At 48.3% G+C, this 72,089-nt stretch overlaps 1 protein-coding gene and 1 long non-coding RNA gene across 2 annotated transcripts; one reads left to right on the top strand and one right to left on the bottom strand.

Annotated features, from left to right (window-relative positions):
* Positions 1-17,197: 17,197 nt before the first annotated feature.
* Positions 17,198-41,243, bottom strand: LOC140219013 (uncharacterized). The gene is made up of 2 exons (XR_011895292.1): positions 40,558-41,243; positions 17,198-17,857 (listed from the first exon to the last, which is right to left on the bottom strand). It is a non-coding gene; the product is annotated as an uncharacterized lncRNA (long non-coding RNA).
* Positions 41,244-41,793: 550 nt separating this feature from the next.
* Positions 41,794-66,604, top strand: LOC140219113 (uncharacterized). The gene is made up of 4 exons (XM_072288997.1): positions 41,794-41,948; positions 49,399-49,592; positions 62,753-63,046; positions 66,215-66,604. Exons 1-4 carry the CDS (start codon positions 41,804-41,806, stop codon positions 66,602-66,604), a joined length of 1,023 nt encoding a protein of 340 aa, XP_072145098.1. The 5' UTR covers positions 41,794-41,803.
* The last annotated feature ends 5,485 nt before the right edge of the window (positions 66,605-72,089 follow it).

The raw sequence follows: 72,089 nt of genomic DNA, 5'->3' as shown, positions 1-72,089 counted from the left end.
TTCTTGGAGATATTATAACTTTATAAGGGAAATGCTTATGGTAAATTCTTGTAAAGCTATCGATGAAAATATTGTATGCGTCGTTCACATCTTGTTTTCTAACACAGATGACGAGTCGCGACGAGCTCCTTTTTAAAAGGCTCAAGCCTAACTTAAACGAGAAGAAGGAGTGTTAACCGAGGGGGCCCGATTTTTATTTGTCATATAAGAAGCCAACAAACACTGACACCAAGGACAACATGGGGGAAATTACTTGTGCTTAATAAATGAAGAAACGATAACGTAATGGAAATTAAAGTGGATGACAAAACAACTTGCCGCAGGTGGGAACCGAACCCACAACCTTCGCATCTCGCGTGCGATGCTCTACCAATTGAGCTACCGCGGCGCGGTTTCGCCATCCACTTTCTAGGGTATTTATGTATCTCGGAGGCCAAGGAGCCCAAGGAGACATCGTCAGTCATCACTACTGATAGCGCCAAGTTATCTTGAGGGACGCCAGTGGTCGCTTTTTGTTTGGCGCGCTCGTTTAGGACAACAATGCGGTGGTTTTGAACGTCTGGTCCAGTTCTGGCCACACCTTAAATTTGGCCACTCTAGAGGACTTCTGTATGCAAGAATGTGCGCAAATCCCGGGCTTTAGATGAAACACGCTTAAACTTTGCCCGCAAACTCGTTTTTATTTCCATCGTTCTACGTCCACCTCACGTGAGTACTCGCAGACACATGTTGTCTATTTCTTGATTGATTGCTGAATAGAATGGCGCGGTTTCACTGCCGAAGAAAAGAATAGTCCTATGAGAGCCACCAGTAATGGAAGGCTCAGGGTCAGTTTCGGCCACCTGGGATTCTTCGGCCGGAGGCCGATACTCTGTGCTGGAGAATTTTCTTTTTTGCAGGATTGCAATGTGGGTAGCTTCGTCGGAAGTCTACCCCTCTATCTCGTATTCATCAGCAGAGGATTGAAGGCCCAACCACATGCACGCGATTTTCGAGTGACGGTGACAGGCGACAGGTTTTGCCGTCGTGGAGAGGGATCCGTCGCTGTCGCTTGTGGTGTCTTCGGCTTTTGGCCAGCTAGAAAATTTCGCCTCTCGCCCTGGGGTCTGCGCGGCGAAAGCATGAATGCGCAACAACATCGCAGCGACTAGTCCACCCGCTTCAGTCTTAATTCGCTCTTCTTGCTTTCTGCCATGAAAGGAAAAAATAAAGAGTTAAATCAGCCATCGCTTTGTCTCATCTCAAGCTGATGACAAACTATCGGCGTTGTTTTGTAGTTATTATTCAGCTCGCATGTTTCATGATTAGATTCGGAAAGGCGTATATGCGGAATCATCCTCCGCCTACAAGTATTGCTGTCAATATGACGGGTGCACCACTCATGATCAATACGACGCTTGCATATGGCGAGAACTAAAGCGACTTGCTCCCCTTGTGCTGCTACGCAGTTTTCACTTTACGGATAGGAGATTAAACTGCATGCTTCGCCTACGTCCCGAAGCGGCACAGCTTGCTATGGGCCGCCTTGGTTGAGTACTCCCGATTATTTTTTCCATCGCCTGTTGCACTTCGGTGCGCACCCAAATAACAGCACAACTGAACGTTTTTTGCGTTATGCCTTTCGGCGAATTTGGCATTGCCGCGAGAAATCAAACCCGGGCCCTCGTGTTCCGTCAAAAATTAAAAATACGTATAAACAACCCCACAGCCACTTAGCCACAATGGCAGGTCGTATCACTTAAGTTGTGGCAGTCAAGTGAGAATTAAAATCGCTCTGCATTTTCGTTTATTGTATGCCTAAAAGACGGAATATTTTGTCAAAAACAAATAATATTTTTCAAGGAACGCAGAGCAGCCAGCCCGGGCGACAGTGCATCACAACCTGCTGCTCTGCATTTGGAAAAGGAAAGAGGGTTGGAGGACAGCAGTGTGGGGAACAGTTACGCTACGATACAGGCTGGCAGAGCTGCATTCCTAAAGTCTCCAGTTCAAACATTTGCTCAGCGAAACAATTGGAGCATGCCCCGAATTGTTATTGCGGTAGATCGCCCCCACATGTCAGACTGGGCCAAGGGCGCAAGACAGAGTTCTCTAATAGTAGTCTGGCTTTGGCGTTTGCCTCAGATTAGGCTGCAATTTATGGTTATTGCTTGGACATGCTGGGCAGACGCAACATAAGTTCATTATAGTATGTACCGTACATTACAGCAATTCAGTGCGTAGAACTTTAACAATTGTAACCTACAGATGTGAGAATGCATTCTCAGCTCATTTTTCCAGGCTGGCGTTGTGAAACATTGCGCTAGGCGCAGTCGCAATGTCGCGCATATTAGGCTAATGTATTCAAAGTAATCAGCACGGCACATGTAATGGGGTCACGGGCACCGGAATCATGACGCGCAATACTACAAGCCAAATTTACCCTTCTCTCTATATATTGTCATGTCACCTACGCATGCGTGGCTTTAGGACGTAAGGCACACTTAGCCAGACCAAATTTACTAGACAGCCTGATTGAAACTCATTTTACTCGGTGGGTATCTATAGAGGGAGCAAAAAAATTGAAGCCTTTGTTCTCTCGCGCTGCGTAACATACATACATTCGCGTGAGTCTGCTTAAGTTCGGCACGTAAGTTTCGGTTATAGGTTCGGGCGGCCTCGATATAGCTGGGACGTGGACTATGAAACAGTGCTGGGAGCGACTGCGGCTGCGTTATGCTAAGAAATAATGGAGGACATGCGCCATGTAACGTCGGCTCGATCGCATACGTTGCAGTGTGGTCGATTAAATTTATCGTCGATTCCTGTGAATCACACGTTAGTGTAGTTAGCCTGGATTTCTTGTCATGGCTGCAGGAGGTAGCATTGCTTGGAAATGCACTTCTCAATTTGAAAAGTCATAGTGGCGGCGGCGGTGATATGGCTGACGCCAGTGGGAGGCTGCGTTGTAATCCATAGCATTACAAAGTCGACTACTTTGCCTATAGCTTAGAAAATATTTATGTCAGTGTTGCTAGTGAGGCAAGCGTTTGCGTACGCATTGGCGAGCTCATATCTATTCACGTCTCATTGACCGAAAATTATATTGTCACGTTGTCCGAACGTGGTACAACAGCGAGTCACAAAACTAGTTAGTGAAAGAAACCATTATTGAGCTCTAGTAATTGTGTTCTTCTGCGTCTGCGGCGGATTCTTCAGGGGCGTCTTCCTCCTTGTGTCTTCCCCGGAGGTCTTCACCCGCTGCTTCGTCCGTCCTCTATCGCAATGGTCCGCTGCCCTCAGTCCAGGGGCCCGCTGGCTTCTGCTGTCCGTCGTGCACGCCGCACTAGACTTAGCTGGCCTTCGCAGCGGCCGATGGACAGCATTTCCTCCGATTGCTCCGCACTTGGGTGTGACATGATTGGGGCTATATACGTGAGTTTGTTGACATGTCCATGTTATGTGGACATGTTTGAACTGGAGACTTTAGGAATGCAGCTCTGTCAGCCTGTATCGTAGCGTAACTGTTCCCCACACTGCTGTCCTCCAACCCTCTTTCCTTTTCCAAATGCAGAGCAGCAAGTTGTGACGCACTGTCGCCCGGGCTGGCTGCTCTGCGTTCCTTCAAAAATATTATTTGTGTTTGACAAAATGTTCCGTCTTTTAGGCATACAATAAACGAAAATGCAGAGCGATTTTAATTCTCACTTGACTGCTAGAACTTAAGTGATACGACCTGCCATTGTGGCTAAGTGGCTGTGGCGTTGTTTATACGTATTTTTTTATTTTTGACGGAGCACGAGGGCCCGGGTTTCATTTCTCGCGGGAATGGGCTTCTCATTGCACCATGGACATTTGTCCTTATGTAGTGTAATATAGTGTCATATAGTGCGCATTTTACTTAGCACGTTAAGATTAGGGTACGACTTTGTTTCTAGGCGTCTCCATGCGACAAAACTAACTTTTTTTTCGAAGAACCTATGCCCTTAAGTCGGGCACGACGAGAGTCACGAGCACATACACAGATCATCGAAATCAGATCTGCGCTTCAAACGCGCCGGCTATTTATACTTGATTCGTGCACGACACTTGTCATGCCGTCGTCCTACCATCGTCGTCATACACTCAGCACGCATTAGTTCTCGCACCACGATAGTGATGCCACCGTGGTCGTTCACACGTCGTCATTTCCGCTTCGTGATATTATCTCGTCGTCCCGTCGTCGTTACGCCTCCTATGTTGACCCAGTAGCCGAAATTGTCAAATATGGTGGGACACTAGGTAAAGGTTCGTGGTCGTGATGCGGTCGTCGTCGTTGCATCGCCGCGATTTAAGCGCTGTCATTCAACAGTCGTCATGCCGTTGTTGTCACGCCATCGTGCTCATACTGCCGTCACGCATTTGTTGTTACACCGCCATAGTGATGCCAGCGTGGTCGTTCAATCATCATCATTTCAGCTTCATGATCCCATTATCGCAATGCTGTCGTCGTCGCGCGTTCTACTCCGACCCAAAGATCCAAGATACATAATAAGCTTGCGCCAATAGGTGCGTCTTCGGAGTCCTGATGGCGTCGTCGATGTTGCATCGATGTCATTCCAGCTTTGTCAGCCCACTCTCGTCATGCCGTCGTGGTCACGCCATCGTTGTCACACTGTCGTCTTGCCGTCGTCGTCACTCAGTAAATAATTATTGTCATCACTTCAGTAACGTCACACACTTGACGCTGTAGCACCTCTTCTTGCCTCAGGCCCGGGCCGCAGGCCACAACTCGCTCCGCGTGCAGCGTCCTTCAAGGTGGAGGAAGGTAGTTCCTCGCCGCGCAGCCTGCGCTGCGCAATATAAGAAAAAAGAAAGAACAGTTAAAAACCTAACGTGGCGCAGCTGGGTCTTCCTCGCATTAGCTCCGACGGATTTGGTGACCCGGTAAAGAACACGCAGCTCTAGCCCTCCGGCATGGATCCTGCCGACTCTACTTGTCTTGCTGCCGGTAATGACGCCCAGGACGTCGCCCGACCTCGTTCCACCATTTTGACCCAACAGCCCCCAGCATCTGGCTCCTGCAGGTCGACGCGCACTACCGTCTCCCGCATATGACAGAACATTGGGATATGTTCATATCACTCCCGCATATCAGATCGCATCGTCAACAGAATATGTTATTACATCTGGTGTCCTCCTTACCTCCGGACGTCGTCGAGGACTTAGCGGATGTTGTCACCTCGCCGGACCCGACCCATCCCTTCGACATGTTAACGGCGGCGCTGATATCCTGCAAGTCAGAGTCCGAGCACAGCAGACTCCAGCTGCTCCTCACAGCTAAGGAGCTCGGTGACAATCGCCCTTCACAGCTCCTTCGACACATGCCGCAGAACATGGTCCCAGTTCTCGCTGCAGCAAGTGATGTGCCATTAGACAAGCTCGCTGAAATGGCTGACCAAGTTGCGGACTACTCGCGGGCCCCTAGCCTCAGGGCGTTACGACTCAGCCTCCGGCTACTGCCTCAGCCTCTACGCTCGCGAACATGGATAGCCGTCTGGACGCCCTTGTCAGACGTCTCTATGACCTCGTGTCCTTCTAACGCCCGTCTTCCTCCAGGTTCCGGTCCCGCAGTCACTACCCGGCGCCTCCCCGTTCTCTCGAGTTTCAACTATCCGATGCACTCGCGACGCGACAGCTCGTCTTCGGCTGTGTGCTGGTACCACCGTGTATTCGGCACCTCTGCTCACAGGTGAAACCGTCCGTGATCCTGGGCGGGAAATGCTGCGACTGGCCACTGACGGCGGCAAGTGGTACTTGTCGAAGGATATGCTGCCTATTCTACGTTTCTGACAAGATCACTGGCGCTCGCTTCCTTGCCAACACAGGAACCCAGATTAGCCTCATACCGCCCGATTGTGCAGATTGCCGTCGCAAATAACAGGCCTGCCAGGTCCAAGCGATAAACGACTCCGCCATCGTCACATACGGCCAACGGTCTCTTAGACTTAACATTGCATGGATTGCGCCGTATGTTTCGCAGAATTTTCATTCTTGCTGATGTCTAGCAAGCTGTTCTCGGCGCTGACTTGCTCAGTTTCTTCAACCTTGCGGCAGACATGCATGCTCGTAGCCCCCTCATTTCAGCATGCGCCACTCCATCAACGGTGAACTCCGCACTGTCTCGCCGACGGGGCTTCGAGCTCTTGCACCCGCTTCGCCATACGGAAAAATCATGGTTGATTTTCCCAAGCTTACGAAGCCGCATGCAGGAGAGTCACGAGGAAGCACTAGATCACCCACCATATCGTGACCACTGGACACGATGTTGGGGTGAAAACACTCGGCCCCGCCGACTGTGTGGACCCCACCTCTCCATCGCTCGCCGCGAGTTTAACCACATGTTTGAACTCGGAATTCTGTGACCTTCCTCAAACAATTGGTGATCACCACTTCATATGGTGCCAAAGAAAAATCCTGACGACTGGACGCCATGTGGGAATTACCGCGCTCTGAACGCCGACCACCTTACCATACTGCTATCCACTTGCTCAAAAACAAGACTCCACATCGAATTTGGCTGGGTGCACCATCTTCTCTCAATTTGCTTAGTGAAAGCTTATCATCAAATTCCTGTTGAACGCGCTGATGTTCCGAAGACGGCAATTACACCTCCGCCTCTACAAGTATGTAAGAATGCCCTTTGGATTGCGCAACGCTGCACAGACTTTTCAGCACATTATCAGCAAGGTCACGCGAGGCGTCGACTTAGTGTTAGCCTACCTTGATGATCTCTTCATCTCAAGCTCATCAAGCCCCGAGCATGAAACTCACCTGCGCGCCCGTTTCCAAAGAATAGATGATTACGGCATCATCATTAATCCGCACAAATGCCTGTTCGGCATCGCTACCATCGAGGTCATAGGACGCCTTTGAACTCCACAAGGTATCCCGCCTCTGGCCAGCAAAGTGAAGGCAATTCAAGACTTTCCACTCCCGACTTCACTAAAAAGAATCAGGGAATTCCTGGGCCTACTGACTTCCATCGCCGTTTTCTTCCGAAGTGTGCTAATTTCGTGAAGCCTCTGACCGACCTACTGGCTAGAAAAAATCCTCCTGGGCCGCTTACGGGGACTGAGGACTGGCAAGAAGGCGCTGGCAGACGCCACCATGCTCATACATCCCGTTCCTGATGCCCCACTCTGTCTCATCACCTATGCTTTGTGCATGGCGTCGGCGCAGTTTTAGAGCAACACATATCTGGCTGGCAGCTTCTTGGTTTTTCTCGCAAAGACTGAAGCCAACTGAAGCTTAATACAGTACATTCAGGCGACAACTCCTTGAGGTGTACCTTACCCTTAAGGATTTTCGCCACTTTCTGGAGGGCCGGCACTTTCACGTCGTGACAGACCATAGGCCCCTGACGTTTGCCTTCCATCGGAATCAGAGCAACTACACTGCACGCGAGATCCGCCAACTGTGCCTTATCTCCGAGTGCACAGTGGATCTCGGTCACGAGCATGGGCCGGAAAATGCTGCCGCTGATGGACTCTCTCGCGTCGATGCCCTGGAGGACAAGGAGGAGCTAGCAGCTGCCCAGCGCAACGATCCTCATCCATGTCCCTGTCCTTCACTGAGTGGCCGCTTCGATTTTCTGCCTCGTTGATGCTGTGAGAGACATCCACTGCTATTCCTCGACCCTTCGTGCCTTTGACTTTTCGTCACACAATTTTTGATCAACTGCATAACGTGAGCCACTATGGAATTCGAGAGACCCAGAAGCTTGTGAAAACTTGATTCCTTTGGCCAAACATCAATGTAGACGTCCGTCACTGAGGGCGAACCTGCCTTCAGTGCCACGGTGTTAAAGTTCGCCGCCATACCGTCACGTCTAATACCCCATTACCGCCTCTAGACGCGAGGTTTTGCCACGTCCGCTTCGACATTGTCGGCCCTCTCCCGCAATCACATGGGGCCTCTTACTTGCTCACATGTGTGGACCATTTCACCCGATGGCCAGCGGCGTTTCCCCTTGCAGACTACGCCAGAGACAGTTGCTACGGCTTTCATCAGCGGCTGGGTGTCGCGTTTCGGATGTTCTTCTGTCGTCACCACCGACCGAGGCCACCAGTTTCAATCGGCTTTATTCACCGCGCTTGCCAACATCCTGGGCGTTCAACACAAGCACACGACTGACTCCCATTCTTCCGTTAATGGCATGGTGTAACGACTTCATTGACAACTGAAGGCTGCCCTCACCATTTATCAGCCAAGGAAAGGTTGGCTCGTCCTACTTCCCTTCGTTTTTCTAGGCATCCGATCAGCACTGAAGTCTGACCTACGTTCTGACCTGGCCTCACCTGCCTGGTGAATTCGTCGCGCCGTTGTTTCCACCTTGCACCCATGACGCTAGCACCTACATCTGGGAGCTGCGCACCACGTTTTATGACATTCCTCCTGTAATTCCTGCAGACCGGTACCAACGGTCTGTATTTGTCAGCCAGGATATTGATTTCTGCAGCCATGTCTTCGTTCGGCGTGACCACGTGCGTCCACCCCTCACGCCGACCTACGATAGACCATTCCGCGTACTTTATTGCACGCCTAAGACGTTCACGCTAGACATTATTTGTCGCGAATACGTCGTGGCTGCTGACTGGATCAAACCTGCCTATGTCGCCGCTCTTGCGCCTATGATGCCTTCACTCAACTTGACGTCGGCTCCTCCGTCATCCCGGGCGGTCACATCTAAGCCTGTTCACTGGGCGGCTCTTCCGGCTTCCGCACTACGAGGGGAGGGGTGCAGCCCTGTAGCGCCCCTTGTTTCAGGCCTGGGCCCAGGCTACAACTCGCTCCGCGTGCAGCGGCCGTCAAAGAGGAGGAAGCAATAAAATCAACCTTTGAAAGCAAAATGCTGCCGCACCTGGGTCTTCCTCGCATTAGCTCCGACAACGCCATTCCGCCATCGTAATACCTCCTTCTCCATGTCATCCGTGCCAATCTTTCCCTTACATTATATTGTATTCACCATCATCATCATCAGCAGCCTGGTTATGTCCACTCTCCGTTCCTCTCCATTCCTGAGAGCATGTTCAATTCTATCCATATTATACTTCCTTATGTCAGCTGTCTTACGCTTGTTGATTAACTTCGAAAGTTCTGCCAGTTCTATTCTAGCTGTAGGGTTAGAGGCTTTCATACATTGGCGTTTCTTGATCAGATCTTTCGTCTCCTGCGAAAGCTTACTGGTAACCTGTCTAATGGAGTTACCACCGACTTCTATTGCACACTCCTTAATGATGCCCACAAGATTGCCGTTCATTGCTTCAACACTAAGGACCTCTTCCTGAGTTAAAGCCGAATACCTGTTCTGTAGCTTGATCTGGAATTCCTATATTTTCCCTCTTACCGCTAACTCATTGATCGACTTCTATGTACCAGTTGCTTCCGTTCCCTCCTCAGGTCTAGGCTAATTCGAGTTCTTACCATCCTATGGTCACTGCAGCGCACCTTGCTGAGCACGTCCACATCTTGTATGATGCCAGGGTTAGCGCAGAGTAGGAGGTCTATTTCATTTCTAGTCTCGCCGTTCGGGCTCCTCCACGTCCACTTTCGGCTATCTCGCTTGCGGAAGAAGGTATTGTATTCATACTGTGGTTATTGAATCTTGATTAAGGTGCCATTGCCATGTCTAGATCGTCAGATAGTCGCTATCATGCGTCCATTGCCAGACCGAAGTAGTAATGCCGTCGAGGTAGTGTCATCATCGCCACTCCAGCTTCGTTACGGCATTCTCCTAATGCTGTCGTCGTGCAGACCTTTCTTGATAGTCATTGTCCCGCTTTTTTCATCATACAGTCGTCGTAGTACCACTGTCCTCATGGCGTTGTCATGCTGTCGTCGAGATGCCGTCGCGGTCGTTCCATCCTCATCACTGTAACTTCCACATCCGGTTCTTGTGCTGCTTTCGTCGACACATCTTTTTCGTCATGCCGTCATTTGCTGTCGGGTAACAATTGTCATCCCTTTATTATTGCTATTCAATTATCGCCATTTTGTCGGCATCATACCACCTTCTCCAATCGTTCGATGTCATCTCTTCTTCGTAATCTTATTGTTTTGACGCTGTCATCAATGAATTGTGATTATGACACTGTTGTCATTACGTCGTCGTCAGGCAGACGCTTTCCTGCATCCGTTGTTATACCGTCATCGTCATGCCGTATTTGTCCTTGTCGCTTCTTCACCCGGTTGACGCATACCGTCATCACCACGCCATCATCGCCAAGTAGTCGTCATCGTAATTTCATTGTCCTATATTGTCGCCGTCACGTTGTCGTCGCTATACCACCGTCAAAATTTAAGAATCCACATCTATTTGTAGTCATACCGCCGTCCTTATACACCTTTGTCGTTCTGCCGGTATCATTTATTCGTCATCAGTCTATCGTCACGGCATGGGTGTCGCACAGTCGTCATCATGCCTCCATGTTCATGGGCGACTTTACAAGTCAGTGACATAGCAAAGTGGGACGATATCGACGTATATGCCGCCTAACCGGAGCAACGTAAGGCGCAGAAATACTACTACACTTGTCAAACAAACGTGACTTCAGGAATATGTTCTGCCGCTACATTACTCGACTGCTATCTGCATTACCGTTGTAATCGTGATATAAGTTCTGCCGTAATCTTTTTAGAACAGCAGCGTTAGTGCATACAGATGGATCATTCATGTGCTTTTCCATATGTCTTTACAGATTACGACAAAATAAGCCGCACATTCCTCTTGAGATAAAATGCGGGCTAAAATGCTTTCTGCTGGACGAAACTTAGTTAAGATGGCACTGGCCGCCTTTTGCTGCTGGTCTTCTGAGGAAAGTGCTGCAAAACCACTTCCTTGGCTTATTGTATATGAGCTCATGCAGTCTTTGTGCGATGCAACAGTATGAGTTAGACCAATGCAAGACCTTGCCTTTAGACACTTAGTGTGTCCACACGCCCTCCAATGCGCAATCTGTCTGCCTTCATTTCCCTTTTGGCCTAGAAGCCGCATTTCGAACAAAGGCGAGCAGTTTGCGTGGCAAGCAGAACTTCGGACCTTCCTCGACGGTTTTCCTTGCATCAGATGGTATCATTAGGTTCCCACTTTGCAGGACAGTCTAAGCAATAGGGACACGGACAGGTTTCTTCGAAGATAAGCGAGGGAAGTTCTGCAAACGAAGTCCGTTACTAGGTTGGCCCACTGAAGCTATTGGTGGAACCTGCGATGGTGGCGTACCAGAGGTACATCTTGAAGACATATTACAAGAAGGAAGTATTTCAACAGCCCTGCTTAATAGGAAGCTTCAGCTCGAAGAACATGACACGGCCTGAGCACATCGCCAGGGAATAGCAGAAAAGGACCTCCCTTCCATTTGGAACCACCACTGGCAGTACTTAGGACATTCTGGAACAAGCGTTTATCTAAGATGAAACCGTCCTTCTGTGTCGTCCATCTACTGCCTAACGTTAAACAAACATTGAAATGTGAGACTTGCGCTGTAAATTATACGGAGTGCATTGTCACATTCATTTACACACTTTTCCAAATATATTTCGACTTATTATTTAAATAAATGATTGCGATCTGATCTTTGAACGCAGCGCTTAATTAAAACAACTTTTTGTCGTTTTTCTCTTTATAAAATTGAAAGCTCCAACCACATTTGCAAGGCACATGATCATCGTTACGTTGACAATTAGAAGAAGACGAAGACGACCAGCTGGTGTACGGAGGTCTATGCAATCGTCTCTCTCCCAGCTCACTTGACAGAATTGCTTGACGGCCCCAGGTAGGTCTCCTCTAGCGAGTTACTGCTAACGGCCTTCTTTATTTTTTACCGACAATTCACTGGTTTACTTAACTCTCCCCGCCCCCACTAGGTCCTCTTGCCGTACTGATCCGGAAGCGCCATTATGGACGCTTCCACAACGGGTACGGGCGGCGAGAAGAAATCCAGGAGGGCTTCTCGCTCATCGCGACGGCCTCACAATGATCGCAAGGCCTCCACCTCATCCTCGTCCGGGTCATCACGCTCCTCACAACGCAGCAAAGAGCGCACGAGGGTGGTGCCTTGGCCCAGGGCTGGCTCTGACCAGGATGCCACCGCCGCCCCAATGATCCTGCCTGCGTCCGCCGCATTGTCCCCGCCGCCGAAGGATGTCACAGAGGCGGTGGACTTCGCACGTAAGAACAAGTGCATGCCAAGATGCGCGCGTTGGATGCAGTTCACGACGAAAATACGGTGCAGCAGACTATTCATGTATATATAAATGCAAGAAGTGAACCCCTATTTCTACACCTTTATACTCCTCTATATTCTATAGTAATTTTATCTTGTATCTTTGTAAACGTCAAAAGACCTGATCATCCGAGTTCAAAGCAGCACGCCTTCCCCGACCACTTATATCCCACGAAGATAAAGTCAACTCGTGTCGCACGCTCAAATGAGCAACGCTTCTCGTTCTTCTTTTGTACGAAAGCTACTTCTGCATCTGATATTCTATATCTCATGCCCAACGTTTGGTTTCGCAGTAAGTTCGCGAACGCTTAAATGAACATTGAACGATACCATATATTGCTGCATGGGGTACCTCAGGCTCTGTGGTAGTGTTCCCCCAGTGGCTTGGAGCCTGGCCAGGTAGATTATCGGGCAGTGCTCCGGCACTGACGACCTTGAACATAAACAAGACGTTTGTTTACATTGTCCCGTTAAGAGCGGTAAGCTCTAAATGCTCCACAACTAAGGCCTGATGAGAAATCGAAGGCCGTCAGTCCTTTACTCTACCGGGAAAGCACTCACCACAGAGAGGAAGGGTACCGCCGGCCAAAGCAGGCACGGTTGGCCTCGGTCTTCGCGTCTGAGATTGCATCATGATCATCATGATCATGATCATCATGATCATGATCATCATCATCAGCATGTTTATGTCCACTGTCAAGACGAAGACCTTCCCTGCGATATCAAATTACCCCTGTCCTGCGTCAACCGATGCCATTCTGCGCCTGAAAATTTCCTAATTTCACCACCGCACCTAGTTTTCTGTCGTCCTCGACTACGCGTCCCTTCTCTTGGCACTATTCGAATCAAATATAGCAAATAAAATGGCGAATGAAATAGCGTCCTATTACATTCTGTCCTTGAATCATACAATGGCTATTTGTAAAAAGGAATATTTTTTTCGAATAGCTTTTCAATCTTTTCAGATGTCAACTATGTGCAATGAAACATACAACTGGCTCAAAAGCGTGCGAACGAAGGGCGTGTTTTAAGTAACCGAGACGAGAAAGCACTTTAGTGCAGGGTACATAACTGTGTTAGACAACGAGAAATCTTTCGTAAATGGAGCACACAGGCACTTATATTAGGCACTACAGCGAAGTTGTTATGCGTATTAGAGTCAGTCGTTACTGCGCGAAGAAAAGCGTTCGCAGAGTGTTTGTGCAGATCAGTCTCAGTTCTCCTCTAGGTACAACTCCCAAGTTCAATGTCGGCGCGTTTGACCGTTAGCCGCCGGCGCAGGTTTGAAGGCGTGATGTCACGTCACATGATTCGCTATGGAGAGGCGTGGCAGCAGCGCTCGCTCGAGCCTCGTCGTTGTGTGCCACGTGACTAGGCGAGGATGTAACTGCTGCTTCGCGGGCGCTTAGTCGCTTAGTCTCGCCGTGGATGAAGCACGCACATGTGTTAGCGCGTCAACGCTTCGCCGCTGGCGTGAGCCTCAGTATCCATTACATTACAGTATCCCAAGTTCAAACGGCAAGCAACAACTTTACAGACCATAAATCAGTCTTTACCTCAGTCGAGCTACAGCGAGATAGTGATGAAACCTTCAACGTGCAATAAAACATTCAAAGCCGCAATACCATGTCTAACCACGCTTAACAGTGCTTTGACTCCTATGAGTAGGTGCAAGCCATGATGAACGCCAGCCACTTTTTAAAGCTATGTTAAACCGAACTGTCTTCATGGTATATATTGCCTCACGAAGGCGGCCCGCTTCGAAAAGAAAACTCGTGGTTAGTTGCCCCCAAAAGCTAAATACGTTAAATCTCTAAGATGACATAGGAGAAGGACACGACATACCTGGAGACCTGATGGGGTGTTTGAATAAATCTCAACAGCTGCAATCAGAATTGTTTGAGAAAGCCTTAGTCATGCCAGATATACAATGGTAAGGAAAAGCGCTTGTGTTCGCGGCTGCTGACATCCATTCGTAGACCTTGACAAGAAGCGCCGAGTCGAAGTTTGCGATCACAAGCAAAGTGATCTTTTACTCCTCTTTTTCTGTAGTTGCCCCAAGCAAACAGGACAGAAAGCTTGAAAGAATTTAATGGTAAACAAGAAATTGACTTTTGCCTAATCAATACAGCGGCAACTGCCCAGCCGTCTGCATACGTGACAACCGAGACCACTGTCATCGCCGAAAGGCAGCTCTCTGCATCGTCGACGCAGCAGACGAGCACGACGGGAGTCGATCCAGTCCGCAAGAATGGCGTCGACCAGTTGGAGCGGTTGCCGTCCACTGAGTCGCACTCGCGGTCGTCCATCCCAGTCCCAGCTCAGGAGGCGGAGCAGGTGGCAACAGAGATTCAGCGACTGCCTGGTCGCCTCATCCGCCCACGGATGTCCGAGGCATTGCTGCTGACGGACGACCCCAGCCGTGGCTTTCAGCAGGTGGGGGCAATGCTTGTCGATTTAGAGAGAAAGAGAGAGGATAAATTTTATTCGGGATACCCGATCCGGGTTTTCCTACTTTGTTCTGGCTGTCTGCCAAGCCGAGGTTTGTGATCAACTCGATCGTGGCTTGTACGTAGTCGTAGAAGGAGTCCGACAGCCATTCTTTCAAGTGTCGCAGGTCTACAGAATGGGTGCGAGTTTGGCAAGGCTAGCCTGAATACCAGGATGGCTCCCCGGTTAATACTGTGATGTTATTGGGGCCGGATCACTGCAGAAAAAGGGAGAAGCATCACGCAGAAGCACAAACACACATCAGACTTGTATTGACGCACAAAACATATATAAACGGCACACACACGCGACAGTTCCCCAAAATACCTCAGATGACATGCAGCTATATATTTGTATCAGTCAATTATAATCGGCCTACAGTTCAGGTGGAAGCGCGTGTCGCCGTGTTGGGGACCTTGTGGAACCGATGTCGGCCAGTGGAGTCGGACAGCAGCGTCGGTCGGCCGGGTCAGACTGCCGGGTCGGACGGCCGGGTTGGACGGCCGGGTCGAACCGCCTCGCGGGGCTCAGGTGTCCGGCCGCAGTCACCGGGTCGCGTCCACAGCTGGCGGGGTAGCCCTGTGGCCGCTCACCCGAACGCTCGATCGCCCCGGTTCAGGACCGCCAGCCCTCCTGGGCCAGTTGCCCAGCGGAAGAGCGGGGCGAGGTAACTTCTCACCGGGCGACAGCGTTGGCTCGGGTGTGGCGCAGTGGCGCGGGCGGCGATAGCTCCTATGGGCCAGACGCCCAGCGAGGAAGCTCTTTTCCGTCGAACGCCGAACATCGCGCACTGCTCACGCCACGGGACCACGGGCCACTCTCTCTCTCGCGCCACGCTTTTTTGAGGCGCCACTGCCGACGCTCCCAAATTGGTGTCGATGATGATGATAATGTCCCTCTTGCGGGTATTTGCATAGAGTCGCTGTCATCTTCGCCACCGCACGGCGCACTGTCTTCATATATTTATACTTTCCACTCCCGCGTACCACACATTATTACAAATACCACAAAATATGAGCATTATCTGGGAAACCGTCGCCTGCCATGCAAACAGGTTTGCCAGACAAACGTTGTGTGTAGTGTTGAACTTGTGCAGACAAGAGGGTGTGCGTCTGCGCACGCCTCCATAGCACCGCCTCTCTTCGTTTCATGTGCGTGTCTCCTTGTGGATACGTCATGCTGTTGCGTAATTCCTCAAGTTTTTTGGCGCCTATCCGCCCGCGTGAGGGTGTATTGCTCATTCAGGTTCAGTGGGTGAAGCTACCACAGTGAAGGGCCCGTGAGATTAGCGCGGGATGTGGCAATGGCCACTTCGTTCCGCGGGATCAACTGGATCTGTGATCTGTTAGGATGTACGTTGAGGTGCGTCGGTAAATTGAATGTAGTACCACGGAGATGTTTTTGGCTGTTAGTGCCCCGCATGCAACCTGGCTATGTGTTGGAATGAGCAGAATTTGTTCGTGTGGGTTTGGCATGGTGGCGGCCTTCATGACAGCCGTAAGTTCCGCTTGATTTTGTGATGAAATATTGCAGCGAGGGCGCCATGATATCGGTGTAGATTTTTCGGTGTAGTGTTGACTGCCACGCCTGTGCAACAGTCTTGCTTAGTTAGAGAGGCGTCCGTGCGTAGGATTCAGTCCTCAGTGTCGTCTCTGAGGTTTTGCGAGCGATTTTGCCGTCTTTCCAGTTGCGTGTCTGCCCCCATTTTTCTAACTATTGATTCGATGGTAACGCGGTCTAGCGCATGCCTCGGAGGACTTCGTTGTTCCATGCTTGGGCGTTGTGCGATATCGTAGCCTAGATCAAGCAAAAAAAGCACGCTCCTGTCTTGATAACTCTCTGGCGGCTCATTGTGCCTTTTGGCGGGTTTGGTTCAGCTCGTCCAGCTTAGGTAGCACTGCCATGCACTCACTTGGATGAAAGGTATGCATGAGTGCTTAGTATAACTCTTGTTGCATATCGGAGCATGTTTCAAGTTTGCTCTTTTGTGTCTTTGTGGCTTGTACGTATGGATATTGGTACATGATTCAAGGTCCAGCCAGGGCCACGGTGAGCCTTCTGGATTGGTGCTCTTTGATACAATCAATCAATCAATCAATCAATCAATCAATCAATCAATCAATCAATCAATCAATGAAATCCTTATTTTCAATGGCAGTTGGGGGTCCCTTAGGCGAAAAGCAGTAATAACACCCTTGAAAATGCCTAAAGACCGAAGTACATGATAGCTGTATTAAAATCTATACTTTCAAAAACATTTACAATAATAGAATCAAAAATGCAGTTAAGAAGAGGTTTTGCAAATACAACAATGGAACAATACAACAAATAAGGTCAATAAATAAGTACACTCCAGGGCGGTTGCACGTTGTAGCTGAAATATTCAATGTTCACGTGAACACATATCATAAAATGACGAAAACAACAAACGAGATACAAAGAGAAATGAAACATTCTTGATCATGTTCGAAGAGCTAGAAAAATTTAATACATTTCTTTTTCTGTAAACGTAAAAAAGTTGACGTCTTTCTTTTCATATTTATTATGTAGGGATGGTAGTGTGTATCTTAGAGACTGCAAGAATTAGGCCGTGCGGGAACGAAAAACAAGCCAGTTGTCGGCGCTGGGGGTGCGTGAATCAGTGTAATGCATCATTATATTAGATGAATCCTTAATAAGTACTCTGAATTGTTCCCTTGCGAAGAAATAGCCAGACATTAAACGAAAATCGAACATGCGTTTTACACTGTCTTAAACCGAGCAAACAATGCACCTGTAGAACTATTGCGCGGGATGTTTGCAATATACCGAAGTGCTCTTTTCTGCAACAGGTGAATTGATTTTACGTTACTTATGGTTTTGGCGCCCCAGACTAACAGGCAGTAACTTATACGGGAAGAAAACAGAGCATAATAAGTCTGAATCTTAGTTTTTTCTGGAAGTGCCTACGTCGTGACAAAACACCAGCAGCACACGGTAATGATTTAGTCAGTGATTCAATATGACACGTCCATGTCATATGAGCAGAAAAGGTCCCACCCAGAACTTTCTGTTCCTTGACAATTTCAGCAGGTGTTCTCTCAGGCGTTATTGATTGGTTCGCGTTGACTTCCGTGCAGCGGGATCTGAAAAAAAAAACTTTTTTTTATCCATTTATTCGTAGGCGATCAGCAGTGGACCATTGCATAACATCTGAAAGTACACTTTCGTTTCTGGCAACAATTTCAGTTGGATTCTATCCAGAAACAAAAATACTAGTGTCATCAGCATTGAGTAGAAATGAAGAGCCATTGTTTATCTTACAGAAAATTGGCAGCGGCTTAGCTCGGCTGTGCCAGGATATACGTAGCGAAAGCTAAGGCATGGCATGGTTAGCCTTGGATAATCTTGATTGCAAGTCCAGGTTAGTCTGCTTGTCTAGCTATGTTGCTGCGTTTAGCCAGTCGTTCGGCGCGCTGTTCGTCTGTTTCCTGTGCGATTCGTTTCCTCTTAATCTCGTTCCGATGTCGATTCCATGCCTCCTCCTGCTTATCAGAATTGTCGCCGCACATACTGCCGCCTCAACTGTAGTCGCGGCGCACGCAAGCTATCCTTTTCAATCCTCCGACATGTTATCAGGCATGCGACGCAGCTGGCTCCAGAAGCGGAGGCGAGCGCAACGACGAGGAACGCGGTGTGACGTCATACCAAACATCGGCGGTGGAACTCCTGCGGCTAGGTGCTACTAGTGGTGCATGCACAGTAGTGACTAGGGAGCGAGAGAGGGAGAAATATCCATGGCGAGGCGCACGTTGTGACGTCATGTGCCTCCTCGGGGCACCGCCACGGCGAAATCGCAAGTTCGCGGCCAGTAACGCTTTCGCTTTCATATCATTTCTGTAGATATTGAACAGCATTGGTCCTAGAATGCTTCATTGAGGCACGCCGCAAGAAATGGTTTTAGATGAAGGAAAGCAGTTAGCATTTGAGACGCATTGTTTCCTCTCAGACAGATATGAACTAAACAATGAATTATCTACACCACATACCCCATAAGCGCTTAACTTCCCGAGAAAAAGGTAATGGTTTAGGGTATCGAAGGGCTTGCTATAGTCAATCAAAACACCCAGCGTAACCTTTTTTTCTTCGATGATGTTATAGTCAATTCTTTTTGAAGTAAGAGCGCAATCTGTGTCCATTTACCACGTTGATAACCATGCTGATACACAGAAAGTGTAAAGTGTTTGTTAAAGAAGCTTTTTACGTGACAGAATATTTTTTTCTCTAATACCTCAAAGAATCATGTATTATTGAAATTGTTCGGTAAATAATACCATCATTTATTTCTCCACTTTTGTCACCCACCTGTCACCCTTCATGTTGTTTTTCTAAATACCCTCTTGATTTCTTGCAGCTGCTGATTTTTTGCCGTACCCAAACGTCCGCCATACCATTATACTGTAGCCAAAAGCCCGGCATCTTGATATGCGTTTTTCTCGGGATAATATATAGGTTCACTTGCAGGGTTTTTAATTTTCGTTCCTCTTGCGCCTGCTGTTCCTTTCGCTTGATTACCACTATGTTCTCCCACTTGGTACTGGAAAGGGTGAGGTACCTTTCTTGGATGTAGGTTACACTCCATGATTAAGCCATCATGACACTGCCTTGACTTTTTTTCCATGAAGTCTGCAACGATTGGGATTACCATCATGCTCCTTTTACAGCGAGGCTGCATGTGGCTAGGTTCCGGAAAAAATTGCTTGCGTCTATTCAGCCGCGTAGACTGGTAATTTCTCCCCATACGTGAGCCGATCCCGAATATAGTGCATTACCGAGCCGCCTCGTGGAGGAGATAAGCTGATAAGAACAGATACTATACTTTGACCTGCGTCGGCCATGTATACGTTCACACCACTCTCTCTTTTGCGGTGTTCCAAGCGCTTGCGTATCTCCTTTCTTTACGCTTTGCCGTGGTGGCAGACCTGTAGGCGTGCTGCTCGCCCGCAACGCGAGGTGGAAAGAAATACGAAACGTCTATGTGGCGCTGATCCCGCTAATTTCGAACTTTTCCCCGGAACAACGGCCACGTTTCCGAGGAAGTTGGAGGAAAACCAATTTTGTGTGGCCTGTGTTGTGCACGACCGTTTCTGGTTTTTAAGTGACCTCACAACGATTACTGTACTGCGGGACGTCGACCAACGCACGATCGCCTTGGCTACGGTAAAGCAGTGTGTACCCTCGGAGTGCGGTGAGGTGCGTGTCTGCGTGTTCTACGTGCCGGGATCAGTTAGCAAAAGATCTCATGCCGCGTATTGCAACACGACATGGTTATGTATACCCCCCTAGTGTCTCATCACCTTCCGAAGATCAACAACGTAGAGGAGCGACTAGTGGCGTTTCACCTTACATTTGTGTACATACGAAGTTTGACGCATGGCCACGGACCACTCTTCCTCGTCAATCAATATAGTTATCAGACTGTACAGTATAGCTTCGCTGGTCATTCTTCTTCACAGAGTGGAAGGCCACTGATTATTTGTACTCATGTAGCATCGGGCCATCATCATCAAGTGACTGGAAGGGATCATTGTTGACGCCGCATGCAGAGAGCGCGCGTATCCTGAACAGGGTCCAGTTTCCAGAAGTGCGGGAGTTCAGCCTTGTGGGAGCGTTAAGCGGTCTTGACAAGCGAGGAGACATTTAGAGTATTTAAAGTATTTAGAGACATTTGGGTAGGTGAGCGAGGTGGAATAAAGGCATCGATAACCTTACAGGAGAGATAGTGTTCTGATGGGGAGAAATATCGTAAAGGAGACATTGGCAAAATGTTAAACTACAATAGATGCAGGAAAACTAGATTTTAGCTCATGCAGGCCCGCCCCGTTTGTCGCCGCCCCGTTTGAAATGGGACGCCATTGGAAATCATCATTCTCGGTGTCGTGTTCTCGTTGCCTAGGAGTACGGCCCCGTGCGAAGCCTCAGAGAGGGGCGCCGCGCGTCGACGTTCCGGCGCTTCCGAGACGTGGGGCGCGCGATGCGTTCCTCACTGTCTTCGTCGTTTCTCGAGACGCCCGTGGTGGGACTGTTGGGGTCGAACCTCGTCCGCCGCCTCTCGCTGCATGGCTCGAAACAAGAGCGGATCAAGGCGCTCAATACGGCCTCTACTGCGAGACCCGAAAAGAAGGAGGTGAGTTGTGTGGGAGAGTTTTTAAAATAATAACGCCGTAGTAATGATAACCTCATCATCGACTTTCCTGCAGATGCTCTTTACATAGAAACGTCAGGAGTACACGAGTCTTCTTGGAATGCCCGTGGCTGATCTCCCCTCAAATTGCGCTCAGGGGTATCACTTTCCATAAAGATTTACTTAAGAGGAAGCTTTATCTCGGAGACAACTCTGTCTCTGCTTGTTCAAACACATGTAAAACGCAGCATTTCTGTATGAGACAACCCTTAAAACGATTTGAATACAACTCGTTGCATAGTGCGAGAAAGTTAAATTCTAGAGACTGTAGAGAGCGAAAACTTTATTTAGGGCATGGAATTTGTGAAACCATTAAAGAAAATTAGTAAGTTAGAGAAAATGGAAGCAGTACGTCTACAAATCTTTAACTGCGCAAAAAAAGCGAGATATCGCAGTTCTATATCGACTATTCACACGGCCAACCCACGGGCGCCGCCATGTTTGAACACGCGGTGACGTTTCCATTGCTTGCCTCAGCTGCCTCTGTTGCCTCTGGACTCTTAATGAATGTGAATGACGCCAGTACGGCTCGGGAAACCTCGCTTTCGGCAGATATCGTAGACGGTGACTGGGTGGGCTACACAAAGCTTTGGCCACAGCTTTAGAGGACATGTAGGCGCTTTCGAAGCTCTTTACGCTTTCTCCAAACGGTGCGAGCATACGGTACAAGAATGGGGCTAAAGAACTACTCCCAGCTTCCCAAACTTTCCGCTTATGCATTAAATAAGGATGAGTGTGTTTTTCTCGTCGTTCACTTAGCAAACAATTTGAAGACGCGGCTTGTCATGTTTCTGGTTCAATAAAGCTCCTCGGTGCGGTCGCGATCTGATTATTTATTTTTTGCCAATCGCTCGCATGTGTGCTTATTTGCGGTAGACTTGATCTTGCTGCGCACAAGGCTACGAACGTAGATGTTCTGTATTTTGTAATAGCTTGTAGCAAAGACGTGTTATCTCCGGTCACGCGCTTACTCTGTGGACCGTTAATAACCCTTCAGCTTCGAATATTCGTGTGCATTCGGTATAGTCGCCGTCACCCATGCTTCAGCACATTGCTTCAAGAGCGAGACCATAAGGTTTTTTTTTTATTTGTGGGCGATAGACTGGGCGTGTCAGTGGTAGTGGGTGAGGGGGGAATATCTGCATATAACGTGCGAGAAACTTACTATGCGAATCTATTCGTGTATTTTTAACACCTTTTGTATTATGCCTAAGGGCATGCGTTCGAATTACAAAAGAAAAATAAACTTACTATGCCAGAAACGGTACTAGTACCTTTGTCAACGTATGACTCGCGGTAGTTACTATTGCGCACGTTCCAGGGATGACATCTTTCCTTTGGTAGTTCGCGATGCCACGCTGGTGGTTGAGTGAATGTTCCCATCCTCCAGAAAGCCATGCATTGCGAAGGGCTGGCAGTACAGTTATTCCTTGTGTAGCAGCGGTCTGCGGACGTGGCTCACAACAGATTCCCTCGATTCCTTAGTATAACCGTAATTATTTCTGCAGGCAACTATTGCTCACGTCTTTCCTCTACCGTTCCACTATTTTCAGCGTGTAAAAAGTACAGGCCGTTAGCAATCGCCTAGTTGCATTTCCAATAGCTAATCATGCAGTAGCAGTTTAGTGGCACAAACTGTTTCTTATTCGTGCGGCTTCGCTTGAGGCAACGTGCGGCGAGTCACCGAAAGTGACATCTCGTTCTTCTAGAGCAAACTAGTCTCCGAAAATGTTCTTATACCGCACCTGTTGGAGCACCTAAAGCGGACAAATCTGATATATTAAGTCGCAGCCTACGTGAATTTGCTAAAATGTTTACTGAGTTTTGCAAAAGTTGAACTCACGTAATGACGGTCTGCTTCAGAGCGGCGCACAGTACATCAGCTTGGTCGCCTTGTGATGGTGTCATGAGGTGAAATTTAGAAAATGTTCATATCATTTTTTTTTTTATTTTTCAGTTACGTCGTTCTAGACTTCATAGTTCGTTTTGGAAATATTGCGAATTCGAAAAATTTTTTGTAGCCATGCGCCCTTAATAATATGCTCACTTTTCTTTTAGGGGCAACAAACGTCGTAATCGGGTGCAGTGGTTGCCGAGAAAAGCGACTCCTGCTTTCCCTTGGTTTTATATAATAGTCTCCGAGTTAGAGCTAGCTTTAGCGTCCGCGCAGCACCGATTGCCGCCTATTGCCAACACCAGAATCGGTCACTTGGGCTGGCAACGCTGTCCAAATAAACAAAGATGGCTGACCACGGTCACGGCGTCTCTTTCACTTGCTTCTGCACTCCAGTTTCTCGTTTGCGGTGTCCAATCGAGGTCCTTCGTCGAAGCCGAAAGGGTTCTTGCTGCAGGTCACATTATTTTGATAGGTCTCAAGGATTTCAGCCACGAATCTGCGGAAATAGTTGTGCCGCGGGTGAAAACATCCGGCCTGCCTAGCGAGGCGAATCCGATTTATTTAAGGAGCACTAGCCTTTCAAGCGAGCAGAAGGCTAAAGAACGAAGCGTTTGTGCGTAGCAGGCCTCTGCTGCGTGGTTGCTGCATCCCCCCCCATACAGACACGCTATGTATAGTTGAATCTTCTTGGACTTCAAACAACTCCGCACTGTGACTCCCGTTAACTATATCACATAGCATCCACCAATATAATGCGCAGTAACGTTTGTCGTGCTTTCAGGAGCTAAGTGTACAGATTTTGCACTGATCAGACGAGGCTGAAATACTGTATATTTACCTGGTGATTGTGTCTTGGGATTAGAACAAATGAGAGTTCTGTTTGTGAGTTTGGGTGCACCTTTCTCTTTAGATAGCTGATGCCTATGATAAGATCGCTTGCGTTCATTGACTGGTGCTTGTTCGCGCTCGCAGTGCGCAGTCATAGACGTGGGGACCGGCCTTGGAAACAGGGCAGCCACCCGCAAACCTTGGTGAAACGCGATAAGTGAATACCAAACAATAGAAACAACTCTGGTTTCTTCTAGCAAGTTTCCCAAATTTATCGAGGGTGTTCGTTTCAACCAAGTTACTCTTAATCGCGTAAATATATGGCTTGGAGACAAGTTTAAACAATTGTACGGAATTTAGCTGCGTGCACAGAGCTGGAATGCGAACTAGCGGTGCTGTACGCAGGTGAAAAGTTCCAAAGCTGGAATGAGAAGTGTCTCAAGTTGCTTCTAAATTTCTTTCGAATAAATGAACGGCGAAATTACTGCGTTGAATGAGGAAACAGCACCTTGTGGTTGCACCGCTCAGCTGAAGCATGATATCAAAACGATGTTACCTCGCGGCATATAACATGTGTCATGACCAATTTCAGACGTTTCAAGGTAGTTATCGTGTCTTCTAAAGTGTTCGGGCCAAACTATATTAGCGAGAATATGGCCACTGCATCAGTAACACTAAAGCTGGCGCTGCAAACTGAACTAACAAAACCAAATAACCAAATGAATCATAAGCGTACATCACCATAATTCATTAAACCTCCATCCTGGATGAATGCGAACTTTCCTATTTCAAACACTCGCACGATAACAAAAATATATGAAAGGAAACCAATGGTCTACTCACTGGGAATAAGGAAGTCGTCCCGAGTCAAATGTTTCGAACAAGCAAGCAAGGTGTCAATCACTTTGATTGCCCAATACACAAGCTTCTAACACATATCGCTTTTTGATGCGCGTGGTCTGCTTTTTAGGATGAATGATGAAATGATACATAGTTGTCATTCTATAGCGATGATACGCATAACCGGTACATTGCAAAATTTTTTTGCCATACGTTTTTTTTTTCTTGTATGTGCGCCGTGGCATCATGACCATTTGAGAAGTACGAGGTACACATGCTGTACGATGCTAGGAGCACCTCTTTCGCTTCATGGCTGTACCTGGATCGGCTGTTTCTGGGCGCGTCCGCTAGATGGCCAGCAATTACTTCGAGTGGGTTTTCATTTTCGAATTTTGTGGCGAATGGACGTGCTTTTCGGGGCTCCATGGCGGCGACGAAATCATAAGTTTTTGTGCATACTTTGAGCTTGCTTCGGTTTTCGAAATGAAATGAAATGAAGTTTATTTCCATCTTGTAAGGTACAGATGGGGGGGTGGCGGGAAAAAAAAACTCTCCATTGGACAGCTTGACAAATCCACCATCCCTCATTTTCTCAGAGGCAGCATCACATTCTTTCATCCATTCAAAATATACACATGTATACCGTACATACATAATATTGCACATCATATACATTACTCAAAAGTCACGAAGAGCGTCAATGGAAAAATACATATAGAATGCTCACACAAGTGTTACAAAGCAATCACATACATCAGTCGGAGCTCATTGAGAGACGAAGAGAAAAGATTTAAACGAACCGAATTGTAATAATTTAGGAGTGTGGGTAATGTATAACTCAAGCACTATTTCCCATAGTTTGACGGTGGTGTCGGTACTGTGCAGTCTTCGAAGTGTCTTGTGATATAAGTTGGTGCTCTAGTTTGCAATTGGGCGAGTTAATGCAGATTAAAATTATTCTTATAGACTTCCGCCTTATAGATGTTACCTAATTGATATTTGTACAGATTATACGCTGGAATTACACCGGTGTTCATGAAGAAAGTTATTGACGATGCAGTGTTGGAAGCATTATATGTATGACGGAGATATTTTTTCTGTAGTAAATGAATATGCTCTAGATTGTTGCATGTCGGGTTTCCCCACACTAACTGATAATAGTTCAAGTGTGAAGAAAAAAAGGGAATTATATCGCAGGAGTTTTTCTTTCCTTTAAATAGTAATTGGGTGGTTTCCTTTTTCTTTCTTTCTTTTTATTGTCTCGCGTATTTCGGGTGCGCGGGTGTCCTTCGTGTACATTTGGTTTTTCAGGATGGTTAGACCGTCCTTTCCCGCCACGTGCTTCAACACGTGCAGCGGGGTGGGACGTTTTTTTAATGTTTATTAATCATACTGTTGGCCCGGAGGCCGTTACAGGGGTGGGGTACAGCACAGAAAATGAACAATAACATAATGCACATTATACACAATGCACGCAAATTATACATAAAACGCTCTTTTTGAGCATACATTCATTAAAAAACCGGGAAAATGGTAACAGCACAAGTACAATAGCAATATGCAGATACAATAAACACAATCTGTGTTAATCTAACATAATGTACATAATTTTGTTTAGGACATTATTTGCCTCAGATTGTTTTCAAATTGTGTTACGGTATCACATTGAATAATGGTTATTGGTAGTCTGTTCCATTCATTTATTGTTCAGCGGAATAAAGAATTGGCGTATGCATTAATGTGCGGTCGAGATATCCGGAAATTATGTTCATGTGTACCTCTTGAGGTTCTGCCTTGTTTTGGTGCTAAATAGGGAGTAGCATTTATGTTATAATGCCCTTTCCAAAGCAAAAAAAGAAACTTAAGTCTGGCTACATGGCGTCGTTCGGCTAAGGAGGGTAACTTAAGTCATTGCAACATTTCTGTAACAGAATCAGTTTGCGAGTAACGAGACAGAATAAATCGAGCAGCTCTTCGTTGGACTCTTTCAATCATGTTTATCAATCCTGTTTCATAAGGGTCCCATACAATACTGGCGTATTCCAGTGTCGGTCTTACCAAATATAATCTGAAGTGAAGGCGCTAAAATGACGGAGGACAAAGAAGAAACACACACACACACAGGGCGCCTGTGTGTGTGTGTGTGTTTCTTCTTTGTCCTCCGTCATTTTAGCGCCTTCACATCAGATCATGCTTAACCAACACGCCCAAGTATCCATCCTAATACCAGATATAGGTAGGCAGTTAAGTTAGCGTCTTTCGAAGCAAGCTTGAGCTTCCTGCGCAAAAACCAGAGTTTCATTTCTGCTGTCGAACAAATGTTTTTAACGTGCTCCTTCCAACTAAGATTCTTGGAAATAGTTACGCCTAAATATTTAAGGCTATAAACTGCAGCAAGTGTTAATGAACCCAGGGTGTAGGTAAAGTCAACAACATGTTTTGTCTTGTTTGTCACACGAAATACAAACGTTTTATTTAAGTTAATTTTCACGTTTGAAGTTTCACACCATTATTCAACCACCTGCAGAGCTTCGTTATTAATTTTCTAATCGTGCTGGTTGTTTATTTGTTTATAAAGGAGGCAATCACCTGCGAAAAGTCGCACCCTTATGTCTTTGTTAATACATTGCGCAATATCGTTAACATAAACAAGAAATAAGACTGGACCCAACATAGACCCTTGTGGAACATCCGATGTGACGTCTAATAATTCCGATTTGGAGCCATTCATTTCTACGTACTGAGTTCTGCCTGTTAGGTATGCACGAATCCATTGTGTTACATTGTAGTTTTATGCCAAGATGAACCAACTTATCAATTAGCTCTGAATGAGGGACTCTGTCGAAGGCTTTCGACATGTCAAGACAAATACAGTCAATTTGCCCCTTGTTATCTAAAGCCCTCGCAAAATCATCAATTGTTTCAACCACTTGCGTCACTGTCGTTGAGTGTTTGTAGTCTTTAAATGGTAGCTTGGAGGTGGCAAGACTAATTGCTATTAGTGGTTTTACTGTGCGTGTTTTAGTAGGAAAGTCAGAGCGTGGCCGCGTGGTTGGGCGCGTGCGAGAGCGTGTCATACCTTCGGTCTCCGCGGCTTTGATTGCTTTTGAAACAGTGGTGAGAGTTGCTTTGCGAAATTTTGAGGATTTCGCCCCTGTGCCTATCGGTTTTTGCTAAAAGGCACGTGCTCTGCATTGATATAGTATTATAGTATTTGCATCAGTAGTAGCATTATTATAGTATTATAGTATTTGCAAAAAGCCGTTGAATACATGGCGAGAAAGCCGGGAAAGCCGGCAGTGCCCGGGGGATCCCTCAAGGCAGATGAGGAGACGGATGAGAATGGAGAGGGCATCGAATCCACCGGCACACACTGTGTTGGTGACACTAGGCTGCATGAAATGGAGCCTTTCCAGGGAGAGCTTGTCAAACAGGTACAAGAGCTCAAAAATGAGCTAAATAGGCAGCGTGATGCACGGAAGGTAGTTGAAAAGAGACTTGAAGCTGCCGAGGAAAAGCTGAACTGGGCCGCCATTGTGAACAAGAATGTGCGTGACAATGGAACGCAGACCCCCGACGCGACAGGAGAGGGAGTATCAGCAAAGTACGTGGAATGCGTGCAACGTGATGAAGGCTTAGCTGAAAAGAGCGGCGCCTACCTTGAGGCCGCCACGCGGAAAAAGCAGGAGCCCAGGGGACAATGCCCCTTGTCGAGTCCGAATCACGCAGAAAAGGACAAAGGGAAGCAGGGAGAGGTAAAAGAGAGTAAAAGGGTGATCATCGCCGGCGACTCAAATCTGGCTAGCTGCTCAAAAGCAACTGTGGAGAAGGTGAAATGCGATAAAAGAGTGGTGTTAGGGACATTTCCATAGCGGACACTGGGTTCTGTCATGGAGCGAGCAAAAGAAAAGCTTGCGGGCAATGCCCACGTGCGAAACCTTGTCATAGTAGCACGCGGGCTAAATGACGTCCTGAGCAGGAAAGGCACAGGTCTAGCTTAGCGCTTGGCGAAGGGGGTGGACGACTTGCGCGAGCTATACCCTCAGGTGCCGATCGTAGTATGCACGGTGCCGGAGGTGCCTGTAAGTTACAGTCACGTGAAAAGAACCGTATGGCTACTAATGAGGCAATATGGAAAATGAGCCAAGATAAAGGTTTCGAGGTTGTGGAAGGAAACAGGGAAGTGAGAAGGTGTGGTGGTTTTAAACGAGAAGAGATCCACTTTAATTTCAGGCTGGCACGAGAAGTGTGCTGGCGACTTGCTGGTCGCGCTGTTGCTTTTTTAGGGGTTGCACGGGCGCTTGGGAGGCCAGAGTAGGTAGTAACAAAGGAGGTCCCCTAGGGGCACCTCAGAAGAGCATCACCGTCGATAACAGAAAAAGGAGGAAAGCAACAAAGAGAGCTCGCCATACAATAGGCTACATAAACATGCAGAGCGGCAGAAGAAAGAAAAAGGGGGCAGAGATTGAGGAGCAGTTAAAAGGAGAACAAATAGGGGTGTATGCGGTTACAGAAACGCACCTTAGAGACTCAGAAGAGCTGCCAGTAATTGAGAATTATGTTTGGGAAGGGTGCAGCAGAACCAAGCCAGAAAGAAGGGGAGGGGGATTCAGAATGCACATCCATCAGGGAGCCATATGGAAAAGAGTAAACCAAAGAAGCTCTTGAAATTTTGTCGAGAGCATCTTTGGTTATCAGGTACAATGAGTGGGAAAAAAAACTTGGCCGGGCGTTACGTATTTGTGGACCGGAAATAATTGCACAGTGAAGAATAAAGAGTTAGTGGAATGCATTAACACTGATAATAAGGGTTTCGGGAAGGGTGGTGAAATTGTCGTATAAGGGGACATGAATGCCCACATACAGGATTTAGATAGCTTTACCGAGAACAACCGGTAGTCAATGCTAGACTTTGTGATCAACATAACCTCGTTATCGAGGATACAGGGCCTAAGTGTGAAGGAAAGATCACGTGCGAACTAGGAAACCGACAATCAAACATTGATTACTGTCTGATGACAGAAGGAATTCATGATAAGCTTAGAGAAATGGTCATTGATGAGGGAGGGTATAGCAGCAGAGGCAGTGACCATAACGCATCATTTGAAAATGGGATATGTAGTTCGGCAAGACAGCAAGGAGCGCAAAATGGCCAGTCCAAATTTTAACGCTGAACAAATAGCAAATATAGTCACTAGAGTAGAGAAAGAACTTGGGAAATGGCCAAGTAAAGAATGGGAATATGGTGAGCTTCTAAGTGTAATAGCGACAGAAATACGGCAACAGAAGCAGCATGTTCGTTGGAAAGGAAAAAAAGAAACCGAAAATCTGGTGGAGCAGGGAGATACGAGAAGTGATCGTCGAATGACAGAAAGCATCCCGAGAGCACAGGCAGGCAAAGAAGGCGCAGCTGCCGCAGGATGAAGTAACCAGTAAATGGGAAATATACCGGGAGAAAAAGTGTATGGTTCAAATACTGGTGCAAGCAAAATTAAAAGGTGAAAGTGAACGTTGGTTGTCAGAAGTACGTGAGAAAAAAAAGGCCGCACCTAGAATACTTTGGAACCACATAAAACTATTAGGCAGGAAGTGAACAACAACACAACATATCTTAGACGAAGATGAAAATAGACTGGAAGGAGAAGCGCTAATAAATTACATCCGAAAAATAACAACCGAATCTTTCCAAGCCAATTACGAGGTTGTATTTGAAGAAAAAAAGAGCGTGAAAGAGACCTAAGTGGAATGGGAGCCGGTGCTGGCAAATTTTACTGGACGAAAGCGGAAGAGAAAATTCCTAAGCGGACCGCCATAGGGCTAGACGAGGTTCCCATGAGGCTGAATAATGAACTAGGACCAAAAGGCAAGTAAGCTCTGGTGAAAGCAGTGGAAAAAACTTTAAAACATAGACGAATACCAGGCAGATGGCTACAAAGTAGAATGAATTTAATTTGCAAAGGTAATGGGGAGAAAGATAGAATTCACTCATATAGACTGTTGACCATTACATCGGTAATATACAGGCTAGCAATGCAGGCAATCAAATTAAAGCTTCAGGCACGGGCAGAGAATAGTGGCATTTTGGGAGAACTTCACGATGACTTCAGAATAGGCAGGCGTTTAGATGATAACGTATTTGTTCTTACTCAGTGCATTGAAATATCAAAAGTTGAAAGCAGACCGTTAATTGTGGCCTTTTTAGACATTACAGAAGCATATGGCATCGTAGACCGCAACATGTTGTGGGATAGTCTGGAAGGGGAGGCTTAGGTGACGATTGTATACAGCTTTTGAGAGAAATTCACCTAGAAAATGCCGTTTGCCTTGAATGGGAAGGGATGAGGAGCGAGGACAAAGCTCATAACAAGGGACTGAGGCAGGGGTGACCTTTATCCACGCTGCTGTTTATGATGTGCATGGTGAGGATGGAGAGGGCGCTAGAAGGAAGTGATATCAGGTTTAATCTCTCATACCAACAGGTGGGTACAGTAGTAGAGCAGCACCTCCCAGATTTATATTATGCGGGCGACATTGTGTTGCTAGCTAACAAGCAAAGTAATTTGCAACGCCTGGCTAATATCTGTGGAAAGTAAGGCAACAATTGAGGTTTGAAATTTTGTGTTAGAAAATCAGGTGTTATGGTGTTCAGTGAAGACAATGAACAGACAGTGGAGATACAGGGCCAGGAAATACCTCGGGTAACAGAATATAAATACCTTGGTATATGGAAGAACGAAGGCAATAGATATATGGAAACATAGGAAAAAACAATAACAGTGAAGGGGAAGAAAAATGTAGCCGTAATGAAGCACAGAGCGCTATCGGGATACAATAGGTACGAGGTGCTCCGAGCTATGTGGAAAGGTGTAGTGGTTTTAGGACTTACTTTTGGAAGTGCGGTTGATTGCCTTAAATCAGAGTACAATCAAGACTCGATGGGAACCAAAGGTCAGTGGATCGCCTCGCATTGGGCGCTCACTGGAAGACTACAAATGAAGCTGTGCAGGGTGATATGGGCTGGACTAGTTTTGAAGCGAGGGAAGCTCGCAGTAACATTGAGTATGATGAACGGCTGAGGAATATGGAAGAAAGCAAATTGACTGCGAGAGTGTCGAGGTATCTGTACAGGAAAAACTGATTCACAGGGGAGGAAAAGAACTAGGAAGCTTACCAGCAAGTATGCAACCTGTAGAGTGGGCAACACAGCAACAAAGAACATCAAGCGGAAAGTCAGAAAAGCTGAAATAATCTCATGGGTCTCATGTCATCGTGAGTCTCATCAATCTCATCTGAAGCAAAAATCTGTACGGCACTACAAAGGGCAGTGCCTGGCCATTTGAGGCTCGAGCTGGTTGCCTAAGGGCCAAAAGGTACTGTAGCTAATATTCGCAACACGATGAGACATGTGTACGGTGCAGCTAAAAAATTGCAGGACCCTTAAGCTTCGCCTTCAAGAGTGGAACGCGATAGCGTTATCGCACCCCGTTCGCACAGCCTACTCAAACGCGCTACGCCAGCCAAACGTCGCGATCGGCAGAGATAGCCGGGCCCCGACGCGCCATGAAGGCGGACGCGATCATGGGGCGAGTGGCGCGCCACGTGTCGGGGCAGCGCCGTACATTGGGAGGAGGGGGTCTCCAGTGTTTGCCGCAAGATGGATCTGCGTGTGCGCAGAGCGCAGAAGAAATGTAGCGGAAACGTACTTCGCTACTCGTGAAACTGCGACTTCTGTAAGTTACATGGTCATAATTACCGATATACACCGCAGTACAACTTTCTACGGCACGTTTCTAAGGCAACACCGCGTTCACTAGAGGCGATTTTGTCCCGTTTCGAAGGAACGAACTCGTGGCTGAGTGGTAGCGTCTCCGTCTCACACTCCGGAGATCCTGGTTCGATTCCCACCAGTCCATCTTGCAAGATGTTCTTTATTTATGAAGTGCCTTCTTGGATTTATCACTCACGGCCAACGCCGCTGACGCCGACACCGACGCCGACGACACCGGCTTTTCTGCGACACGAGCTCCTTAACGCTGTCGCGTTATAATGCGGAGACTATTCCGCTCATCCTAATGGAGTGTGAATTGATTCGCCCAATGAGACCCATAAGGAGCGAGCGAATTGACCTTCCTGCTGGCTGTGAATTCAACAAGAACTAAGAGGCGAGAACACATCGCCCACGAAGCTGTCAGCCCTCGGCACTGCTTGACTTTATCCCCCATAGCAGATAGCTTTCAATATAGTGTCCGCGCTCAGCCGCGCCACACACAGCCAACCCTGGAGTAGAACGCATCCCTTCCCGGCTGTCTTGAGTGCGATGGAAGTTTCTCCCTGCCTATCTCCCTTGCGCGCGTGAGATCGAGCCGACATCTTATGGTCACCGACGCATGCTTTCACTTACGCACATAGCATTCTGCATACGGTCACGATGTTATCGCACTTGGACTTTATACGGAGCGTCACGCTGACGGCGACGCAGATGAGTACGGCGAAAATTCACTTGCACTATAGCCATATATTTGCTGTCGCAATAGAAATATACTATAATGCAAAGCAGGTATAGGATACCTGATTTACTCAAGTAGGTAAAGTGGTCGTTGGTCCACCTAGTTTAAAAGGGGACCACAACATGTAGTTGTCGTCGTCATCATCATCGCAAGATCACTTGCATGTAAAACGCAGGAATGCCTTGCAGAATTGCCTTTGGGATTATTTTAACAAATGTGCGGCATTTCAGAGAGATAGTTCAGTTGTAGTGAGTGTGGGAAGTGCAATTTCGATTTAGGGCTTGAACACGAAGTGCAGAAATCCGTAACTCCACACCAAAACCAAATAGCGCAGTCCTGTCAAGCGGATCCATTAGAATATCCAAAGTGAACAACTTGATATTATTTTCCAGTACGTGGATACTCCAAGGGAATTTCAGCGTCGCCGTTGTGTTCCGTGTAGAGTCCAAGTGCGACAACATCGCAGTTGCGTTCCGTATGCGGTTGTGCGAGCGAAAGCTTGCGAGGGTGAACTGAGAAGTATGCAGCTCGATGCAGCGGTGTCTTCTTGCGCTCGCAAGGGAGGAAGGAGGGGAAAATGCGCGTCGCTGACTCTTCACGCGCGAGGGTATTAGCGGCGAGATGCGCACAGGCTACTAGGCATGGTGAGGGCGAAGATTAACGTGCATCTCTTCTACTTGACCTGCGGTGGCTCAGCGCAGCCGCGCGCACCTTATCTTGGAGGTAATTATGTGCACTTAGCTCGGAGGGTAGGTGACCGTATATAGCTGATAGCTTCGTGTGCGCTCCTTTCTCGCGCGTCTAATTTGCGTTGAAGCGAGAGAAAGAACGAATTTGCTCCTCGCTGCTGGCGTTCTTCAACAAGTCAGCGCTCTGACATGTGACTGCCCATGTTCGTCCAATGAGAGGTTTATGTGCTTGCCCATGCACGCATGACTGATTTAGTTAGTAGGCGACTGTGTTCCGCAGTTCATGCAGCTGATAGAACGAGTAAGCTTACTTTGTACAGCTATCGAGTAAATGGCTATCGCAAGCAATGCTGCGGCTGTCAGGCGAAACTGACTTTCTTTCTTACGTAAATTTTTGCAATGTTTACCAGGGTTTTGCAGACATCCTACTCCCATATTAGTGGTGTATATAAGAGTCATTTAAGACGTATCAATATTGTCCGCTTTCAGTGTGCTGTTAGGTGCAATTGACTGGACTGTGATATCACTTTTGCACTGCTGAGTTGCACTGTTACAAATAAAGTATATAGTATATCTCTATATCTAACACTACAAACAAATTTCCGTTCACCTCGCGAGAGTCAACATACGAAATCATACCTCATACACAAGTTTAAATACCTACGCCCGACGGGAATTAACTTGGCACGTGCAACTTAGAATCTTTAAAATCTGTACCTTAATTCTGAAATTATCATACCATCAACCAAAGTACAAAACGCATTTGTGTACCACCGTGACGACACCTACGTTGAGTTACTGGGACTAACGTCCCTTGAAAGACCATGCCGCTGCCTTCCAGTTACCCCATGCATTTCACCCAAGACTCCCTGCCACCATTTTACCTCCTTCAAAATTACCCGACACATTGCTCCTACGCTACTCGTCATTCTTTCGATTGATGTATTTTTGTGCCTTTCTTGCTGCTCGCGCACTGACCGCCTGACCGGCTCTTGTAAAGCCACAAAAACATGCCGCCAACGACACCTCTGACTGCTCCCTAACCGCTCGCTTCCCCAACACTTTCCCAAGCCCTTCATTTTCTTTTCTTGTTCTTTTTCCCCTCTCGGTGTCCTTCTTTTGTTTTACCTTTCTTTTCTTTTCTCCCCGCCTTCCCGCTCTCCCGCTCTTGTACCCTCGTCTTAGGAACCACGCTCACAGACGTGAGGCGACAGCGCTCATTCTCTTTGAAGTCTCACCCTTTACAACCAGCCGCTACCGACAACAACCACACGTGACGTCACTATATTAACCCTTTAAAACGTACATGCCGAGAATGACAAGGCCGCCTTTGCCGAAGAGAGGTCCTCCTATCGAAACGTTAGCCTGCTTTTCCGAGGCGCTTTATCCCTGTTTATGGCCTCGATACCACAGTGTGCTATTCCATCTGCCAGCCCCTTTCTTGACTTTGGACTGCTACAAACATGCTAGCTTGATCTTCTGAAAATTAACAATTTTTCGCAGTGTAAAAAAAGTGGACAGCCCACATAAAAATTTTCCTAACAGTCACTATAATTTAACTTTTTTTCTCATAAATCCAACAAGGGCTCGTCGATAGGGCTCGTGGTTCCAACCCTGTGTTTTTGGGGTATCTGATACTGAGCGTGAAACGTGGCATGAATCGGAGAAGAATATTGTGGAACTGTGTGCTTCTAGCCTTAATATCAAGTTGGACCCCTTAGATATCGAGCGCGCTCATAGAATTGGCAAATACAGCTCTAATAGAAACAGACCTATAATTATCAAATTAGCACATTTCAAAGTAAAACAACGCATTCTTTCAAATGCTAAACAACTTAGAGGGTCCAACTACAGCATATCGGAAGACTACTCAGCTAACATTCGGCATGCACGTAAACAACTAATCGAGTTCGGCAAGTCGCAACAGAAACCTTTCAAACTTCAGTACGATAAACTAATCATGGATAACAGAACTTACAAGTATGATAACACTACAAATAGAGCTATATCAACTTCATAGCTACCATCACGCACTACCGCAAAACCAGATAGCATCCCTGTATCATACGTTTATACTAATATTAGAAGCTTGTTGCCCAAACGCGAAGCACTCTGTAGCTTTATCGATTCTTCTGATTGTAAGCTTCTTGTACTAACAAAAACGTGCCTGAATTCCACCGTCGATAACACTGAGCTTAATTCTTTCCTTCCTGATTTTCACATTTTTAGGCGGGATCGTGTAGGCAAACGCGGAGGAGGTGTTCTGATAGCTGCCCATCGCAGCCTTTGTTGCTCCATTGTCAATATCACTTCACCTTTACAAATTTTATTCGTATTGTGCACTTTTTCATACCTACAAACTATTATCGGTGTATGCTATCGACCCCCCGACGCAGGTGCTTCCTTCACTATTCACTTCCACGAGGCACTGCAAACTGTTACGAAGTCATTTAATCATGCGCAACTACTTCTCCTAGGTGACTTCAACTTTCCTAATATAATATGGTCCAAACCAGCCATAACACTGTCTAAAAATAACCTTGAATGTAACTTTCTTAACACATGTCCCACCTTTGGTTTGACGCAGCTAGTATCTACCCCAACGCGAAAAAATGAACAGTGCTCTAACATATTCGACCTTATCTTAACATCCCATCCCGACAGTGTTTCTTCTGTAACACATCTACCAGAACTAAGTGATCACTCGGTACTGCATGCAGAATTATCCTGGCAGCTACCTCAGTGCAAAAAATCAAAAAAAGAAAATAACACTTTACGATAAAGGTGATTACATCAGCATCAACAATGCACTAACCGAGTTTTACAACTGGTACATTATAGATTTCCCGAAGGGCACAGTAGACACCAACTGGACGCTTTTTAAAAATAAAATGATCGACCTCACTAAGACTTACATACCCACTATCATTTTAACAGAGCAACCTTCGTCCCCATGGTTAAACAACACATTAAAACGACTAAACAATAAAAAGAAAAGGTTGTTTCGTAAAGCCAAGCGTTCCAATACCGCGCCGGCCTGGAAAAATATTACGTCAGTGAAAAGGAGTTTGATTCTTTGGCCGCAACAGCTAAACGAACCTTCTACTCAACTACACTCCCTAACATGCTGCAAAACAATCCCAAACAATTCTGGAAATACATTAACCCAAATAACCGTAAACCATTATTATTATACGATAACGACAATAGCCGTGTTCCAGACTATAAAGAATCCGAAGTACTAAACTTTCTCTTCTCTTCCGTGTTCACTTCTGAACTTAACAATGACCTCCCAGACTGTCCTTACCTTAACAACCCAACGATGCCAGACATAGCAATCGAAGCACATGGTATCACCAAGCTAATTGAATCCCTCAAATTAACATCCTCAGCCGGCATCGATGGAATCAATCCCAAAATGCTTAAGAACACTGCGCACATCTCTAGTGTATTTTTAAGCCATATCTTTCAGCAATCATTATCATATGGAGCGGTGCCGCAAGACTGGAAAATAGGTAAGATAATTCCAGTACCAAAAAAAGGATCATCGTCATCGTGCCATAATTACCGTCCAATTTCCCTCATCTGTGTTTGTTCTAAACTAATGAAGCATATAATTTATTCTCATATTGTAAACTACCTAACATCCGCTAATTTCATTAATCCTAATCAACACGGTTTTAGGAAAGGCATGTCCTGCGAGACCCAACTAGCTCTATTCGTTAATGACATCAGCTCTATTCGTTAATGACATCACCGGGACAATGACATCAGTCATTGTCCCGGTGAGCAAAAGCTAAAGACAAAAGCAAGAGAGGGACTAAAGCACAACTTGAACAGCATCCTTGATTCGGTTCAAATCCCACCAGAATGGGAAGGCAAAAGATAACCCCATACACAAGGGCCAAAGAAAACCACTTGAACTAAATTCCTACCGCCCGATATCTACACTGAGCAATGTACAAAAGCTGTTCAGCGCAATCCTCAGCCGAAGACTACAAAAGTTCTGTGAATAAAATATCATATTCACAGAGTCTCAAAACCGCTTCAGACCAAGCCGCAGGGCAAGTGACCATATATTCACTCTCACCCAATCTATGGAGATGAAAAATAAGGAAAAATCAGCACTATATCTGGCTTTCCTTTGTATAGAAAAATCCCATGACGGTGTGCCCCATCGAGGCTTTGGCAAAAACTACTGAGCATTGGACTAAATTGTAAAAGCATAGACCTGCTCAAGAACCTCAACACAGATTGCACACAGTGCACACAGTACAAGAACTATGGTCGAAGAAAGTCCAGCAAAAGATAGGACTAAAAGAAGGATACCCGCTGTCCCCAACATTATTCAACATATACATCATACAACTCCTCCAAACATTAGAAAATGAGGGACCAGGCCTCCGTCTGTTCACGATAACAACTGACAGGCAAAAAATATACATCAAAATTTCATGTCTTGCATTCGCTGGCGATATTGTGCTGCTAGCACGATCAGCAGCTGACCTCCAACACCAGCTCGACATTTGCGCCCAAGTTGCAAGAAACGACCAGCTAAGGTTCAACACTGACAAAACACACTGTGGATGGGAATAAATGCAAGTAACACTGGCGACGAATTCACCCTCCAAGGGAACCTCATCAAAAAAGCATCGGAATACAAATACCTCGGCGTAACTCTCATCGAGCAACCAAATTTTCTGCATATACACCAAAACGCATTAGAAAAAAAATTTAATCGCCTCACCGGCCGCATCTGGCACTTGGCCAGGCATTCATACATCCTACACACTGTTGTACGCACACTGTGGAAGGGTGCAGCAGTATCAGCAACAACATACGCAGAGGATGCGCTGGCCTACTTCAGTGAAACCATAAAATGCCTGGCGCGTCACCAAACGGAACTAGGCCGCTGGCTGCTAGGGGGCAGCATAGTCACTGCAAACGCAGCAGTAAGCGGGGAAATGTGCTGGTAATCCTACGAAGCGGCAAATTCAAATTACAGTCGCAGAATGTACCTACAGCTGAGACACAAAAACACCAATATGGCTTGGATTCGGAAATACACGTTCCTAGACATGAAATACAGTCAAAATTCAAAACACACCGGCACTAAGACAGAAGCAGAGTGGCGCAGGGCAGTCATCAAAGAAATCAATGATGCTGAAAAACGATGTGGCGCAAGACAGTGGCAAAAAAGCAAAGCCTGGCACTATCTTACCACCACAAGCGGGAACCATGCCCATCACCGCAATGCCGAGAAGATAGAAGCAGCGCACTGCTGTTTCAAACCCGCACTGACGCTCTCCTCACAAACCAACGCCGCGATAAACTATTCGGCGTGGACCCGACGAGCCGCTTGTGCGGTGCACCAGAAGAAACCCTTCTCCACGTGCTACAGCAATGTCCGAGGCTTCCTGCAGATACCCGATCGTGCCCGCTGGCCGAGAGCCTGGCGCTGACTGGTCTCACCGGGAAGGACCGAACTGCACGGGCCGAGACTATGAAGACCCGGCTAGAATTGAGGGAACGACTGGCAGGTGAGCCGGAAACCTGGAGGAAAACCAACCAGACGGCCTCACAGACTGTGACGGTGACAAAACTGTTTTATGTTTGTACTCTCATTACTTTCTACGCCTTACTTTCTTTCCTTTTCATGCTTTCAACATCTCCTGTGGCGTTCACAAACGCCTGCCCTGACTCAAAATGGATCAGGACCACTTACTTAGTTACTTAGCATAGTGTTTTCACCGTAGCTGTCATAGATGGCACCACCGTTGCAACGAAACTGAACGTGCAGCAAAAGTGAAGGGGAGCACGTCAGCGCGCCTGTCAGCCTGTCAATGAAAGAGCTGAATTTCTGGTCGGCAAATGGAGACAACATCACGTGTGATAACAATTATCACCGTGTCAAACTCTTTTCCGCCTTTCGGTTTCAAGAAACCCCAGTTCATTTCTTGGGCTTAACTAATTTAGTCTTTTTCAAGGTATGCAAATAGCGCGACAGGATATCGTATGTATCAGCAAACCATTCATCGCTCTTTCCAGCAGAACTTTGGTGCTTTGGAACAGTCGGGCGTGCGCGCGGGGTAAATGGGATGATGTGGCTTGTCGATTGTTTTACTTAGCTTTTACTTTTTTTTGTATAGTTTTTGCATGGTATAAATTACTTGTTTAACAAGGACCATATTCCTTGACTGCTGTGTAACTGCTGTCTCCGTCGCGTATTACTTTGTCCTTTTTTCTGCATTTGCGCCGCCACAAGCATCATTCAGCAAAAACTCTGGTGTAATATTCAACCCGTATTGCTGATCTCGTGAAGCCATTGTAGCACAACCTAAACGCACGCAAGGAAGAGAGGAGCGGCCACCAAGGCCGCTATAGAGTCACAACTGACTTACTGGAGTTCTTCAGCCAAGCAGGAACACCTTAATCAACAATGTGCACGCGTAGAAGTGCAGCATACCAAAGAGAATCGAAAACCCGAATCACGCTTGAACATAGGCACATAGACTTGACGCTGACAAAATGAGTGCGCCTATTTTTCATACGGAAAGCCTCCAAAAGTTGCTGCGCTTCGTACTTCCTGTGCCCACGGAGTTCATTCCTCTGCTCTTTGCGCTCGCTTCAACTGCGCTGCAGTGGTTCAACAGATATCAAACAACTCATCCAAGAAAGAGATATATTGTCGGTATAGTCGGCTTGTCAAGGCTTTGGAGAGGCGCCAGAGAATACGAAGGACAAGCAGCAAGAAATCAAAACGGTCACAAGACGCCTTGGGATCACCTTGCTTGGCCTTCCTGTTCTCTGGCTCCGTTTGCAAGCAATGCACCCTTCTCACGTTTACGCTGATGCTCTGCTCAGCGAAGCGCTCGCTTCATCGGCTGCCGCGTGCCCAGGGCAAGGAACCGTTCCGCCAGATGGTGTTCAATCTTCTGGTGCGCGTTGTGGTCACCGTGCTTTCCCTGGGCCTCGTCGTCGCGGTCGTGATGCTCCTGACGCCGCAGCCGAGGCCACCCGAGTTGTGTCGCAGCCACTCATGCATGCAGTACGCCGAGAGGCTGCTGCAATCCATGAACACGTCCGCCGACCCGTGCGACAGCTTTACGCGCTTCGTGTGCTCGGGCTGGACGAAGCACAACGTACTCAGCGTGCAGCTCAACGTGCTGGAGTCCGCGCTCTCCAGGCTGTCGCGGTTCGCGCGCTCCGCGAGCGCCTCGCTGTCGCCCCCGCAAACGGCGGCGCAGATCGGCGCCGCTTTCTTCCACAGCTGCGACGTCGTAATCAGGTGCGTGCGCAGGGAGAGATGAGTCACCGCACTTGGCGTCAGCGGTGAACTCGTAGGCACTTCGCTTCACTGCACCGTTCCTCCGAAATTAGGAGCAAATACATAAATAAGAAAAAATGAACAGACACACACAGAGAGCCTTTGTCCTTCTTAGAATCCATGTAAAGCGATACATTGTTTAACAGGTAATACATATGCTCTAAAAGTGTTCATCTCTTGCACCGCGTTTTGCAGCATAGCGATTAGGTGCCAGCCCGCAAAGATGGGATCAACTTGCGCCCCTTTGCGGCGACCAGAGTTACTAGCGAGACCTTGAAAGGCGAACTCTCTCGCATGCGATAAGCGCATTACTCCTGACACGCCTGACGATCTTTTTTTCAAAACTAAAGCGCCAATTGTTCAATCATGCGAGTAGTTTCAGCTGTGCCTATTTCCGCCGCTCACCATCATGTCGTTATTTCTTTTCTCTACCAAAACAAGCTTTCCTCTGCTTTCGGTAGCAATCCTTGTGTGCTCGATATTTGAAAAAATATTTGTGTATTTTATGTCTTATTTAAATGAATTATTAATTTTGCTTGATTAACTCATTGATTTCTTAGTTGGTAGGTTGCTAGTTTGATTGTTTTTTTGTTTGATTGATTGATTGATTGATTGATTGATTGATTGATTTATTTATTTATTTATTTATTGATTGATTGATTGATTGATTGATTGATTGATTGATTGATTGATTGATTGATTGATTGATTGATTGATTGATTGATTTCCGGTGTCCGGTTGCAGGGGCAACAGAAACGAGATGGCGAATGTGAGACGCGCCCTGGCCGAGGCCGGCGTTGCATGGCCTGGCCGCGCGATTGGCAAACCGGATGCGCTGCACACTCTGCTGTTCGCCGCCATTCACCTCGGCTGGACGGCCATCTTGCACGTTGACATTCGCCCAGGTTGGTTTTGCCTTTGCGTTAAGCAAACAAGCCCTACAGACCGTTGCGCGTCAATGAAAATTAGAACAACTCGTTTAGGCTTATTTCTGGCCATGGAAACCATATTTGCAAAAAAATGAATAAAGGATTGAGCAGAATGAACTATCGTGGTAATTATTTCTTGAGAAGTTCGTGGGCCGAGTGTTGGCAGCTAAAACGTTCCTCGAGCATATCAAAAACCTTACTACTTTCTTTTTATTATTTTAGAAGCGCTTAAGACGAATTTTTGAGAACTCAAATTCCGCAAATCAAAATTGATACGTTGCTCTTTCTGGGGTTACGCCGGCCAAAACCAATAGACACATAGCTAATTGTTTGTACACCCTCATTAAACAAAAAGCAATGAGCCTCCTTTAAGTTAATCGGTGGACACATCAGACAGTACGTCGTGTAGGGGGACATCCACGTCGTTGTCAAAGACTCTGTTAGAGTCGCCTCCTAAGCGCATGCGTACCTGTTTTCTATTCAAAGCACAAATTCCATCAGTGGGATTAAAGTGCAATGGTATGCAAGGAAACATCTGCGTATTGATATTGCTGAGTTTGTTGTAAAATCCCAAGTGGTCAAAGCAACCAGATGAGCACAGAACTGTGATGTTGGTATTGTCTTACGTTTGTTGGCGCGTTCATCACTCGTCTCTGCCTCTCGTGTGTTCAGGAGTAGATCACGTTCAGTTACGATAATTAAACCGCCGGGCAGATCAGTGTGCCTTAGCGTGGCGTTGTCATGCACGAGGTCGAAAGTGTGATTCTTAACCGTGGTGGCTGCATTCTATTAGGAGCAGAATGAAACAAAAGCCACAGTTTCGGCCGAAAGTCGAAGCATTCATTGCGATAGCAAAAGTGTACTGAGCTATAGAAATTAAGGATAGTAGCTTTATAGGTCGTCTCAACTTGTAAACATAGGCATACCAACTAAATTAACGAGCATGGTGTCACGCGCGCACGAGCAAAGAGGAACACATCTCCCTCGATGACAGCGCGCACTCGCTGTCAAGGCGCCGGAGTGAGGAAGAGTGGTAGCAGCAGCGAGCGAATTGACCTCCGTGCTGTCTCTCTCTTCAACGCGAACTAAGCGGCAATAACACAGCGCACACGAAGGTGTGCGCTGATCGCTGATCGCAGATCGCTTTCAAGATAAGGGCCGTGCGGCCGCGCCATATGCAGGTGTCACAGTAGTGAAACGACCCCCCTCCTCCAGGTGGCTTGCGCGTGATGGGAGACTACGCGCTTCTCCCCGCTTTCCTCCCTTGCGCGTGCGACATTAAGCCAGCAAGACCGGTTCACCCTCGCCGCTTTCACTCGCATATACAGCATACGGCGATGATGTTATCGCACTTCGTCTTTATGAGGAAGATCCTGGCGTCGGCGATGCAGACGGCGACGACAGAAATCCGCCTGGAGTGTCCATAAAATTGCTATCGCAAAATAAGGACGCGCTTGCACCGTACTTTCTGTGCACGGAAAAGAACGCGAGGCGGTCAAAATAATCCGGGGCCTCCAATTACGGCGTCACTGATAACGTAAATTATGCAGTCCCCGGACGCTCCACCCTACTATTTTATGAACTTCTGGTAATTGTCGTAGCAGCCATACGTCTTCGTGAAGTGACGCCACCAGACGCTTTGGCAAGCTAACGTATCGCTCATCGGTGTGAATCGATGAGCGATACCTTAGTTGTCAGTTGCGCGTAATGCGATCATTGTAACAGCGGGGCCGCGAACATTGTTAACGCGTAATAATGCTGTATACACATATAGTGAAAGGAAACCGCTATAGTGATGGGTGCGAAATGAAATATTGGCACATCCTACGTGGTCGCCGCGGGTATGTGCCAGGCGATGAGAACGACGCTGAAGTAGCGCGCGAGTGGAAAAACAGAGACGACAACGAGGTCGCGTTGACTGCTCTCATAAAAGTGCTTTTACACGTCCTCTACGCCGGCTTTCCCGTCTCCTACTAGGCTGCGACACTGGTGGAGTTGCGGGGTAGGATTCCTTCATGCTCGGCACCCCTTCGCGGAGCCATACCTCGAAAGCGAAATCACCTTCGTTCGTCGAAACTCCTGTTCACCGGTACAGTCGCCGCCTGCTAGGCCTGACACCCGAGTTCAACCCTTTGCAGGACCCTGCTGGAACGCGTCAAACTACTTCCGCCATGGCTACTGCAACTCCATCGCAGGTGACGCTGCAGAATCCGAAGATACCAGAAAGTTTCTATGGCGACGCTTTTGAAGATGTTCAAGATTGGCTTGACCAATTTGAGCGTGTCGCCAGTTTTAATGCCTGGGGCTACCAGCAAAAGCTGTCTAATGTCTATTTTGCGCTTCAAGACAGTGCGCGGACGTGGTTTGTGAACCGGGAGAGGAATTTGACCACGTGGGATGCCTTCCGCACGCAGCTGCTAGACACGTTCACTAGTAGCGACAGAAGAGACAACGCGCAGCGCCTACTCGAATCCCGTATTCAAAAACCAAACGAGAGCGTTGCCATGTTTTGCAGAAGATATGGCCCGCCATTTCCGCAGAGCAGACCCTGAGATGGCCGAAGAAAAGAAGTTGTGCTATCTCTAGCGCGAAGTGAAGGAGGAACTGTTTGCCGGGCTCGTGAGGAACCCACCGACGACAGTGGCCGAATTTACCAAGGAGGCTACCGCTATAGAACGGGCTCTACAGCAACGGTACCGTCAATATGATCGCAAGAGCTCGCCGGTGAATGCTTCAATTCTACCTGAGAGCTGCAGCACGTCTCTGCGTGAAGTCATCCGAGAGATTGTGCGAGAGGAGATCCGGCAGCTCGGTATCACTCCCATGGCACCAGCGGTGGCTTCTGTCGCTGATATCGTTCAGGAGGAAGTTCGACAGGCCTTTTCGTCGCCCGACTGGCAGGCGGTGCCGCGAGGATTGACCTACGCGGAAGCTGTCTGTCGTCCACCTCCCGCCACTTCGATGCTGCTGACACCGTCGACCACTACGAAGCAGCCGTCACCGCCACCCCCGACGCCCTATTTTCGACAGTCACAGCCGCCGCCAACTATGCCGCATCGCCGCCAGTCGATCGCTGCGCGTCGTTTCTACAGTGAATCCCCTGCCGGCTACCCGCTTCGAAAGACCGATTTGTGGCGCACCGCTGACCGCCGGCCGCTATGCTTTCATTGCGGCGAAGCAGGACATGTTTACCGCGCGTGCCACTACCGCGCGGCTGGGTATCCAAGATTTCCCAGCTGCAATTACCCTGTGTCTGAGGCTGCACGTAGCTGCGACGGAAATTCTACAAACTTTCGGCCAGAAGGTTCAACGACGCCTCGATCGCGTTCCCCATCTCCGGCTCGTTACACCCCACCGACCCGTCGCGGTTTTTCTGACGCCTCTAGGGGCAGGTCCCCTAGCCCGCGCCGGAGAAACTAGACGCAGCGACCTCCGGCGGTGAGGTTGCAAACCGGCTAGCTACCCAAGAGCCCCCATCTCCGACGATCGACGACTCTACAACTCCGACGACTCCAACCACACCTCCTGTAACCGATGCCGTCAGCGCCGATCTTGTCGTTTGCATTGACGGCCACCAAGTGGCCGCTCTCGTCGATACTGGTTCGCATTTTTCGATAATCAGTCAAAAGCTGGCCGACAGGCTGCGAAAAGTGAAGACGCCGTGGACCGGGCCCAACATCCGAACTGCCGGTGGCCAGTTGATGACGCCGATTGGAAAATGCACAGCCAGAATAGTAATCGCCAGCGCAACCTTCGTCGCCACCCTCGTCATTCTCTTTGAGTGTTGTAAAGAACTTATATTGGGGATGGATTTTTTCAGGGAGTATGGTGTAGTGATTAATGTCCGTGACCTCGTCGTCACATTTTCTACGAGCTCAGATGACGTCGACCCCGCAGAACACCAGCGACCCCGCTTACGTATCGCCGACGACGACGTCACGCTTCCGCCGCGAAGCTGTTCCCTCGTGCCTGTAATCTGCGACAACTTGAACACTGGGACTGGCGTCGCTGAACACATCGACGCACTGGTACTGAGTCAAGGCGTTTCTATCGCCAGGGCCGTAATTAACGTAGACGACGGACGTGCTGAACTCCTGCTGACGAATTTTACCAGGGAACGTCGACACATTGTTAAAGGCACGGCTGCTGCTTACTTCGACGAATTTACCTCAATACAGGACTGCCTCTCAGTGGAGCACGCGATGTTCACCGTGGCTATGCCTGCCCCTGTCGTTGATATCAGGCCCACCTTATCGCCCATCGAACGTAGCAGCCTTCTTGAGCTCATCGATGAATTTAAGAGCTGCTTCTCATCCACGTCACGAGTTAGCCAGACGCCGCTCACTAAGCACCGTATTGTCACCGAAGCCGACGCCAGACCAATTCGGCAGAATCCTTATCGTGTAGCACCGAAAGAGCGCGAGGCAATCCAAACACAAGTGAAGACGATGCTTGAGGACGGCGTTATTCGGCCATCTAAGAGTCCTTGGGCATCGCCTGTCGTATTGGTGAAAAAGAAGGATGGTAGCCTGTGCTTCTGCGTCGACTACTGAAAATTCAACCTGATCACAAAGAAAGACGTTTATCCGCTACCACGTATCGACGATTCCCTGGACAGGCTACGAGACGCATGCTACTTTTCGTCGATGGACTTGAAAAGCGGCTACTGGCAAATAGAAGTGGATGAGAGAGACCGTGAGAAGACCGCTTTTGTGACGCCCGACGAACTTTATGAATTTCAGGTGCTCCCCTTCGGTTTGTGTTCTGCGCCGGCAACGTTTCAACGACTAATGGACACTGTACTCTCAGGCCTCAAATGGCAAACCTGTCTGGTCTACCTCGACGACGTGATTGTTTTCTCCGTAACGTTCGCGGAACACTTACGGAGACTAAAGACGGTCTTTGAAGCAATACGCTCAGCTGGTCTAACTTTAAAACCTGAAAAGTGCCATTTTGGCTTTGAAGAACTTCAATTTCTCGGTCACGTTGTTAGTCGTGAAGGTGTCCGACCTGACGCTGATAAAATCTCGGCCGTTGCTAATTTCCCAACGCCATCAGATAAAAAGGCCGTGCGACGTTTTCTGGGCCTTTCCGCCTACTACCGACGGTTTATTGCGGAATTTTCGCGCATCGCATGGCCATTAACACATCTCACCAGAGAAGATGTCCCCTTCGTGTGGGGTGAAGACTAGCAACGGGCATTTCACGACCTACAGCAACGGCTGCAGGCGCCTCCCGTCCTCGCACACTTTGATGAAGACGCTCCTACGATTCTTCATACCGACGCTAGTAATGTCGGCCTTGGTGCAGTGCTTGTACACCGGCAGGACGGCACCGAAAGAGTGATTGCTTACGCCAGCAGGACGCTATCAAGGACGGAGGCTAACTACTCCACTACAGAAAAAGAATGTCTCGCACTGGTGTGGGTCGTCCTTTAATTTCGGCAATATTTGTATGGTCGGAGTTCCACCGTTGTCAGGGACCATCCTGCACTTTGCTGGCTGACTAATTTAAAAGATCCAGCCGGTCGGCTTGCGCGCTGGAGTCTTCGGCTCCAAGAGTTCGACTTCACGGTTGTGTACAAGTCGGGGAAACGACACACCGACGCCGACTGCCTCTCTCGGTCTCCTGTTGAGACTGCAGTCCACGACGATGATGACGTAGGTTTTCTAGGCGTGCTAGATACTGTCGACGTTTCACGCCACCAACGCGAGGACGCAGAACTGGTTCCTCTTTTCGATTACTTAGAGGGAAAAACAAGCAGCGAGCCGAGGTTATTCGCGAGAGGGCTGCCTTCGTTTTGCTTACGCCAGGACGTTCTCTATAAAAAGAACTTTTCACCTAATGGCAGCAGCTACCTACTCGTCATTCCCGCATCTTTTCGCGACGAAGTCCTACATGCCTGTCACAACGAGCCGACCGCTGCTCACTTGGGATTCACCCGCACATTGGCAAGAATTAGGCTAAAGTACTATTGGCCAAGACTTGCGTCGATCGTGAAACGTTACACACTGACATGCCTGGACTGCCAGCGCCGCAAAGCCCTACCCGGCAAGCCAGCTGGACTGCTGCATCCTGTTCAGATACCGCAAGCGCCGTTCGAACAAATTGGCATGGACCTTTTAGGTCCGTTTCCACTGTCTACTGCCAGGAATAGATGGATAATCGTCGTCACGGATTATCTTACTCGATACGCCGAAACCGGTGCTATCCAGCGTGGAACAGCAGCCGAAGCAGCGCGATTTTTCGTCGAAGCCGTCGTCCTAAGGCATGGCGCTCCCGCAGTGGTCATAAAAGACAGAGGATCTGCGTTCACAGATGCGCTTCTGGATACCATGTTGCGACTAAGTGGTACCACTCACCGAAAGGCCCCGGCTTGTCATCCCCAAACCAATGGGCTGACAGAACGTATGAATAAGACTCTGGTAGACATGATGAGTATGTACATCGACGTCGACCACAAGAACTGGGACGAGATTTTACCATACCTTACATTTGCGTATAACACGGCTCGCCAAGAGACAACACGCGTGACGCCTTTCAACCTCGTTTACGGACGCGAAGTGACAACAATGTTGGACGCAATGCCTGCACACGAGTGCGGTGACGACGAGACTGGTGCCGAAGAGTTTACACAACGCGCAGAGGAAGCCAGGCAGCTTGCGCGTTTGCGAATCCAAGAACAACAGGAATACGATGCCCGACACTACAATCTTCGGCACCGACCCGTCACATACAACTTCGGTGACCAGGTGTGGGTCTGGACTCCGATTCGTCGACGGGGGATGTCTGAGAAGCTCCTGCGAAGATACTTCGGCCCGTACACAGTTCTGCGCCGCATCAGCGATGTGAATTATGAAGTTGTCCCCGACACCCATAACTGCTCCAAACGCCGGTGGCATCTGCCCGAGGTTGTGCATGTACTTCGTATGCAGCCATACATTTCCTCATGACCTCAACTTTGCACCGTCTGTGCACAGCCTTCGGCGGTTGGTGCATCGGGACGATGCCTTTTTTTTTTTCAAAGGGGGGGGGGGGGGGGGGGGCAATGGCACATCCTATATGGTCGCCGCGGGTATGTGCCAGGCGATGAGAACGACGTTGAAGTAGCACGCGAGTAGAAAAACAGAGACGACAACGACGTCGCATTGACTGCTCTCATAAAAGTGCTTTTACACGTCCTCTACGCCGGCCTTCCCGTCTCCTACTAGGCTGCGACAATATGTAATTCTTAGAACAGAAAAGCACTGACAGCGGATTACAGAGGCAAGTATCCTTTCCGGAACGTTGGTTCCACTTCGGCGCTTTCCTTGTTCGTCCACAGTTATTGATCACTTGGATCACGCCTCGTATGACACATCTGTGCTGTTTGTATTTAAACAAAAGGGTTTCTCGATAACACATACAATAATTTCCATTTCCGCAGGCAGCCGTGTTGAACCCCCTCACAGAAGCCCTTCATCGAGAGGACAAACCGACACCGTCGTGCTAACACTATCTCGTGAGTTTGGCATGCTTGCTCGCAAGCACTCGTCTCAGCAGGCCAGGCGGCCCGCGCGTATAGCGTACGTTGGTCTTCTCAACGACAACCTGGGAAGCGGCGGCGACGACGTGTCCGCGGTGAGTTCGATCTGGGTTTATGAGCAGACTGGTTGAGAGGACCAGGTTGATCAACGCGATTTACACGCAATAGACTGCAAGCGCACGAGTACAGTGGCACAAAAGCCTATAAGCTCGCACGCCTCACCCGCGTGCGCGCACGATCGCAATTTGGCCGTCTCTCCTCGCTCTCTCGATCGACATTGACCTGCGCTGACACGTACATTTCGGAGTCACGAACACTCAGGGCGGGTATTTCCACTTATTTTCGGACAGCAAATGCCCGGCATTCCTCTCGGCCACGCCGCTGGAAACGAATACACTGCCCCCAGGTCGAGTGCGGACTGCGCCGACCCCATTCCCGACTTCTAACAAAAGGGCACCTGCCAACATTGATCGTTAGAGAAGTGAGAGTTGAGAATACTTGCTACGGCTGCCTACTTCGAATGACAGCGCTACGAGAAAACACTGCTTAGTGCAATTCGCTTTCAACGTTGTGATGCACAGCATGTAGTGCTGTTTACCGGCCACTGGAACAGCGAGAGTTTATGTAAACAAATCGCATGTGTCAAAAAAGCTGCCGTAATGATGCATGGTTGACTTATCATTGGGGTCACTTTGAATCGCCGCTTGAATCTCGTGCCACACCCTAATCCCTTTTGTGAGTGTCCTTGTAGCGAGCACGCAGCGTTGCCATCTGGTGAAATTGGCCACCAGATTTCGGAAATCTGGTGAAAATGAAGAGCTCCTGGTGGCCAGGCCAGCAAACTACTACACCAGACAAAATCTGGGGATATCTGGGGAAAACCAGTCTACCGAAATTACCGTCTACCGACCTTGCTCATCCAAACATCTAGCGCTAGGTAGCGCCTGTGGCCGCCCGATTCTAAGGCCTATATTTGTATTTGTCTATTCCTCATGAAATCCCTGTGTTGCTGTGCTAATGCTAGGGTACAGTGAACTAAAGCTTACTGTATCTAAGGTTTATGCTAGCGTGTGATGCTAGCACTAGGTTTCAACGCACGTATAGTTATAAGAAGTTTCAATAGGCGGCACCGTCTGTTCTAGCGGAGGAATGAAATTACCGTGGAAAGCGCGGGAAGAGCTACGCCGGGCCACCGGCAACGAGTCAAGTGGCCAGCCAATACACGTGCGGACGCTCCGTTCGTTTCGCTTTCACAAAACGCTGTTGCGCAGTATAAAGGCATTTAGCTTCCATGAAATTGGTGGCCTAAGATCCACCCACGACTTCGCAGGCAAAGCACATCACAATTTGGTAAGTTTGGCGGTAATTGTTTACTTGTGTTGCTTTTTTGTAGCGTTTGCCACAAATGCCCTGATTCTTTTTCTAGACTCAACCGCTTCACACTGTCGTAATGAGCAGTGAAAGCAAGTCGACTCCGAAGGGAGATGGTGATCCAGACTGTGCCAAGACAGTAAAAAGAGCCCGCAAGTCCTATGAATACAACAGGAAGTACCTCGAATCCTGGGAAAAAGAATTCCCATGGCTTACAAGTGCGACATCACAAGGTAGCAAGCTTCCATTCTGCAAGTTATGTCGAAAATTTCTTCGACCACACCACGGCACACTAACCAAACATGCACAGGGAGCTCAGCACAAAGGAGCTGTCAAGTCTACATCAGTTTCTCAGACGCTGAATTTCCCAAAGAAGCCAAACCTATCGGACGACCTGAAACGTGCTGAGTTGGAGTTAGCGCTTGCAACCTGCTGCCACTGCCCTACCTTGGCTATTGACCATTTACGGGAAGTGATAAAACAAAATGGCAAAGGAAGCTTTCTTGAGCACCTACGTCTTCACCGTACCAAGTGCACTGCTTTAATCAACTCTGTCTTGTCCCCCTCTCTTCGAGACGAAGTTATGGCTGATATCAAAGGCAAGAAGTTCTCTCTGATGCTGGATGAGACCACGGATGTCACGGTGGAAAAGTTGCTCGCAATCTGCACCCGGTATTTTAGCGAAAGATCCGGCGAAGTTGTGACTGCATTGCTGGGGCTTTATCCAGTGATTCATGCGACTGGTGAGGCGCTTTTTCAGATTGTCAGAGATTGCCTTTATGAGTATGGGATGTGCCTTTGCGATTGTGTCGGCATTGCCTGTGATGGAGCTGCTGTAATGGTTGGTGAACACAACAGTGTTTGGTCACGAATCTAGGAAGAGTCGCCTAATTGCATCCTGAACAAGTGTGTATGCCATTCACTGGCCCTCTGCGTGCAAAAGGCTTTTGAAACGTTGCCTTCTAGTCTAGGCTACCTCCTAACTGAAATCCCAGCATGGTTTTCAAACAGTACACTCCGACGCCATACTTACAAGGAACTTTTTGAAAGCATGAAAGAACAAGAAGTAGAAGCACAAAGTGACAAGAAGCCTTGCCACATGCCATTTTGAAGCTATCTCGCACACGATGGCTTGTTCGGGGGCGTGTCATCAAGAGATTGATCGAACATTGGAATGAGCTGAAGGCTTACTTTACGTTAGCCATGCAAGAAGGTACTCAAGAAGTAAGGTACAAAGCTCGATTGATCCATGACATGCTCCATGATGATGAAAACTACATTTACGTCATATTTTTGTCTCCCATCGTCCAAGAATTTGAAAAGGTCAATGCCTTTTTCCAGTCAGTGAACATTGATCCAGACAAGATGTACAAAGAGCTTGATCTGCTTCACCGAACGCTGAAGTCAAGAATTTTTGACAGGCAAGGGCACAGACTTTCATTGGGAATGACAGACTTTGGGTCTCAATTTGTCAGTGAACTCCTCCTTTGCAAGCACCAGGAGACCAACCTCAACGAAGCTGCTGTGCAAGGGGTGAAGCAACGCTGCCAAGATTTTCTCACTGACTTGCTGAAGGAAGTGGAAAAGCGTCTTCCCTCCAATCAAGCCATTTTTCAAGGCATGAGTGGACTTCACCCTTCACGAGTCTTGTCTCAAACTGCACGACTTTCTCTTTTGCAACTTCCCCTTCAACATCTGGTTCAAAAAAACATGGACGTTATTGAAATGCAATACAGGAGAATTGTTATGCATCTTTGGAGTGAGGAGGCCGTCTTCGACGGGAAACTTCTTGAGGATTTTGCAACGTTCTGGGCTGGAATTTTCAAGTTTAAAAATGCCATGGGGGAAAAGCCCTACCAGGAACTTGCATTGTATGCACTGGCATGTCTTTCTTGCCCAGTGTCGAATGCAGTGGTGGAGCGTGTCTTCAGTCAGGTCACGTGTGTGAAGACGAAGTACAGGAACAAGATGTCGCTGAAAACTTTGGATTCCATTGTACGAATTCGCACAACGTTGGCCTCCAGAGAGGGGTGTTGCGTGAAGTTCACTATCACAGACGATATGCTACGCAGGTTTCGTTCAGACATCTACGATGCTCCAAGCGATGATTAAAGGCTCCTAATCATCACAGACGATATGCTACGCTGGTTTCATTCAGACAATTACGATGCTCCAAGTGATGATTAAGGGCTTCTCATCATGATTTTATATAAATAATAAAATGAGTGTTTGACGAATGTTAATTCTTGGTCATCTTTGTGCATTTTAAGGCAATTTTATTTTCTGGTGAAATCTGGGGGAATTTTAGTGAGTTTCTGGTGTCGTGCCGACTTTCCAATCTGGCAACGCTGCGAGCACGTGAAGTCCCATAATACCCGTTGCATCTGCAAGCCTGTGATCTGTAATTATCCGTGACGCGCGCCGATTTAGTGGCCATAACCATATTATAGATACGCACGTCAAATATTGGTGGCTGGAAGTCGGATCTAGTCTAGCCCTGATTGGTCCTTGCTGGCTGCCTACGTTCGCCACTTCCGGCGGGCGGCTGGCCCCCGGCTGACAATATCAAGCCCAGTTTGATCGGCGGTGTTACGTTTCGCCTACAACGCGCGGTAATGCCGGCGCGGATGCAACGGACGCCGGGGCTTCGTTCAAAGCGGCGGACATTTTGGCCCGTTCGACGCCGCCGCAACGCCTCCCCGCCAAGCGTGTCCAGGCGTGTTTCAGTGCCACGTGTCTTCGTGCGTGCGTGTGTGTGTGTGTGCCCACGCTTGTCAAAGCGCGGCAGCCGGGGAGCGGAGCTCCCCAAGTGAGGTGCCAGGAGGTCTGTCCGTCGGCGGGTTGGCGATGCGTCACTACACTCGGCTCAACATGTCTCTCGGCTCGACCGTGCGCGCCGTCGTGGGCTCATGCTCCGCCGTCGCGTGGGCTCATCCCGTGACCTTCCTTCTGGCCCGCGACGCCGAGAGTATAAGAGCAGCTGCCCCCGGACGCCAGGAGAGAGGCTCCGATTTGTACTGTTGAGTTACGTGCTCTCCCGTCTCTCCACTTCGGTCGACCTGACCGGCCGCTCTTTTGCTATGTTAGAATAAACAAGTTGTTCTGTTACCAGTCTTCTCTTGCTTTGCCGGGACCTTCGGATGCTTCCAGTGCCCCAGGCCGCCAGGCCAACGCTACCCTTGGGGCTTGCGACCCATTGGCAATAACGGGCGTCAGCACCGAGACCCCAACAACTGGTTGCCAGCGGTGAGATCGCGACAACGGAGGCCAGCAGCGAAGAGATGCGGTTGAATGTATGCTGAGCAGCACAACGACCATCCGGGAGCAGTGCAACGAGCCCTGTGTGATGACTGGTTGCCTGCAGCGGAACGACTGCGCTGAATTCTTGGCTGCGAGGTTTGGTGAGTGCGGGACTTTCTTCTTCTGAGTTTTGCCAGGCTTTTGTTAGTGTCAGAAACAGAGCTGGTAATTGTGGTTGTCGTTGCTGCCGGGTTAGTTGCGGCTAGACAATAGTAGGCAGTAGAGAAAGCAGCATTCAGAGCAGCAATGGATTTGAAGTCGTTGCGCAAACCGATATTGCTGGAGCTTGCAAGAGAGTTGGGTCTGGATGTCTCAGACAAACTCAGAAAACCAGAACTGCTAAGGGCTATTCTTGAGTTAGAAGCTGAGGATGACGAGCTGTCGGAATGCCTTGAGACCATTGAGGAGAGGGAGCGTGAACTTAAAGAACAGAAAGAGAAACAGGAGCGCGAACTAAAAGAACAAAAAGAGAAAGAAAAAGAAGAGCGCGACCGTCAACACGCTTTGGAAATGAAGCGTCTCGAGTTAGAGATGGAACGCGCTCGTAATGGAAGTCAGGCACACGGTGCAGGAGAACGAGTATTGTTCAAAATGACTGACCTGATGCGGCCGTTTAAGCTTGGAGAGGACATTGGTTTGTTCCTGGTTAACTTTGAGCGAACGTGCGAGAAGCAGGGGTTCTCTCGGGAAACGTGGCCACAGCGCTTGCTCACTTTGCTACCCGGCGAGGCGGCCGACGTAGTCGCTCGCTTGGAGAGAGAGGAGGCAGAGGATTTCGACAAAGTGAAATCGAGTCTGCTAAAAAAGTACCGGCTGTCAGCGGAGGCGTTCCGTCGGAAGTTTCGGGAAAATGAGAAAGGCAAAAGTGAGTCATATACAGAGTTTGCGTACAGGCTTATGTCAAACATGCAGGAGTGGCTCAAAGAAGAGAAAGCGTTTGGTGACCACGAGAAAGTTCTGCAGTGTTTCGGGCTAGAACAGTTTTATAGTCGGTTACCTGAGAACGTGCGGTACTGGGTCTTGGATAGGCCAGACGTTAGTACGGTGGCTCGAGCCGCTGAGCTAGCCGAGGAGTTTGTGACGCGTCGGGCTCGCGGAGCTAAGGACGGTCAAAAGGGTGAATTTGGCTCCAAGTTTGAGAGGCCGAAGTTCACGCCCATGAGAAAGCGGTTCGAGACGAGGCGAGCACGCGTGTGTTATACGTGCCAGAAGCCGGGTCACTTTTCGGCGCAGTGTCCGACCGAACGTGAGGAGACGGCGGCAGCCGAAGCCGAACGCAGAAAGCGGTTCGAGATGAGGCAAGTGCGCGTGTGTTATACGTGTCAGAAGCCGGGTCACTTTTCGGCGCAGTGTCCAGAAACAAAACCAAAAGTCGTGTTTTTGTCATTATGCAGCACTGACGAGAACATCAAGCTTCTCGAGCCTTACATGCGAGACCTCCTCGTGAACGGGAAAGAGTGCCGAGTGCTTCGCGATACCGCAGCTACGATGGATGTAGTTCACCCCTCTTACGTAGAAGCCGATATGTTCACGGGCGAGTGCGCATGGATCAAGCAAGCAGTGGAAGCTCATAGCGTGTGTCTGCCGGTAGCAAAAGTGCTTATTGAAGGACCTTTCGGAGCACTTGAGGCGGAGGCCGCAGTGTCATCTATGCTGCCCCCCCAGTACCCGTACTTATTTTCGAACAGGTCCGATCACCTCCTGCGCGAGAAGGGGCTTTTGTTTGGTGAGGCTAGCGTTCAGGCCTTAACCAGATCGAAGGTTCGGGAGCTCGCTGCAAAGGCGGTAGTTGCGGGGCCGACGTTGTTGAACGATGAGAAAGGGTCAGAGGCGCAGCAAGCTGGTATTCAGAGCACGCCCGAACTGAATAAAATTGAGCCTGTAGCGTTAAAGGCACCAGATACTGGAGAGGAAATTCCCGATGCGGGAAAGTTAGAAGAGCTTCCGGTCGAGCTTCCGGGACTAGGCTCAGTGACGAACAGGAAAGACACCGATCAAGTCATTAGTGACTTAATAAGTAAAGCATCGCTGTCGCCTGAGCAGAAAACCGAACTACACCAGCTCTTACAAGAGTTTCAAGGTCTGTTCTCTGAAAGGCCTGGTAGGACTTCTGTCCTTACTCATGACATAGAACTTACCTCCCCAGAGCCAGTACGATCCAAGGCGTACCGGGTGTCACCCCGCCAGAGCGATATTATGGAGGCTGAGGTAAAGAAAATGCTACAGCTCGGTGTTATTGAAGCAGGTGAGAGTGATTATACCTCCCCTTTGATTTTAGTTGAGGTACCGGGCAAGGAACCTCGTCCTTGCGTCGACTACCGCAGGCTTAATTCCATCACTAAGGATCAAATTTATCCGATCCCTAACATCGAGGAGCGCCTTGAGAGAGTGGGTAGCGCTCAGTTTATTTCCACCCTAGATCTTGTCAGGGGTTATTGGCAGGTTCCACTTACAGAAGAGGCTAGTAGGTATGCGGCGTTCATTTCACCAATGGGGACATTCCGTCCTAAAGTTTTGAGTTTTGGTTTGAAGAACGCGCCATACTGCTTTTCAAGCCTCATGGATAAAGTGTTGCGGGGACAGCAAGAATTCGCTTTACCGTATCTAGACGACGTAGCGATATTCTCCGCATCCTGGCCTGAGCATATGGCGCACTTGCGGGCAGTGCTAACCCGCCTGCGCGATGCGGGCTTGACAGTCAAGGCTCCCAAGTGCCAGTTAGCACAGGCCGAGGTTGTCTACCTCGGACACGTGATTGGTCGGGGTCGTCGCCGCCCCTCTGAAATAAAGGTGGCCGCTGTGCGAGACTTCCCGCAACCGCGCACGAAGACCGATATTCGGTCGTTCTTAGGTGTCGCCGGCTACTATCAGAGGTACATCCCCAGGTACTCTGATATCGCGGCTTCCCTAACGGATGCTCTAAGAAAGACAGAGCCGCAAACAGTCGTCTGGGACGAGACAAAGGAAAGAGCTTTTAGCGCCCTAAAGAGCGCCCTAACAAGCCAGCCTGTGCTACGATCGCCCGACTACACAAAAGGGTTCGTTGTTCAGTGTGATGCTAGTGAGCGAGGCATGGGCGTTGTACTGTGCCAACGGGAAAATGGAGAAGTAGAACACCCCGTCCTGTATGCTAGTCGTAAGCTGACGAGTCGTGAGCAGGCGTATAGCGCCACCGAGAAAGAGTGTGCGTGTATCGTGTGGGCCGTTCAGAAATTGTCATGTTACCTAGCCGGCTCGAGGTTTATCATTGAAACGGATCACTGCCCTCTCCAATGGCTGCAGACCATCTCTCCCAAAAAATGGCCGCCTCCTGCGCTGGAGCCTCGCTTTGCAACAATATTCCTTTGAGGTGCGTTACAAAAAGGGGAGTCTCAACGGTAACGCCGATGGCTTAAGTCGAAGCCCCTAACGTGGGAATCAGCCTCAAAATTGCTTGTTACGGATGTTTTTCTTCCTGAGGCAGGATTTTTTTTAACTTATTGCTTTTGTGTAGTGTTTCAAAGTGATGATGTGCTTTCTAGTGCAATTTTCCGATTTGTGGACGCGTTCTGAGTGCTGCTAAACTACTGTAAGGAACTAGGCAGCAGTATAAAAGGGGAAAGAGCCTGGCAGGGCTTAGTGAGGGTTGTGCCGTGCTTGCTGACTGAGCGGTTGACTTTCGGCGTAGTTCTAACGCTTGCCGGAAACGAGAACAAAAATGTCAACTCTCCCGAAGTCACTTTGCAGTGTCCTGTGTGCACCTGAACGTGAGAACGAGGGCTTCTCTGTGCGCTGCGCTCAAGAAACGCCAAAGGACGCCCGACTTCGGTTATGAGCATCATCGAGCGACATCCCTCCGGACAGCGGATGCAGTCCCCTGACCATCGGGATCTCCTTCCCCCGGCGGGGCGGTCTGTTACGTTTCGCCTACAACGCGCGGTAATGCCGGCGCGGATGCAACGGACGCCGGGGCTTCGTTCAAAGCGGCGGACATTTTGGCCCGTTCGACGCCGCCGCAACGCCTCCCCGCCAAGCGTGTCCAGGCGTGTTTCAGTGCCACGTGTCTTCGTGCGTGCGTGTGTGTGTGTGTGCCCACGCTTGTCAAAGCGCGGCAGCCGGGGAGCGGAGCTCCCCAAGTGAGGTGCCAGGAGGTCTGTCCGTCGGCGGGTTGGCGATGCGTCACTACACTGGGCTCAACATGTCTCTCGGCTCGACCGTGCGCGCCGTCGTGGGCTCATGATCCGCCGTCGCGTGGGCTCATCCCGTGACCTTCCTTCTGGCCCGCGACGCCGAGAGTATAAGAGCAGCTGCCCCCGGACGCCAGGAGAGAGGCTCCGATTTGTACTGTTGAGTTACGTGCTCTCCCGTCTCTCCACTTCGGTCGACCTGACCGGCCGCTCTTTTGCTATGTTAGAATAAACAAGTTGTTCTGTTACCAGTCTTCTCTTGCTTTGCCGGGACCTTCGGATGCTTCCAGTGCCCCAGGCCGCCAGGCCAACGCTACCCTTGGGGCTTGCGACCCATTGGCAATAACGGGCGTCAGCACCGAGACCCCAACAGCGGCGAATAGCTAGATTTCGGCCCGCGGTCTCCAGGCGGACGCTGCCGCATGGCCAGCTGCCGCTTTTTTGCCGGAAGATCACTCCACGTGGGTGGGCTTTAAAGGACCCTCACCAGGTCTGGCCTCATTGAGCTGCCAAGAGTAGTGCATACAAGGCGCGCTCACGATGGTGTCTGCTCAGTATCCCTACGCTTCACGGAAAGAGCTTAAATTTCAAACCGAACAGCGTTTGCCCTTCTCTCGGGTCGATCGCAAAAGTGCGCCTACGTACATGGTGGCGCTGTGACCTCACTCGTACTGGCGCGTGACTTCGAAAATTATTCAAGGCAACATGAGTTATTCGTTTGGCCTGTTGCAACCCGCCGTGGTTGCTTAGTGGCTTTTTTGTTGTGCTTCTAAGAGCAACACCCGGTCACGGCGGCGCACTTAGATGGTGGCGAAATGCGAAAACACCCGTGTACCTAGGTTTAGGTGCACGTTAACAAATCCCTAGTGGTCAAAATTAATTCAGAGTCCCCCACTATACGGCGTGCCTTGGAATCAGATCGCGCTTTGGCACGTAAAACCCCACAATTTCATTAATTTTTCAATAGGTCAAATAATGTTTAGAGACATAATAGAACGTAGAAACAGAATGCTTGCATGTTTTTGCTTTGCTGCGTACCGTGGCGAGAGAGATGGACTTCCGTTTCATGTGCTTGTTCTTACATCCTGCAGTCAATCGCTGAGAGTCATTTTTTACCTAGTTGCAGCGCGTGGCCACGCTCTGTGACCCGCTTGCTCCTGCCTCAGTGTTCGTGTATATAGCAGTGCCTTATACCGCTAGTTAGGTGTTCTCGTTCACAGCCCTGAAAATCTCGCGCTGCGCGAAACGAGGAAAACGCAAGAGCGCGCGCGAGAGACGGTCAACAAACGTGCGCTACGCAAAAAAAAAAAAAAAAGAACGCGAGAGAAAGAAGGCGGGGCCTCCGCTCGTACGCTTCATGCTATCCTCCAGCTCCGCTATGGGAGAACGCGGGGACGGAATTTCGCTTGCGGACGTTAGACGGGGGTAAGTGGAGAGATGTTGGGTATAACACTCGCTTCCTGAGATCACGGACTGGCAACACTGAAAGATTGCTATTTCCGCCATTAACGAACCATTTTGAAAAAAATTCTTGCGGTAGAACGCTCCCTAAAATTCACGCACCAACTTTCAGCGTACAGCCAAAGTTTGATATGTAGCCTGGCGAGGGACCCCTTGGAAAAACCTAATTAACAGAGTTTATGGAGAATTTACGCGTGTTTGTGTTCTTCTGGGCTACGTCATGCACACAATGACTTGCGCAGCTTTTTTCTTGAAGACAATCTCTTACTGAGTTATGGCTACTTTTCCGGACCGGGTATATGCATTTCTAGCCTGTCCCGTGGGCAGATCCCAGAAATTGGGATGTCGACATGTGGGCTGGTCGCGAAGGTAGGGTAATCTCAAGCAATTCCCGTGGATGGATGGGAGTTGTCAAAAATCTTGGCTGAGCCTGAAGGTAGTGCAGTCAAAACATTTAAAGGGGCCCTGAATCACTTTTTATCTAAGTCGAGAAATGCATGTGAAGTTAAATTACACTGAAATGAAGAGTTCGACGAAAACTCGTCTGGTCGGAATTGCTCATAGACAAGGGTAAAACGGACGCCGACCAAAAACATTAATAGAAAGGAAACAAATACGTTTCGGCTCCCATACGGGGCACTTGTTCACAACATCTGTTGTTAAATTGTGAACAAGGGCCCCGTATGGGAGCCGAAACACCTTGGCTTCTTTTCTTTCAATCTTTTGGGCCAGCGTCCGTTTCCCCCTTGACTATAAATTACACTAGTTCAGAAATACTTTACTCCAAAGTATTCTTTAATGCGTTCAGCAGAAGCGGAGTTATGGCAATCAAACGCAGTGCTTTGGACATCATTCAGTGAATGACTAGGGGCGCTATACAGTAAAACTAATTCAAACGTTCTATTCCAATTGTGCAATCAGCCCTCCATGATTGGTCAAAAACTCTGTTAGACCACCCCCAATTCACCTGTCTGTCACGCGACGTCACGAAAACCGCGATAGCTCGCAATCTGATATGACCTGTACCCACTGATTGTGATTGGACTGAACAAAAGAAAAATAATTATTTCTGATTCGACGCCTTTTCGCCCTAACCCTCAGCTATTGGTGAAAAGGTTTCAGGCTGCAGCCATATCACCTGTCTGTCATTGGAAGTCACACAACTGCAAAAACTCATTGCCTCAAAGAACGTGTTGGCGTCAAAGATGCATTTATATGCCGAACAAAACTCCATTTTTTCTGAATAGCCGCAGGCTGCCCCCTTCCTAAAGGAATAGATGGCTACCGCCGATCTCTCTGTGACAAGATACTCGCACCTGGCGGAGAGCATGGGTTTATTTGCGCATAACAGAACTTCTTGCGTGACCGTGTAACGCTATCCATCCCTCTCGGCACGTGTACGGCATCGCTATGCGAACTCTATTTTTGATAAGGATCCTGTTTAGCGGCATTTCTAACTACCCGTTGCACACGCCGTCTCGATTTTAGAGAAGCCACTGCAAGCTCCCTAAGGGAAAGCGGACCAATCGCTGACGCCGGCACCACCCTTTTCATCCAGTTATCTATTTTCAATGTGCTGGCTCGGGCCCAACGACATCCTCTCCACTTGAGCTTTCTTCTCGCATCGTGACAGCCAATTAGAAAACCGCTCAATGTAGGCTATGTTATTCGTTTTTAAATCAAGCAAAAGTGACCTCCTATACACGAGGAGAGCGTTTTATTGGGTTGTTCCGCTGCGGGTCACCGCCCGATGCTTGCGTCGGCGGCTACGTAAGTTTGAGATGAGGAGATTGGAATAAAAGCTTTTGGAATAGTTTTACATTATAGGACCCTAGCACTGCGAAGGCTACGGCGGAGCGGGGCATGCCCGCAATGCTCCGCCTACTCAAGGCCACCGTGGCGAGCAGTTCAAATTCGAGTTTGGACGTTCACGTAGACTCCGCTATTTCCGATTTTGCGCCTAAGGACGCGCGAAACACGGTTGGCCTCAGTGAGCCATAGTGCCATGAGCCATTGGACTCGTCCCGGTACCCCTCGGCACCCCCGGTGTTTACGCTACGTAGCAAACCACAGCTACATGCAACATCAGCATTTGCTTTATGCACCACAGGGTTGGAGTGCGCGGTAGCGCTCCTATGCTTTCCTGTCTGGCTGTGCTACTGGGTGAGGAGTGGCTTTGCCCTGCACAAGCTTGACCGACGTATAGTAGCCATTTCCTACTTGCGGATTTTGAAGCTCGTTACGAAGCCAAATGTGCCAAGGCATTTACCAGGGGTGAGCAGGGGTGAGCACGCGCTGGCACTCATGCGTCTTATCTGACACGTTTTGCGTGGTTCGATGCTAATTGAGCGTTCGAAACTAGTCTACTGCTAGCACACCGATAAGGAGGGTGGCCAAAGTTCAATTCCTGTGGGTGTGGTTGTGGCGGAATGTGAGCAGGCGATAGATGGCTTCTTCCGAATGTACGTAATTATTATCGAAACATGAAAGCAGAATTTGGGTTACTTCCGCCTGTTTATTAAACTAAGTCAATAAGTATATACGGTAACACTGGGAACAAGCGCGTTGAGTCAAACACCCTTCTTGAGTGATGTGAGCAATTAACCAATACCAGCCACGTATGGGAATACGCTATATTACGAAATAAATTGTACAAAAAAGAGCGAAGAAAAAGTGAACGCTTCTCCCACTGGCCCTAGCTACGCGAGGGGGAGTGCGATAAAGTGCAGTGCACAGCGATTCCGACGCGTTCTCACCCGCAACACGCGGTTGAATTGCCTTCCAATTTTTTTCAATCCTGTGAGTTCAGACATGTATCTGCAGACTTGGGCTTGTTAGGTGCCGCATATTTGGTGTTCGTTTGTCCTTTGAGTTCATCAGTTGTACTTACTTGCCTAGACAGTTAGGAATGCACACTGTACTCCTCTTCACTGCGTGCAAACCGCCGGGGACTGCAGAGCAAAGCCTATGAAGTCGCCGATCGCGTGGACTCCGAGTTTCTGGATCCCCTGGCCAGCATCGTGGGTGACCGGACTGCGCGGACCACTGCGCTGGAGAACAGCACAATCTTCAAGCGCCGTCCGGCGCTGGCGACCCGCTGGCGCGACGCCCTGTCTTCTTACGGAGTCGCCTCGACAAACAACGTCCTGCTTCGCAACGACAACAGCGACTTCGTGCGCACCTTTATCGAGATCTGGGAGTCCAATGGCGAAGCCGAGACGCACATGTTCGTCTCCTGGTGCATTGTGCAGGTATGGCTCCATGCATATAAGAGCAACAGGACAAATTTTTGGATTGATGCCGCCGTCAGACTTAACACGAACACTCAACACACATCTACACCGGCTTTACGTATTTACTCGCATGTATAGGCAGCCATATTTTAGAGTGCGTTTAAAAAGGTACGGAAAATTTTTCTCAGTTATTTTAAGTGCAGTGCAGCTCCTTCTGTGCAATTCGTTTTTATTCGGAGGTTTGACGTGGATTGCTAAATTTTTCGTAATTTAAGGGGCATGTCTTAAAATCCTGGGACATCTAAGCTAACGTATTAGCTCGAATACAGACAGACACATATTTAAACAAAATTATGTATAAGGAAGCAGCAGTCGGGCTTAGATACGAAGATTCGGTTTGGCTGCAGCCGGCGAATATTGTCTACCGATGAAAGATACTCTCGAGGAGGAGAAAATAAATGTTGCTGATGTCTTTGAGAGGCTGCCCGTAATGTCGGATACCCTACAGGCCAACACGAAGGAGGCTTGAAACGCTGCAGGCGTTGCTCGGAACAAGTTCAGGTGCTAGTCTAAATGCCGTCGACATGCCTACATACTTCACTGTTAGTGAACCGGACTGCTGTAGCAGTGGTTCGAATTTACGCCGAGCATATATAATACTGGCATTACGAAAGTGTACCATCTCGGACGCCCTAGACGGAGATGAAAACGGTTCCCTGTTGTAAGAATTTGGTGATAGTGAAGCCAGCGATGTCGAGGAACACGAAGCAGCGAAAACATTGCACATGCTGGTGATTATAGCAGAGGAACTGTAATAAAATGCGTGTTTCTTTCACCGTGGAAATGTATTTCTCGCATTTGGCTTGCATTTGAAGAAGTTATTTTTTCTAAAACTCCCGATTGTGCAGTCCGCCTAGCATTCAGACCAACCTAGAATGAAGGAAATACGGCAAATTTAGCAATTGCAGGTTGTGTGGAGCAAACACTGAATGCTTTAGAAGGAAGCTGCATGAGGCTGACTGCATTGGTAGCCCCAATGAGGAATATCTGGCGCCCTCCGCAGAAAAAGCGCAGAAAGCGCGTATATTGTGCTCAGATTATATATTAACTTGACTGTAGAGTGTTATATGTTTGTGGACCGCGGAATCTTGTGAAAGGGCTAAGTTTCAAGCAGTTTGTGACGACAACCAATAAACCTCGCAGTACTACTCTTTCGTGTGCATATTAGTACGGGTCGAAAATGTGAATGCGGGGCTGAGTTTTCAGGCTGAGGAAATGTTGGCCATTTTCTCACATCCTGTGGGTCGCATACATTTGGTGCCGGCTGTACTATCGCGAACAAATTAAATCGAGCGGGGAAGTGCTTAGTAGAACACTTCGTACGAAAAAAAGTTATGGAGAACGTGATTTCGGAGGTATTGCTACTTATGGTGCCACAGAAGCAAATATGTGTCCTACGCTTAAGTCTCTAGCCGACGACCCTGTTGACATAGCCCCATAAAACGATCCACATGTAAGCTGTGAGCCCTCTTGTGAGGTACCCTTCCAAGCACGGCATGTCATCGCCGTTAGAAGAGCGCCGGCAATGCCTCGCCCATGGTGAGACAGCGGGTGTCTCTGGTAAACGCGCACGTGAAACCCCCAGAGTCTCTCGTCCAATGAGAAGTCGCGGCAAATCTCTTGATCATCTGTGCCAAAGTGAAACGTGTTTTGTGAACAGACGCGGTCGGCTCTCAAAAAAGGCTCCTGTTAACACTCCTTGCCACTTGTCTAAAAGAGCTACCCTTAATTTTCCGGGCATCAAATTCGCCCACTACAAACTGCCCTTCAATGAACACTGCTACAATATCATACCTTGTGGGGATCTTGGAATGTCTAATTGAGTTATTCTTGTCTGCGATATGCTGATAAGCTGCAACATGTTGTTGCTTCTGCGTACAAAAGGCATCGTTCATGATCCAATTGAAGTACCGACCAGCGCACTCAGACCCTTGTTCCATGGTTTTATCCCCGATGGGTATCGGTGGAACGCAAAATAGACAACTTCCGCACAATATGGTTGTTACTTAACGTTGCCATGTCGTGTCCAGGTTCCCTATGACGCGCAACGCTCAATATCTTGCTGAGGCTGGGAGGAGGTACTCTAGGTAGGGTCAATGGAAAGCTGCAAATATTGTTTGTAAGTGATTTGTAGGCATCAACGTCCAGAGTGGCAATCGTTATCGAGCCATAGCAACACAGGCTCAACTCATCAGCCAACATGTGTTGAAGCATTAAAATGAGGGAACAAATTCTGAGTGCCTCGATTAGCCTGTCTGATCTTCTGCAGAATTAAGTGCTCAAAGCTACGTCACGTGTTACAGCTTAACGCATAAGCAAAGCAACTGCTTACATATAACTGCTTACTGAAAAACGTAATTGAATTACTGTTTCAGTTACGGAGTAAACAAGAGTAGTGTATCAATGTAAAAAGTCATTCTTTAGACTTAAATAATTACATGTATTTTCATACGTGCAAGTGTGCGCACAAAAGTTGTAAATTGAGCTTGTTGGTACATTTAAACTTTTGGAGGAGCGCTGAACTTGGTTGTGCGTCGGGGTTGCTACCTGCGCTGACTATTCCGCGTCGCAGTGAATAACTTTTTTTTTAACTATTTGCGCATCGTCTATAGACAAATTCGTTGAACTGCCCCCAAATAAAAATTGGTTGTTAGTCTGTGCCCTTCGTTTGCCTTTCGTTGCCCCATCGTTTAGCGCTCCTCCACAAGTCTATGCAGTTAATAACGAATGACTTCACAACCCCAAACTTATATACTATCATTGTTCGCACTTCCTTTCACGAGGTGGCGGCCCAGGGCTATGGACGACCGGCTATGGAGTTCTGATGCTGAGCACGAGATTGCTAGTTCGGTGCCCGGCAATGTTAGCTGCGTTCCGATGAATGCAAAACGATGAAACACTCCTGTATTTATATGTAGTGACATGCTGGGGAACAGCAGGTGGTGAAAATTAATACGAGTGCCTCAAACAGGACGTTTCTGGTAGCCGCAGTGTTGTTTCGGGACGTCAAATCTCGAAAGCCAATCAATAAACAAACCAATAATTAAATCAATCAATAATTAAATCGATCAATCACTCAAATATGCTGTTAAGCAGCTCTAGTCGCGAAACTCAACGCCCGTACAGGTGGCAGCGCTGTTCGCCAGCCAGCGCCTCATCAACAGCTTCTACGAGAGCGAGCAGCACGCGCGCGTCCTGCACGGCGTCTTCTGCCTGGCGCACACGTACCTGCTCACCGGCTTCGAGCTGTTCGCCGGCTACAGCGCCGAGGTGAGCCACGCGGGTGCCCGTGACGACGCGGAAGCTCTGGTCAGGGCGGTGCGCGGCGAGTTCAACAGCCTGCTCGCCAGGTGGCCCCAACGGGACAGCAACGTCACGGTCGTCGCCGACTGGAACTCGACTGTTGTCGCCTTCTCGGCAAGTGTCGATAATGTTCCCGTAACGTCGTGGACTCAGCTTTCCACTGTGCCAGGACCCGAGCATGATAGTCACGATGATATTAGTGCAGCATACTAACATGAGCACAGTGCTTTGTATTTTAACGGTGACCGTTCTTCATAGTATTGATTCCACTGTTGCCGTTTTGTCGTTCGGAGCAAGATGCGATTTTCGTGTCGTCGCGTTTCTTGTATGCGTAGCTTCTCGGTGTGCTAGCACACCAAAATAGCGACCACGATGACGTCTATATGCAAGCCATTTAGAAGCATCGAGCGCTGAAGCTTTCCAAAGTTGATAGTAGCGCCACAAAGCTCAGCCTAACGAGTGGCGGAAGAAAGACAGGAGGAGGAGGAAACAACTTTATTTTGTTAGTGTAGTTCTATCGATGGCCCGAAGTTGAACTTCCAAGCTCGGGTCCCGGAATATTGCTTCGCATGCTTCAGGTGAGTGAGCAGCAAGGAGATCTGGTGGGGGCGGGGGGGCTCTTCTATACAGTGCCAGAGAATATTGTCACATGAGGCTGCGGACCCTAATAGTGAGCAGTGTGGGTCTATCAAATGAGGGTAAAAGTGTGCGTATATTTGTGGGTTGTGAAAGGAGTGCGTTTGGAGTCGGCGCCAGGTGATTTCTTGTCCCTTGGTGAGCTTGGGATGGGGTGGGGGATTTGACCGCCTGTGGTAGCGTTGTGCACTGCCGGTATGTAATCAGTGGCTCGCTGACCAGGTCCCTCGGGTCATATGCGGAACCCACCGCTCGGATGACGAATCCTGTAATGCATGTGGGGGCTACGTCGTTTCCCGGTTTCCCTGCGTGAGCCGGGACCCATATAAATTAAATTGGGTTGGGTTCTTCACTATCTTCTTGTTTGGTGGAGGATAGGGGACGCAGTATTTGCAGCGTGGTTGGGGCCTTCATTTAACGTGCATTGTCGGATATGGCGGTCTTTGAGTCGCTGATAATGGTGGTAGATACGACCACAGCAGCGAGGGCAATGGCAGCCTCATCTGGGTCCACCGAGTTGAAGGTGCGGAAAAGACAGCAAGACTGGAGAAAAGCCATAAAGTGTGCATGTTCCATATATGACGGAAAATTTTCGCGATTTAGATCCCTGAAGCACGAACATGCGTCAGCATGAACTTCCGAAAGCTCGGCGCATAGCATTCAGATGTGCGATGAAGCGTGGTTTGTAGTTCGGAAAGGATGGCGTCTCATTTCCTTCGCATCCATAGCAGCCGAGACTGGCGACACTGGGGTTTCAAGTGAAATGGTAGTGTACGGTTTGTAAATACGGTGTACGGTGCAATGGACGGTTTGTCTGCTTCCGGTGCTACTTTGTGCTGAGCGACAGGCTGTGGCGGGCTTGTTTTCGGTGGATACCAATAGAAAAAATGATAATGCATCGAAAGTGTAATCCACGTTAAGGGGCCAGTAAGAAGCGATCGCGAATCAGCTAGTAACTTCATTAAAGTGTTCTTTCAGAGCTAATTTCAAACTTGAGTGCATTACAAGAATTCCCAGGAAAAAAAACAAACTAAACAAGGAAACAAGTGGACAGAGAGACGTTGAGCTATCACGTAGCTCTAAATGCAGCTCATTCCAAGGCACGCTGTTTTTTTCCTTTGCTTGGCTGGACCGAGCGAATGGTGGAGCCGAGGCTGCCATAGGGAGCACACCGTGGAAGAAATTAGGCATAAAGCCTGGAGAACAGATGTTATCAACCTTATGCGTAGGTGTTCCTAAATTAATTAAATTCCTAATTAATTAAATAGTGTAGCTTCTTGACATGCCTCCACCCGTGTTCCTTCATTAAACGTTCAGTCATTCGCCGTAAAATAATCCATCAACAGCCAAAAAAAGGAAGGTAAAACTAAACTTTCTTGGAGTCTTTATTTTCTTCAAACCTCAGTGCCGGAACCTTAGTGTGACGTCATGAATGACGAGCTATGTTTTATTGTTAAGTGGCCTGTTCGGAGCATAAAGAGTTCTCGAACTTTGCAATACGTTAATTCCTTACTCTATCAAAAATTTGAGTTTGACCTTTTTTTAATTAATAAACAATTAAGTCGCGGCTAGATGCTCTCGGAATCGGAGGCGATGCTCGTCAAACTTTTGCGAAAACTTCAAGGTGGTGCTCTAGGCCACCATCTCTCATTTTTGTGTCTCTGCATAATTGTCCAGCCCTAATTTGTGGCTTAAATTATCGCTTTGCTGTTGCAAAAGTATTGCTAAGATGTACTAAAGATATTACTATGTAGCTTAATTATTATTTTGTTTACTCCCCTTTTTAAGAACCTAAGGTGTTCCAGTTAGTCGGTAATCATACACTAGAGCATCTATCACTCATCGAATCGCTTCTTAACGTTTACCGTCGGCAGCCATTCAAACACGATGGCTGCTGTACAATCAGGACATGAAAGAAACTAAGCAGAAAGATCCTTTACAAGCACCTAAGTAGTCGGTAAAGAGCGCTTGGTAATTGAAAATAATACTGCCCAGGCCTCCACTAACTGAACGCTCTGAACTCAGTTCCAGGGGCGTAAAAATGTAACAATGCTATTAAAATAGCGAAGAGGTATAAAAAACAGTGAGGAATAAACACGGACGAGGAGAATACACAGGACAGTGCCAGTTCCGTGTACTCGTCTCATCCTCGTTTATTCCACGCAACTGTTTTATCCTTCTTTGTTATGGTCTAACTCGCTAAAGAAAATATTTTACTACTCCCATACATTTTCCATTTCTCGCTTCCTCTCTGGTCCGAGCAGCGTCCATCTACAATCGAGCGTCTCTACAACGAAATGACATGTATAACGAAGGAGTGATTATAGCCCGGTTATGTTGTGAGCGGCGCGGAGCACGACATCTACAATGAAGTGACGTGTATAACAAGGATATCGGAGGCTTCAAGCGCTTCGCCGTAAAGGTGTACGACTGTACGTTATTGCGAACATCACCCAGTCGTGAGTTGTAGGCGATTATAAATTACTAGAGCCGAGTGAATGCGCGTCGCAGTCGTGACTAGAAGGCAAATCATGGGACTAGCTGTTTATTGGGCGAACCTGTGCCCAGAAAAACAAGTAACAATCATAACAATGATAGCAGTGAGCATACTCGTCCATATCTGATATGCGGGTCAAGTGCGTCGGCTTTTATACATGACTTGTCGAAGATTCCCGTGTAATCGATGGTTACTCGCTTACCTTCTAGAAACTACAACATTATTCGCGTCGCGCATGCAATCGGAGTACATGAAGTTCGGGACAACATAGAGAACTTATACAATGAGTGATATCATTCGAGCAAGTTCCAAATCTTGCCGGCGCGGCTTGCGCTGAGCGATAACTTTAAATTGCTAGCGGGTAAAATGCAGTTCCCAGAAGAAGGATAAACAATTACACGTGCCAATACAATGACATTATACTGCCCATGTCCAGGTGCCGTTTACCTGAAAGAATGAATGCAATTTATGTGGCAACACGTATAACCCTACACAGAAACGCTTCTATATAGCAGAACAGCAATATTATGTAAAAACACTATATTTACTGGGTGAGTTTGGGTGAGCTGTAATCGCTAAAGAATTGTTAAGTGGTTTTAGATCGGGGACCCTATAACGTTAAAGTAATCCAATATGTCTTTATTCCAAACTCCTGACGTCAAATGTGCATAACTGCCGACGCAAGCATCGGGCGGTGAACCGCAGCTTTGCCTCAACAACCCAATCAAACGGTCTGTTAGTTTACAGAAGGTCACTTTTCTTTGCTTTGAAAACGAATAACGTTCTCTACGTTGAGCGGTTTTTCGTTTGCAATTGGCTTCCAGGAGGCGAGGAGGACGCTCAAGTGGAGTGGGTTTCGAAGGGGCCGACCCAGCGCACTGAAAATAGATAACCGGCTGAAGAGAGCGGTGCGGCCGTCTGCAATTGGTCCGCGTTCCCTTGTCTAGCTTGCGGTGCATGGTTTGTCTAAAATGGCGGAGGCGTGCAACAGAAGGTTAAGAATACCGCTAAAACGGATCTTCAGCAAAGAAGAGTTGGCAGAGCGAGGTCTTAAACATGCCGAAAGTGCTCGAAAAGCTTACAAGGCCACGCAGCAATTTGTATTATTAGCAGCGAGGAGCTACGGAGTCGCCATTTTTCGGAAGCGCCTCACTTGCGTAGTATGAAGGATCACGCGGCGCGCTCATAGGTTTCGCTTACGGCACTCAATAAAAACACCATGCGGCAGCACTCCTGGACATTTATGCAGGTACTCTCAAAAGGAGGGAAGTTTCTGACTGCCGATATAATAATCTTGGGCAAACTGAAAGCACAGAATCGTTTATAGACGCTATCTCCTTACCGAATACGTACAGTACGTGAACGCCACTGCGCGCGGTCGCCGCGATGGAGTCTCCCGAACCGGCTTCTTGCGTGAAAGGTAGGCAAACGCTGAGAGTAAGCTATGTGAAATATGTTCTTATAGTGGGCTGTCTGTATAACCAAATGGGGCATAACGGAATGGAGCCTCAATCCAGTGATCGCACGGGTTCGCAGCGACCGACTGCACGTCTGCATGCATGTCCGTGCACAATGTTTTGATTTCGCTGTGAGCGCGTTTTCGCACCATGCCGTGAGCTTTAGGCCGCAGCATATGTGTATTTGACAGTACACTAGCAACAATTGCTGCTTGGACGCTATCAGAACTGTACAAAAATAATTCCGTTACAGAGACTTCGACGCATAGCTACGGCGACTGTGATGTGTCGTCGCGACGATTCAACCTTTTTTTGTCTTCAAATTTCTTGAACACTTCAATATTATTAAGTTGCGTCGCACTTATGTTTATCGGTCTTCTCAGCGTGCGATTTCCCTCTGCTTGATTTTCGTAATCCAGTGCATTAATTCATAACACAAACATGACCATATGCCGTGTCCTTTTATAATATGCGTCTTACCCCTCCCTTTCGATTCCAGTGAACTTGCCAGTATCTAGCATCAACAAGTTCATAGACCAAACCGTCATGACAATAGCCGGGCAGCGGGAGCGGGCGAGCGTCTCAGTGCGCGTTTTCTGCTACCCACCGAACATCGCGCAGTCCCCGCGCCGTAGCAGAAATGTTCCTCGCGTCTGTGCATGCTGCATACCCGAGTTGTAGCCGATGGCAGTCAGCCGGTTCTAAGTTTCGCCAGCCAAGCTTCACGCAGCTCCTTGTCCTGCGGCTACGTGTGAATAAGGCTGACACCGGGCTCCGTTGCGTGCGTCTGGCACTGCGGCACCGAGCTGTAGCCTACCATGCTGCACGCCTCCAAAGGCAGCCACTACCTATTATAGTACTTTCAAACGTTGTCAAGCAGACACCCAAGGCGGTAAAGCCTCACCACTTAATCAGAAATGCGGCGCAGGTGGGACTTTAAACTTTCGTTTTCAGCTCGCTCCGGCGCTTCCGAAGCAGCCGACGCGGCCGCTGTGTCCACGTGATCCTTCATGCCACGTCACGCCTACGGTGGCGCTTGATTTTCCAGTGGTCGAGCTCGCCGCCAATATACGCAAATAAATCCATGCTCTCCGGCAAATGCGGGTAG

This window comes from Dermacentor andersoni, chromosome 6 (assembly GCF_023375885.2).
Source record: "Dermacentor andersoni chromosome 6, qqDerAnde1_hic_scaffold, whole genome shotgun sequence".
NCBI lineage: Eukaryota > Metazoa > Arthropoda > Arachnida > Ixodida > Ixodidae > Dermacentor > Dermacentor andersoni.
The sequence above is the reverse complement of the archived record's forward strand: the minus strand, read 5'-3'. Positions and strand labels throughout refer to the sequence as shown.

Excerpts from the sequence above, each read along its gene's own strand:
- LOC140219113 (XM_072288997.1), top strand. The coding sequence starts at position 41,804 with ATGGCGAATGTGAGACGCGCCCTGGCCGAGGCCGGCGTTGCATGGCCT. Across the intron at positions 41,949-49,398 it reads GCACGTTGACATTCGCCCAG|GCAGCCGTGTTGAACCCCCT; the intron begins GTTGGTTTTGCC and ends CCATTTCCGCAG. Across the intron at positions 63,047-66,214 it reads TCTCCTGGTGCATTGTGCAG|GTGGCAGCGCTGTTCGCCAG; the intron begins GTATGGCTCCAT and ends ACGCCCGTACAG.